The 72,089-nt window shown below is 36.3% G+C and overlaps 3 protein-coding genes across 5 annotated transcripts; all 3 read left to right on the top strand.

The window, feature by feature from the left end:
* The first annotated feature begins 19,182 nt into the window (after positions 1-19,182).
* On the top strand, positions 19,183-23,970 carry LOC145124755 (Translation elongation factor EFG/EF2 protein). The gene is made up of 19 exons (XM_079060212.1): positions 19,183-19,649; positions 20,204-20,425; positions 20,509-20,630; positions 20,704-20,854; positions 20,930-21,001; positions 21,123-21,218; positions 21,305-21,393; positions 21,467-21,533; positions 21,634-21,672; positions 21,777-21,947; positions 22,032-22,106; positions 22,180-22,248; positions 22,328-22,449; positions 22,605-22,730; positions 22,842-22,962; positions 23,084-23,184; positions 23,254-23,314; positions 23,415-23,468; positions 23,639-23,970. Exons 1-19 carry the CDS (start codon positions 19,248-19,250, stop codon positions 23,735-23,737), a joined length of 2,259 nt encoding a protein of 752 aa, XP_078916338.1. The 5' UTR covers positions 19,183-19,247; the 3' UTR covers positions 23,738-23,970.
* A 1,593-nt stretch (positions 23,971-25,563) lies between these two features.
* LOC145123635 (melanoma-associated antigen G1-like protein) lies at positions 25,564-29,126 on the top strand. Of its 2 annotated transcripts, none has more exons than XM_079058841.1 (7): positions 25,564-25,799; positions 26,958-27,006; positions 27,131-27,374; positions 27,457-27,609; positions 28,401-28,506; positions 28,701-28,753; positions 28,855-29,126. In XM_079058841.1, the coding sequence occupies exons 2-6, from the start codon at positions 26,959-26,961 to the stop codon at positions 28,723-28,725; spliced, it is 576 nt and encodes a 191-aa protein (XP_078914967.1). In that variant the 5' UTR covers positions 25,564-25,799; position 26,958; the 3' UTR covers positions 28,726-28,753; positions 28,855-29,126. The 2 variants fall into 2 exon arrangements, with proteins under 2 accessions (XP_078914967.1, XP_078914968.1); XM_079058842.1 differs by having other exon boundaries at positions 25,585-25,799; positions 28,639-28,753.
* Positions 29,127-49,014: 19,888 nt separating this feature from the next.
* Positions 49,015-51,322, top strand: LOC145125873 (squamosa promoter-binding-like protein 8). 2 transcript variants are annotated; one of them, XM_079061281.1, is made up of 4 exons: positions 49,015-49,395; positions 49,498-50,140; positions 50,502-50,633; positions 50,738-51,322. In XM_079061281.1, the coding sequence occupies exons 2-3, from the start codon at positions 49,512-49,514 to the stop codon at positions 50,626-50,628; spliced, it is 756 nt and encodes a 251-aa protein (XP_078917407.1). In that variant the 5' UTR covers positions 49,015-49,395; positions 49,498-49,511; the 3' UTR covers positions 50,629-50,633; positions 50,738-51,322. The 2 variants fall into 2 exon arrangements, with proteins under 2 accessions (XP_078917407.1, XP_078917406.1); XM_079061280.1 differs by having other exon boundaries at positions 49,020-49,395; positions 50,502-50,640.
* Positions 51,323-72,089: the final 20,767 nt, after the last annotated feature.

Below are 72,089 nucleotides of genomic sequence, written 5' to 3'. Positions count from 1 at the left end.
ACGGCGGCTGTAGCGGCTGCCATGTCTCACGTTCATACTCCTGGTGTTAGTGGGTCGGGAGTCGGTGCACATCCTTCTAACCATGGCGAAAGTCATGGGCATTCGCGAGAATGCACTTATAAGGATTTCTCTAATGCCAAACCCAATACCTTTAATGGGACTGGGGGAGTTATGGCACTAAGGCAGTGGATAGAAAAGAAGGAAGCAATCTTTGAAATGTGCTCCTGTCCTGAGGGTAGCAAATGTTTTCAGGGATTGCGTTTTGAGACTATATGAGGAGCGCTACCTAGTAGACTTGGTTCCCATACCATTGCGTAGGAACAAGGTTATCATAGGGATGGACTGGTTGAGCCCGAATGGGGCAGTGATCGACTGTGCACAACAGTTGGTCCGGGTCAAGACCCCAAGTAGGGGAGAGCTGGTGATTCAGGGCGAGAGGCCACAACATGGACCAACTTTATGTTCAGCAGCAAGGGCTAAGCGTTATCTCCAGCAGGGATGCGTAGGGTATGTCGCCTATGTTACGGATACCCGAGAGGTGGGCACGACGACCGTGAGGGACGTGCCAGTAGTGCGAGAGTACCCATACGTATTTCCAGAGGAGTTTCCTGGGATACCTCCGGAGAGACAGGTGGAGTTCATGATCGATCTGGTCCCTGGTGCGGCCCCGATGGCCAAGGCACCGTATCATTTGGCTCCTCCCGAGATGCATGAGTTGTCTACACAGCTGCAGGAGCTGTTAGACAAGGGATTTATCAGACCGAGCAGTTCACCCTGGGGAGCCCCGATCCTGTTTGTGAAGAAAAAGGACGGGTCACATCGCATGTGCATAGACTACCAGGAGCTGAATAAGGTAACGGCGAAGAACCGTTACCCACTCCCGAGGATTTATGATATTTTCGACCAGCTTCAGGGGGCATCTTGGTTTTCCAAGATAGATTTACGTTCAGGCTACCATCAGATGAGGGTCAGAGACGAGGATGTGCAGAAGAATGTGTTCTAGACTCGTTATGGCCACTACGAGTTCGTGGTGATGCCCTTCGGGCTCACCAATGCCCCTGCAACGTTAATGGACCTCATGAATCGCGTATGCAGACCGATGCTGGATCGGTTTGTGATAGTTTTCATATATGACATCTTGGTTTACTCCAAGACCCAGGAGCAACATGAGGAGCACTTGCGGGAGGGGTTGAATACCCTGAGGAAGGAGAGCTTGTATGCCAAGTTCTCCAAGTGTGAGTTCTGGTTGCGCGAGGTGCAGTTTCTTGGGCACCTTGTCCACCAGAACGATATTTTGGTCGACCCGGCCAAGGTGGAGGCCGTGATGAGATGGGAGGTTCCGAAGTCTCCATATGAGGTTCGGAGTTTCCTGGGATTGGCGGGCTATTACCGGAGATTCATTCAAGATTTCTCCAAGATAGTCGTATCCTTGACCCGACTGACGAAGAAAGCCGTTGTATTTTGTTAGGGGCCTGAGCAGCAGGCATCGTTTGAGAAATTGAGGCAAAGATTATGCAAGGCGCCGATCCTCGCCCTGCTAGAGGGCGTGGAGGATTTTGTGGTATATTGCGATGCCTCTATCTCAGGGCTGGGCGCGGTATTGATGCAGAGAGGGCATGTCATCGCCTACGCTTCGAGGCAGCTGAAGCCTCATGAGGTGAACTACCCGACGCACGATTTGGAGTTGGGGGCAATTGTCTTCGCCCTCAAGATTTGGCGACACTACCTCTATGGGGTCCGATGTACCATTTTCACGGACCACATGAGTTTGAGGTACCTCATGGATTAGTCAAATCTGAACATGAGGCAACGTCGGTGGCTAGACGTGGTGAAGGATTACGACTGTGAGATCCTCTATTACCCGGGGAAGGCCAACGTTGTGGCCGACACGCTTAGTCGCAAGGCAGCCCCGATCATAGACATTTGCTTGAGGATGACAGTAGTGACTCCGCTGTTGGAGCAGATCCGAGAGGCACAGGTCGAGGGTTTGAAGGTGGAGCGCCGGAAATGCGAGTGGATCATAGGCCAGGTGGCCTCATTTGATTATGACAACCGCAGGCTTCTGACCCTGCATGGGAGGGTCTGGGTTCCGTACTGGGGCGGAGTACGACAGATTTTGATGGATGAGGCCCACAAATCCATGTTTTCTATCCATCCCGGGGCAACGAAGATGTACAGAGATCTTCGTCCTGATTACTGGTGGCCCTGCATGAAGCGGGATGTAGCCTGGTATGTTGAGAGGTGCCTGACCTGCAGGAAGGTCAAGGCCGAGCATCAGAGACCCCACGGTAAGACTTAGCCGTTGTACATCCCTATGTGGAAATGGGAAGATATTACTATGGATTTCATCACCAAGCTTCTCAGGACTGTGCGGGGAGTGGATTCCATATGGGGCATCGTGGATCGGTTGATCAAGAGTGCCCATTTCATACCAATCCAGGAGAGCATCTCGGCCGAGAAGCTGGCCGATATCTACATTCGGGAGGTTGTAGCACGACACGGAGTTCCCGTCTCTGTTATTTCAGACAGAGACGTACGGTTTACTTCCAGATTTTGGAAGAAATTTCACGACGAGCTGGGGACTCGTCTGCACCTTAGCACTGCTTTTCACCCGCAGACGGATGGTCAGAGCGAGCGGACCATCCAGACATTGGATGATATGCTGTGGGCATGCGTATTAGACTTCGGTGGTGGCTGGGATACCTATCTTCCATTGGTTGAGTTCTCCTACAAAAACAGTTACCACGCGAGCACCGATCGTCCTCCTTTCAAGATGTTGTACGGGAGGAAGTGCAGGTCCCCGATATGTTGGGGTGAGGTTGGACAGAGAGTCATGGGGAGTACCGAAGTGGTACTCAAGACGACGGAGAGGATCCAGTAGGTCAGGAGCAGGCTTTAGACTGCTCAGAGTCGACAGAAAAGTTATGCCAACAAGCGTCGTTCGGACCTGGAGTTCCAGGTCAGGGATATGTTCCTCCTGAAGGTGTCACCTTGGAAGGGTGTCATCCGGTTCAGGAAGCGGGGCAAATTGGGCCCCAAATACATTGGTCCTTTCAGGGTTGCAGCCCGGGTGGGCAAGGTGGCGTACAGACTGGATCTGCCAGCCGAGCTTAGCCAGATTCATAGTACCTTTCACGTCTCCCAGCTGCGGAAATGCCTGGTAGACGACTCTGCAGTGGTGCCTCTAGAGGATACTCAGGTGGATGACTCAAACACACAAGACGAAGAGACATTAAATTGAATTGAACGGGAAAATAAAAGACAAGCCTGATGATTCAAACACTGAAGACGAGGAGACATTGGGCGAGGTGAGAAGACGAGGAGACATGCAGAAAAGTTATTACGGGTATGTTAAAAACGATCAACAAGAAACAATTTTAATCCGAGGAGATCGTTGTTGTAAACGTACCCTCGGGATATTCTCGTAAGCTCCAATTATTGAAGAATGCATTTTAGTTAGAAACCGTCTTTGAAATTTTCATTTTTTGGTAGAACTGGTCTATGAATTTTTCCTGTTTACTTCGAACTGGTCTCCGATTTTACAAAGGTGGATGGTATTTGTGCGTCTTTTTGCAGACTTAGGTTTTGTGTAGTGAAGAACATGATGATTGAAGAGGTTGTTTCATGTACCTAAACCGATTACAGAAGCTGTGAGTTCTGATTTACTTCTTACAAACCGTCATTTGATTATTACAGTTCATTAATGGACCAATTGAAATAAATAACAGGGCAATTTTATTTATATGTTTTTGTTAGCCATAGAGATTGTGCAATGCTTAAGAATCCAGTTTCTACAAACAACCCATAAGCATCACAATATGCATTAGGTTTATTTCCACTTTTGAGAATGCTTTCTTCTGATAACTTTACATATTTTCCCATGAAAAATCATTAAGATATATATATATATATATATATATATATATATATATATATATATATTGATTCTTTTAAAAAGTTACACATTTGTCTATTAGAATATATTAATTTATGTTTTTATAGTAGCCAAAAGGCAATACATTCTTTTAAAAACTCAAACAGAATTCAATTAAGTACAAAAAATCTTGTAGCAACTCTTACTTCTAACACCTTTTATTTGGTGTTTATTGATGTATGAAACATGTGGACTCATGACTGATATAGAAGTATTGTTTTTGTTTTAATTGAAAGAAAAATACTACCAATGTTTTAACCTTTTTCTTGAAAAAATTGATGCACCTGAGTATATAACGCCCGCGTTTCCAGGCTAGGCATTATCGTTGATGTAATAGTCTAGGTTAACCATTGTAACTCTTTTTGAAGTATTAATGATGAAATATTTGAGTATTATGTGAATTGTGTGATTTACGTGTTTGTTTTCTTAATTATTATAATTTAATGGATTAAGAATAAAATAAGAGTCAAAAGTAAAGTGTGAGATAAGCCCGATATCTTTGCTTGAAGATGTAGTAGTTGAAACAAGGATTCCAGAGATATAAAGAATGCCAAAATCCGAGTTATAACGAAGAAGTTATGACCTGTCGAAGTTTCGCGACAGAACCGGCACGACGCTGAGTGACGTAAAATATGAATTTAAGATAGAGCAATATATAGCCTTAGTGATCTAAATTAAATTCGTTGATTATGTTAAACCGAGAGCGTGCATAAAAAGAACACCCAAATCTGACTTCGTATGAGGAAGTTATGATTTTTCGAAGTTTCGACTTAGCGGTATGCAGCCCGAATACTCGAATATGAGATCGAGTGATTTTTAGCCAAAACAATCTAAACGAGAATCGAAGATCTCGTCGATAGTAGTCCAACGGTAAAAAGACAGACGAAAACGGACGTCGGATGAAGAAGTTATAAATTTCTAATGCAGTTTTCCTGTCCCGGCCTACTAAAAATAATATAAAAGTAATATATTTATAATATATTAAAAATAAAGTCAAAATTAGCCAATGGAGTCTAAACGAGAGTTGTAGAGCATAATCTCACCTACGCGTCGGTATAAAGAACGTCGAAAACGGAGTTCGTATGCGAAAGTTATGAATTTCTGAAGTTCGGGGCGCAAAACCCCAAAACTGTCAGTGGCCACGACGTGGAAATAGTGCCCACGACGTGGCATGGCTTCTGACACCTGACAGAGCAAGTGGACGATGACACATGCAATGACGATCAAGCCCACAGCGTGGAAGAAGTGCCCACGACGTGGAAAATGAGAAATTTGCCCTATAAATAGATTTGAAGGGACAGCCGGCCAAGGTTGCTAATTCACCCTTCTCTCACCCATATTACCTTGATTTACGTGCAAAGAAGTACCCCCGAAGCCCCGGTATCATCCCGAGACCCGAAGCAAGTCCTGAAGCCCGAAGATCCCGAGAAGAAAAGAGTTTCCGAGCCGAAGCTCTGCCCACGAGAAGTCCGGTGTGTGAAGATATCCCGGATCCATCGAAGAATTTCCACTTGAAGAGCCGAAGTGTTGTCCAAGCATCGTCTTAACAAGTGAGTGTGTAGTTACTTTCTTCTAATACATAAATACGAAATATTTACTATGAAATACGTGTTATGTGTTTATATATTGGTGTTGATTTGAAGGGGGTACATAATCTCTTTCAAATGCACGATCTTATACAAGTATCGATTTAACGTACTAAGTATATGTGTTATGTGAGTGTATCGATGTTATCTTCTAATCTCATAGATATGATTTATTCTCTATGAAATACGTGTTATGTTTATGTGTCTCATCTTTTATCTGGAATGTGTTTTGAATGAACATACTATACAGGTTTTAAACTATGTATAAAAATGTATATTTTATCGACTAAAATGTTGGGTAGAACATGGGTAGATAGTTGTCTTGTGATAAAAAGATGAGAGGCCTCGATGTTTTTGATTTAGTCATCTAGCGGAGTTTAGATGACGACCACAGACTTTTCTAGACAGTCTTGTGGAACGCTAGCAGGCTCGCCACCTGTAGGTGTTAATGAACTTGGGTGTTCATTCGCTGTACTCCATCCCCCTCATGGTTGCCTTATTTGACTTATATTGCTGAGGAACCCCCGAAGCATGTGTTGTCGCCCCGATGAAATATTCTTAGACTAGGTCCCTTATGTTAGTTGTCTTAGGGACGTAAAATGAGAATAACGGGAATGGGTAATTGGGTTATTGTTGGTTGGTGGAATTAAATATAATTATTTATTGTGGGTCGAAAACCCTATATGCTCACCAGGCTCCCAAGCCTGACCCACTTAGTTTTCTTTGTATTACAGGTAGTGGCGCCAGAGCATAAGTTGGATGACTTGTCAAGTTATTTTTGGATTATAGACCTGTTGTTTTATATAACTGTTGTAAGGTCTGTATTGTAATGTTTATGCTTTTGGTCTGTTTATCGGAACATGACATCCCGATTTTTGTTATATAATGAAAATACATTTCTTTATGAAATGCTTTGGTAAATCTTATTTTATCATATTTCGTTTTGGGAACAAATTCCGCAACTCTTTTAATCAAAGGATTACTCTGAAATCATTTTAAAAGCATAAATTAAACCGGTCTTTTCTCGCCGTGATTTTGGGGATGTCACAGAGTAGGAATAAGGAGGTGGATTGAGATTCTCAACATGAAGACGGTTGACGGTGATAGTGATGTGTTCATTTGAGAGATTTGGATTTGGATTATTTTTAAATTTAAATTTGAGTTTGAATGGTTATATGTTTGATTTTAAGGTTTTAAAATTTTAACATACAAAAAGGAATGTGATAAAAGAGGAATAAGATGATGGCAAATCCATTTTTTATATCAAATATGGTGTTAAGAATTAGATAAATGTTGGATAGAGGATGCTCTTAAAATGATGTGTTTGGTTTATCGTTTGGTGGGAATTTTTTTTACTATCTTGTCCCGGGCATCGAAAACCAATGGACCGGCCCTGTTTACCCTTACCCTTACCTATGGATGAGCACCAGAACTGGCCCGGGAACCGAACTTGGTGGAAAATAGGAACCGAACCGGACCGCCGATGTCACACCCCCAAACCGGAACGGCGGAAACGTTCGGGGGCGGATGACGTCACGTAAGTATCACAACACATGCATTATAGTAATCAAAGTACAGCCAACCATTGCATTAATAAGTATAATTTTTCAATAGGTGTTTTACACATTTCAAACATTAAAGTAGATACAGAAGACGACAGGAGTCGCAGTACGGTACTAGGCAGTCTTCTCAAAAGCGTCGGGGGTGTACCTGTCTACTAGAGCCCTGAGAATACAAGCAGTTTTGAAAGAGTATCAGCATAAAGCTGGTGAGTTCATAAGCATTTTGTTTTAGAAGGACAGTTCTCGGTTCTTTTGAAAAGTGCGATATCTTTCACTGAAAACCTTATGCTATCCGGTGTAATAAATGAGTAAACCTTAAGTAAAATGATTCTTTGATATCCAAGAAAATCCCATATTTTCTTATGAAAAGCATGATTAAGCCCATTTCTTCTATAACTTATTTTTTTTCACACTAGTCACGCATAAACCAATACCGAATAGACAGTCAATTGTGTGGATTTGCCCTAAACCCACAACCAAACAAGGAACATGGAATGAGGCGGAAACCACACATTTCACAGTCTGTCGGGTATTCTTCACACGTAACCCGAATGCATAAACCCAGAAGTTATGGAAGAAATATGAGTATTCGTTACTTGATTACTAAACCATCTATTTATAAAATACTGATGTTTACCCTGGGAAATCCTACATTTCCCCTATATGCAAGTTATTGAATCACCCGTTCTAAATCGGAGAGTACAAGTATCTACCCTACTTATATTATTATAGCATTGATCCTTTTGAAAACCCTGGTTACCCCCAGTGATGTATATTAATCTTATTACATAAATAAAACTAATTGAAAAGCGAAATCCCGTAAACAATTGATTAGTTTATACTTATTGTGAGTCGTATAACCATGCGTGATATGAACTGGAGACCTTTACAACGTTCTTCAAGTGTTGGTTAAATGACATTTGTCACCCCAGGCGTGCCCGCCTAACTGTAGCTAGCAGTTCAGGTGTGGGATTGTCAATCCCGAATAGATCTATTCACAAATCTCACGCTCTCCCTCCAGGAGACTCTGGTTATACTAGGATAGGATTTAATTAAGTACTCCTAAGAGTACGGGTTCGAAGTATAGCCTCACAATCCTGTATAATCTAGTTTACATGTAATTCAGTTTTATTCTCTTGCATTTAAATCCGTTGATTGTGGTATAAAGTAATAATTATACTTAAATAATTATTAAATATTATACTCCTGAGAAAATATATGCCATAAACTAAATCTGTCATAGTTTATATATATTCACTCATAAATGAAATCTGAATTGGTAAAATCTGTATATTGAATTCTCCCAAACTATACCCATTATAGTTTACTTGAAATGATACGGAATTACTTTGTAAAAATCATTCTGAAAACTATGAACTTATGTTTTCAAAATAAAAGCGTCCCTTATACTCAACATAGTACAAAAGGGATAAAATATCTAAATATTTTATTAGCCGTGGAAATCGTTGAACTGTATTAATAAGTTTAAAACTTAATAAAATACTTTGTGTTTGGCTTGTATTCCCCCCTAAAAACATTAAAAATCGTAAAAGCGTAGGGGTATGAACTCACCTCTAGTGAGTGGTTTGAATGAAGGATCGATATGGGATGCTGAGTGTCAAATGAAGCCTCGAACACAATTGGATCCTAATTATCATGTAATAACACATATATGATTCAAATTAGGATATTTCACGGCTAGACATGATAGAAAACCACCCTAAGGACTTGAAAACACTTGAACTAAGTGTTAAAGCCATATGTGGTTGAGTGAGGGAGGTGTACGGCCACCCTAAAGGTGTGTACAGCCATGGGTGTGCGACCCATGAGTGTGCGGCCGTACATTCATGAAAAAGTGTGTATGTGGAGGTGTTTCAAGGCCCTAAGAAGCATCAAGGAAGTGTTCTAGGCCCCATGCTTTATTTTAATGCAAGTTTGATCCCCAGAATGATCATCAAGGTGGGTTTGCGGCTATAGGGTGTGTGTGCGGCCGTACAAAGGGGTGTGCGACCATACACCCTTCATGTTTATGCAATATTTGACGACTTTAAGGTGCATCAAGGCTAGGGTTGTGTCCAACTAGAAAATAGGGGCCAAACTCCCACTTTGGAGAGTCTTTAAGGGGTGTACGGCCAACCTTATGAAGGTGTGTGGCCGTACTCCTTCAAACGGTGAAGAACATGATGATTCAAGGCTTAGATCAAGAGGTCCTTCAAGTATAATAAGCTAGGTGATGGAAAACTCACGTTTTTGAGGCCTTGGAAGGGTTCGCAGTTGATGAAACTAGAGAGAGATGGAGTAGCGTGCAGCCAAGAGAAGAAAGGAGTGAAGGAAAGGGGTCTACTCATATATATAGGGGTGAGTGACCCACCACCTTGAGTATGATGCCATGGGGTGGGGTGTACGGCCGCACACCCATGTGTACGGCCGTACACTCCTCCTAAGAGAGTGTATGGCCCGACTTTGCTACTTTATGACTTGGTAACTCATCCCTAATCTCAACCTTGGTTGTACTTGAGCTTAGAACACTTAAACGAACCCTTAAACATTGCTAAAAGGCTACAGAAACGAGTTTAACATTGATTGAATTGACTAGATGTACAAGATAGAAGTTCCGGGTTGTCACATCATCCCCCCGTTAGAGGGAATTTCGTCCCGAAATTCAAACATGGAATAAAATCCCTAGACTTGGAAAAAGACGAAGGGTATCACGAGTGTCTCATCGGATAGACGCTTCTCTAGGATCAGCACGTGGAAGACAGGATGTACGCTGCTAAGTTCTCGAGGTAACCCTGCAATCTCGATCGGAGACAATGGATACAGGTACTCCTTGAAAACGAACTACTTCTCGAAGGTATATTCAGGAGAGTCTCTCCGTTTTGAATTCGGGTTCTCGCTGGGTGTTTCAGTGGATCTTCCCTGCTATATCTGGTGTTCTGACTCTGTGATGGGTGGGTAGGTTTAGCTTGCTCTATCATGTTCATCCAGCTGGTAGGATGCCCCTTTTTGAGATCCCGTGCAACCTTTGTCCTGAAGTTCGTTGTAGGGCTCATACCTTGTCCATCTATCATTATCCTGTGTACACAAATCGTATAGTTTTAAGATTGACAAGACGGTCGGATGGGTGACTCTGCCCCAAGTCCACAACCAGACAAGGAACAGGAGATAGGGCGGACTCACACATCCTAAGTCAGCAGAATCTTAATTATATACCACCCTCGCATGCACATTAAACGTGGATAGGTTAACCGTATTTGTCCCTAGCCTTTGTGCCTGAACTTGACTTGTTGCTCGAATGGTGATCCCAGAATGGTCTTCCGAGGATGCTTAAGAAAGGCTACGGGTGGATGCCATACTCTTTGCATGAATACTTTCGGGTTTTGAAGGGAAATGAATTTTCGAAGTTCGCACCTAGGTTGCCGTTATGGGTGATGAGAATTTTGGGATTCGAGCGGTTTACGACAAAGGGTCTCTCCGGTGACATATGGGTTTGGTATGACGTAGACTCAGTCGGACTATGCGGGATGACGTCGTAGAATCGCGCGTTAAGTTAGTTCGGAGGGAGCGTTTTGTTAGTACCTTGGTGCCTCTGGGTGTATGTTTCTGGCGTTTTCTGTTTTTGATTCGAAGTCGGCGGGTACTACTAATACGAGGGTTCTGATACTTTGAAATTATGGTATTTTTACAAAATCATTCCTACTAGGTCTCTCCATAACCGCTTGGTGTATACAAGTCATGTATAATTAAGATTGGTAAGACCTTTGACTGCGTAACCCTGCCCTAAATCCTCAACTAAGCAATGAACGGGAAACAAGGCGGGATTACTTACTAAGCCATCATAGTTTACCCATTAGGGCTTCAAATTTTAAATGAATGTTGTGATTTAATTTGAACGAAAGAGTATTCATAATTATAAACAATTATTGGGGGTTTTGAAGGCATACCAAAATATAGCAGGGTTCTTTGATGCTTCCCCATTATTTGGGGTCAAACTCCTCCTGCTTCCCCGTCGTTCCTCTCTGTTGGACAATCTCTCTTGAAATGTCCTACTCCACCACATAGGTGACATTTTGGACTGGTCCTAACATTGGTAGTCGAAGCGATGAACTCGACTGGGGTCCTACAGATGCGGGCGGTGTGTCCTTTCTTGTTGCATCTAAAGCAATGCAACACTCGGCAGGCTCCATAGTGATCGTAGTTGCATTTGCTGCAGTATGGGAGGTTTCCCAAGTATGGTGTGGTTGGTGTTGGAATAACAGGGTTGACGGGGGTGTTGACTGCCCCAGTTCGTTGCCTTTCAGTAGGTCCTTGAGTTGAACAACTCCCTTTCTCGTTTTCGAACTTTCGTTTCAGGGTATTAGGTTTGAAGTCTGGTGCGCCTTTATCAGCAGGCACTTGTTGCTGAAATTGGTTATCACCACGATCAGAATTCTCGTTAGCATTACCACTAACGTTTGCGTTGTTAGTAGTAAGGAGAGTCACGGCAGCTGCTACGGCTGCTGTGACTGTAGCTTGAAACGTAGCTGAATCCATCTGAAGGATTGGTGTTTTACTGGTGGGTTGGCTACGCTTTTTCGGAGGCATGATCTGTTACATGTTGAGAAAATGAGCTTATAAGCAACAATGGTTGCCTTTGGATGTATTCCAAATGTTTACATATGCATAAAAAAATCTTCCCATTTTGTTATCTGGTTCTCAATGATTCGACCCACATCTCTATTATGTGGTCCTATCAAGAATAGAAGTAAGTTTCTAGAATGGTTAGAGACCGAGAGTCATCCGAACTAAGTTACCTTCGATTGGTGGATATCGATTTCCAACTTTCGAAAAGATTTGAAAACGATTCCTAATAAAACTTACATAGAATAGACTTATGAATCCTTTGCTGCTCAGCTCATTGAGCTGGCTGGATAACTCTTGCATTTCCTCCGACGCTACACGATATGGAGATTTAGCTACAAGAGTAGCTTCGGGGATCAAGTCGATACGAGATTCGACTCGGCGCTCGGGAGGAAATCCCTGGAAGATCTTCGAGGAATACATCAGGAAAGTTGCAGACTTCGGGGATGATCTCGAGGTCTTTGACTTTTTGCGTTTTATCCATAAAGGAAGTCTATATGTAATAAACTTTTGGATTTGAATTGGCTATTCTGGAATGAATTTCTGACGAGACATTTGTGAGGTGGCATAATGCTGCTAAAAGGTTACGAAGACGCACGAGGGTAAACCCCTAGATGTTACGAATCGAGTGTATTCTGAATCGAAGTTATCTTAGTTTTGAGTGTTGCATGATCTGACGTTCGAAGCAATTCATAATAGAGGTCTACGCAACATAGACTTATGAACTTGGTAGTGACTACCCTCTTGATGAAGTTATGAAATATGGGATACTGTTACTTAACTGATATGATAAAGGCATTAAACTTGACACGTAGTGTGAGCAGTGTAATCACTAACTCACCAGATCATATTAGTTAGTTACTTATTTGCTTGCTACTGCTTTATAATATATTTTCGATAACGAAAATCTTTATCCGAAATAAGATTGTTGTCACTGTAGTTGGTATTGAGATTACCCGGAGTTCGGAAAATTTGACCTAGGAATAGGTCTACAACATACCAACAGAGGAACAATTTGACAACATAAAGAACTAGTGAGACAGTACTTGCAAAGCAGGAATGTCTACAGGGAAAAGAGCTACTTAGATCATATGTATGAAAACTATTCCTTAAGCCCAGAAGAAAGGACGAGTAGAGTATTTCCTATCGGCGACGGACACCCCTCGGATGGATCCTTAAGTTAGCCAGCTGGTGCTCCATGTCGAGCAGGTGCCGTTTCTACTCCGACAGGCGAGCTCGGTTTTCGATAACGTCAGCTCGGGTTGCAGCTAGCTCTTGCTGCAGGACATCGTTCTCTCTCATAGCCCGTGCATAAGCAACTTCGAGATTGCGAATGCGGTTTGTGTTGGCATCCGAGTCTGCCTCAAGCTCCACAGTCCGTTGAATGGCCGCCACGTTTAGTTCAACATTGCGGGCCACTTGGCAGACTATGATTGGAAGAGCTCTATCTGCGGAGCCTCCCTCGTTCACATTGTAGAAGCGACGATCCCCATTGTACGGGCTGGGTTGACCTTGCTCGTGACTCCACCTATTCAGGCTTCCGACCCACATAGGCGTTGGACCTTCGAATACTAGCTGGGGGTTAGGATTTGGTATCAGTGCCACTTGGGGTAGGTTCTCGACTTCAGGCTCTGAGTCGGCCTCTTCGGGGAATTGTTCTGCGAGGTCGTCGTCCAAGGGAATTTCATGATTTTCTTTTGGCTCTGCCTCGAGCCATCCATCGTTTCCTTGGTTGGGAAAATACGGGTCGTCCGGAAGATTGAAGCCAACCATGCTATCTACGCGAGAATAGAGGCGAAAAGGGATAGTTAATAAACGTCGAGTCTAATAATACTCCTATAGTATTTCAAGCCCTATGTTTTTGGTTCTACCGATATCTGGTGTATATATAATTGGTATGTTTTAGGCTTGCTGCAACACCACAGTCACTCCCAAGCACATGTTGGTCATGTCTCGAATAAATATAGTTGATCAGACTATATTGATCCTAGACATGATTACATAACTGCCCAGGTTTAACCACAATGTCCAACATCCAAATACTTTTATTTTGTTCTTCTTGTGATTCTTGTTCTAGTGTGTGTATATATATATATATATATATATATATATATATATATATATATATATTCTGAATATATCTGTACTTTTATAAAATATTGATATGTTTTTAAAGTATAATTCTTGGTCAGAGTGTTTTTATCCCAATGTGTTTATAGTTGTATATCTTTTATGATTGATATACTGAGTTCACTATAAACAATGCTCTGATACCAATCTGTCACACCCCCAAACCGGAACGGCGGAAACGTTCGGGGGCGGATGACGTCACGTAAGTATCACAACACATGCATTATAGTAATCAAAGTACAACCAACCATTGCATTAATAAGTATAAGTTTTACATAGGTGTTTTACACATTTAAAACATTAAAGTAGATACAGAAGACGACAAGAGTCGCAGTACGTGGTGGGTGTCGAGACCAACAAAATTAATAACCCTAAATATAACACACTAAAATAGTGTATAGTGGTAAAGGGATCGAATCCACGGAGATTGGTTCAATTTTATAACTCTATGAAAAATCTCTTTGTAAAAATACTTGTAAAATAACAATAAATGAAAAATGGGGGGTTTGGTCTTTTGAGATACTTGAAATAAACTAGAATTAAACTAAGATTTAAATAGACAATTTCAACAAAAATAAGAGTTTGATGTAAAATCAATAAGGGAAGGATGGTTGACTTAAAGTTTCATCACTTTGACTTTTGATGAACATACCATTAGAATCCAATGGTGCAATACTTGATTTAAATCCTTAATTTGGCTATAGTAATCCAAGAAGCTTGAGATTACCTAGACTTTTCTTAGTTGTTAAAATGGTTAGAGAAGCTCATAACAATTTCCTTAGTCAAAGTCACAATTTCCATTAAGCATGTAATTAGTGAAAGTCAACTAGCATTAAGAACCAAAAAGTCACCAAATCCAAGAGGAGTCAAATGCTTTCACTACCATGTTGGAGAAAATGTTTTTATGATTGTGTGAAGCAAAAACAACACAAAAATCATTTGTTGCTTGCTAATTTGAGGATGATTCAAGGCTTAGATCAAGAGGTCCTTCAAGTATAATAAGCTAGGTGATGGAAAACTCACGTTTTTGAGGCCTTGGAAGGGTTCACGGTTGATGAAACTAGAGAGAAATGGAGTAGTGTGCAGCCAAGAGAAGAAAGGAGTGAAGGAAAGGGGTTTACTCATATATATTGGGGTGAGTGACCCACCACCTTGAGTGTGCTGCCATAGGGTGGGGTGTACGGCCGCACACCCATGTGTACGGCCGTACACTCCTCCTAAGAGAGTGTATGGCCCGATTTTGCTACTTTATGACTTGGTAATTCATCCCTAATCTCAACCTTGGTTGTACTTGAGCTTTAAGCACTTAAATGAACCTTTAAACAGTGCTAAAAGGCCACAGAAACGAGTTTAACATTGATTGAATTGACTAGATGTACAAGATAGAAGTTCTGGGTTGTCACATCCGATTATACCGGTTTCGGTTCGTACCGGTTCTTGCCGTGTATTCAATGTTGGAATCGGTCCTCGAGAAATAGCAACATACAGTTTCGGTTTTTGTCGGTTCTACCGGTTCCGGTTCCTACCGGTTCACGGTTCTAAAAATCCACAAGAATATCGTCTCGGTCCCGGCCCAATCGGTTCTATCCGGTTCCGATACCGGTTCCCCAGTCCAAATGCTCATCCCTACCTTACCCTTACCATTTATTTATTTTTTGTTATTTATTTCTCATTTTTAAATTTTAAAAAATGATAATAACAATAATGACCCACCCACAACCCTTCTTACACTTATACCTGTTCAGATCTATTTCTCCATCCTCTCTCTGTCATGTACTTTGAGACCTCTTTCTTCTTCCTTATAAAGCTCCTCAACTAATTCTTCTGTAACATTCCCCTCCGGCACGTATCACAATATTGTCCGCTTTGGGCTCCTGGCACGAAAACTTCCCAGGGGTCACCCATCCCTGAATTGCTCTCGCCCGGACACGTTTAACTGCAGAGTTCTTATGGGATCTACTGCCCTCATGGCTTTAAAACGCGTTGTGATAGGAAGGTATCCACAACCATTATAAGGAATGCTTAGTTCTCCTTCCTAACTGATGTGGGATCATGTGCAAACCACCTTCACCCCCATTATAGGGTTCGACGTCCCCGTCGAACACATCGACCCATGCCCCGGCTCTGATACCACTTGTAACATCCCCCTCTGGCACGTATCACAATATTGGCCGCTTTGGGCTCCTGTCACGAAAACTTCCCAGGGGGGTCACCCATCCCTGAATTGCTCGCCCGGGCACGCTTAACTACAGAGTTCTTATGGGATCTGCTGCCCTCACGACTTTAAAACGCGTTGTGATAAGGAAGGTATCCACACCTCTTATAAGGAATGCTTAGTTCTCCTTCCCAGCCGCTGTGGGATCAGGTGCAACCCACCTTAGTGAGAACAATCCGGGGATGGATGGCCCCCTTGGAAGTTTTCGTGCCGGGAGCCCAAAGCGGACAATATTGTGATACATGTCAGATGGGGATGTTACAAATGATATCAGAGCTAGGGCACGGGTCGATGTGTTCAACGGGGACGTCGAACCCTATAATGGGGGGTGAAGGTGGGTTGCACCTGATCCTACATCGTCTTAGAAGGAGAACGAAACACTTTCTTATAAAGGGGTGTGTATACCTTCCTTGTTACAACCCGTTTTAAAGCCGTAAGGGCCGTAGATCCCATAAGAACTCTGCAGTTAAGCGTGCCCGGGCGAGAGCAATCCAGGGATGGGTGACCCCTGAGAATTTTAAGTGTCGGGAGCCCAAAGCGGACAATATTGTGATACGTGCTAGAGAGGGATGTTACACATTCTTTATACCTCTGACGATTCACCACCGGGCCGACTACCACACCCAATTTTGGCAACAACAAAGAACAAAACCCACAATAATTTTTGAATGTGGCCGAAGTTAGGATTTCAAGATCTACAAACGATTCCTAGAACGGTAATAGAGGAGGTTGGTGTTTTAAAATCTATAAAAAAATTTATAGAACTCAAGATCTTCAAAATGATTTTATGGGGATTTTGTTCAAACGATTTCTGAAATGAATTTCAAAATCAGTTTTGTTTATTTTCAGATTTTCTATAGCTATGGTGTCGGATTTAGCTATCTGGATTTGGATTTGTTTAGATGATTTTCAAAAACGATTTCTTGCATCTCGTCGGAGTTGTAGGTTTTAAGAATTCGTCGACGATATGTGATGAAGAAGTTTCATGGTAGTGGAAGGATGGGATGATGCCACACACACACAGATATATATATATATATATATATATATATATATATATATATATATATATATATATATATATATATATATATATATATATATATAAGTGCCTGAGACTGAAGTTAGTGGTGGCGGTGGTCGGAGATGGTTTTCCGGTGATTGAACATAATGACGAAGAGGAGGAGTGGGGATGAGTTGGGTTGGGAGGCCGCAAATTAATTTTATTGTTTAGATAAATAAAGAATTAATGAATAAATAATTTATTAATTAAAGAAAACAATAGGTGAGGTCAAAATAATATTTTTTATGTTTTTCAGGGATCAAAAACGCACAAAAACATACTATGATTGTCTAAATTAAAAAAAATAAGTCATAGAAGAAAGCCATAAAAGAATATACTTGGATGAGTGAATGAAGTCGGCGAGAAGAAAAGTGAGGTTTCTGAGGGTGGTTGCCCTTCTTCCGACCGATGATTTCCTCTTGTTCCTACAAATCAACAACCCTCATCGGTAAAACACATGCACTCGTATATCAGAGAAAAACACAGAAAAGTAGAATGATAATTTTTTTTTTGAACTTCTGAGAAAACTGCAAAAATGGTCCTTACGGTTTAGCGTTTGGAAAAGTTCGCTTTCATCATATATATTAAAAGTGGAAGCAAAAAGGAACAATAATTTTTTGCCTATTAGGTTTTAGCCACAATTTTTTGGTGAATTTGACACTTTTCGTCCCTAAAGTCAAAACTTTTACATTTTTATGTTTTGATTAAGTTTGTTTGCCTTTAGGTTTTTACCACAGATCTTTAGTGACTTTGACACATTTAGTCCTTGCAGTCAAAAGTTTTACATTTTGGTGTTTTTGCCACAAATCTTTAATGAATTTAACATTTTTCGTCCTTGTACTTAAAACTTTTACATTTTGACATAAAAAACACAAAAAAACCTCCTTTTGAATTTTGCTACCATATTTTCCAAACTTTGGCAAATTTAATATTATTGCCACAACATTTTTGAATTTTCTCCATTAGTGTCCATTCTTTTGGTTGTACACTTTTGACATCTAATATTAAGGGTTGTCGACTTTCTCCATTATTTGTGGTGATTTACAATTTCAGCACATATCTTTTAAAGTTTGGTGATTTTCCCATATTACCCAAAAAGCGGCGTAGCCACGAGTTCTTTACTAATATATATTAAAAATGTCTAAAGTTAGGAACAGTAAAGTTCCTAACGATTTGACAGAAGTGGTCCCCTGATTATGGGTGATGTTGCAATTCTGTCTATTTTCTTTTACCTTCCAATTTTGCCACAATACTTTGTGGCTTTGGCAGATTTCGTCCCTCTGGTTTTGGTCCTTTTTTTTTAATTTCAAAGTTAGGAATAGTAAAGTTCCATGTTTTTTGTCAACTTTGCTCCTCATTCTTTAGCTATTTTGACACTTTTGGTTCTTGCAATAAAAATTTTTACATTTTTTAGGAACCTTTTAATATTCAAAGTTTGACCACAAAATTTTATGGAATTGACAACTTTGGTCCCTTTTCTAAAAACTTGCTAACTCCAACCCCTTTAATTTTTTAGCCATTTTGACACTTTGGTCATTGCAGTCAAAACTTTACATTTTTTCATAAAAAACACAAAAAATGGCCCGGGGCAAAGCCCGAGTTTTTCCGCTAAAATAGTCAACAACCAGTTAGAAATAGTGAAACTCATGTTTTTTTTACTGTTTTCGTCCTTGCATTTTTTTTGTCTGTCATTTTCTTCTTTTGTTATATTTTTTCTATATTGGTCCTCATATTTAACTTTTTTGTTTTTTTCCTGCCCTCTATCTATCCGTCTCCGATTGTTTATCAGTATGAAAATAATCCAAAATTAACTAAAAGAGTCATCAACGACGCCTATTAATTTAGAAACAAAAACGACACTCAAATCAGACGCACACGACCAATGCGTAGCATAGACAACATATCTAGTTATCATAAACCATAGGATTAATTTAGGAATACAAATTTTATATATATACAATTGTACCTACAATATATTACTCACAAAGTCGAGGGAATAAATGTAGTTTAACTATACTGTAAGGATCTAAATGAATCTGTTTAATATTTACAAACTGACCCCGTCGCATTCATCTTCCTTCCTCTTCTTCGCAACAACCAGTAGGGTTTATCACTGCGCATCTAAACCCCCAACACCATGGCTGGATCGCGATCCTCTACGACGCGTCTACTATACACTCTACGTTCATCCATCTATCCATCATCAAGATCGCCAACACCACCATCACCCATCACTGCTCTCCTCCATCTCCACCGTCACTACTCCGCTGCACCAGCCGTGAGGGCGAAGGATGATAAGGAACCATGGTGGAAGGAGTCGATGGATAAAGTGAGAAACATCGGAATATCGGCGCATATTGATTCGGGAAAAACGACGCTTACGGAGAGGGTTTTGTTTTACACGGGGAGGATTCACGAGATTCATGAGGTCAGAGGGAAAGATGGCGTTGGTGCAAAGATGGACTCGATGGAATTGGAGCGAGAGAAAGGGATTACTATTCAGTCCGCAGCTACTTATTGCACTTGGAAAGATTATCAGGTGATTTCATTTCCTTCTTTTATTTCATTGTAAATTCGAAGTGCAACCTCCTGAGTGCAAATCCAAATCAGTGCCAGATTTGCTACTTTTCTATAAAGTTGGATGAAATTGTCAAACTGTTGTTTAAAGTTGAAGGAACTCGCCAATTTTAATTCAAATTCATCATGCACCCTCACAAGTCGATGCGTATGTTCTTTTCTGGAAGTTAGGGATCATGATTTGTGCTTTGTTACTCTTTTTCTTGAACTAGTAGACAGTAGAAATGGGGTTTTATGATATGTTAAGTTTGATCTGTAGGTTAAGGAAATAGGTCTTGGTCTGAAAATGTAGATTTGGGTGTTTTTTCTTGATTTATATCCATTTAAAGTGGTGAAATGATCGTTTTTAGGATTCATATGAGTTGTATCTTCAATCATTTAAGTTACTCATAAGGTGTTTTCTGTTTCTAGCTTTATGACTTTCTTAATCCTTCTATTGATTTCATTGTTTCTGCTTGGAAGATTTGGTTTTTGTTTCACTTAGCAATAAAAGCATGTTGTTTTTACTATTTACAGGTAAATATAATCGATACTCCAGGTCACGTGGACTTCACCATTGAAGTTGAGAGAGCTCTGCGTGTTCTTGATGGTGCAATTCTTGTCCTCTGTAGTGTTGGTGGTGTTCAAAGTCAGTCAATTACTGTTGATAGACAAATGAGAAGATATGAAGTTCCAAGAGTTGCTTTTATCAACAAACTTGATCGAATGGGGGCAGATCCATGGAAGGTTCTCAATCAGGTATTTCTTTTCTTCCCCATTAACAACAAGGGCAAATTTGTAAAAAAAAAATATAATATTATTTCCTTGATTTTCTCTATTAGGCAAGGAAAAAGCTTCGACATCACAGTGCTGCAGTGCAAATGCCAATAGGATTGGAAGAGGACTTTCAGGGTCTTGTGGATCTTGTGCAACTAAAGGCTTATTTTTTTCATGGCTCTAGCGGGTTTGTATTTGTTTTACAAGATTAACTTGTATTTTTTTTTAACAAGATAGTGACTTTTATATTTTTTTGGCAGTGAAAAAGTTGTAACAGAAGAAATTCCAGCTGATATGCAAGCAATGGCTGCAGAAAAGAGACGTGAGTTAATTGAAGCAGTCTCTGATGTTGATGATCAGCTTGCTGAAGTATTCCTTAATGATGAACCTATATCAGCTGCTGATCTTGAGGTATATTATTAGCATTTTGGGTATAAAATGTAATTTATACAAACTTTCTGGGGTATAAAATGTAATTTGAAACAGGCAGCTATTCGTAGAGCAACTATAGCACGGAAATTTATACCAGTATTTATGGGTAGTGCTTTTAAGAATAAAGTAAGTAACATCACTTTGTACTTTTCTTTGAAATGATAGGAATACTTTTTATTCTTTAAATTTAAACATTCCTGTTTTCAGCATGTAGTAAACATTTTTTTTTTGTTTAATTTCTCTTTAGGGAGTACAACCGCTTCTTGATGGCGTTCTTTGTTATTTGCCTAATCCACTTGAAGTTGACAATTTTGCCCTTGACCAATCTAACAAGGAAGAAAAGGTAACCAATTTTATAAAACGAGTTTTTGTGTTTATATTCCAATGGCTATTATATGATGTAACAATTTTTGGTTGGGATGCTGACAGGTCAAGCTGTCTGGAACGCCAGCTGGACCAATGGTTGCATTGGCTTTTAAACTGGAAGAACGACAATTCGGTCAATTGACATATTTAAGGTATTTTCATCTGAATTTTTATGTCCATTTGTTTTGAAATAAGTATAACTGATGGTTTTATTTCAATTTGTAGAATCTATGAAGGTATTCTCAGGAAAGGCGAATTCATAACAAATATTAATACAGGAAAGAAAATTAAAGTGAGTTGTAGATAGATGTTTTTGATATAGAAATGTGTTAAATGCAACAAAATAGAAACATACTTTTATTTATTTGTTTATTATATTAAAATTGTGACAGGTATCGAAACTAGGCCGGATGCATTCAGATTCTATGGAGGTACTAATTTCCATTAAAACTTTTTTACTTTTGATACATGAATAAATAATTATGACTTTTTTTTTTTTTTTTTTTAATGTTTAATTATGGAAATTACCATTCAGGACATTCAAGAAGCTCATGCAGGTCAAATTGTAGCAGTATTTGGTTTAGATTGTGCATCAGGAGATACTTTTACAGATGGATCAGTCAAATACACCATGACTTCCATGAATGTTCCGGAACCTGTTGTGTCATTAGCTGTTTCACCTGTTTCAAAAGATTCCGGAAAACAAGTATGATGTCCAAATATAAAATATTAATTTTTAACATTTTCTTTGAAACTATTAATGTTTATTTATCATAAAAAAAATATTCAGTTCTCAAAAGCTTTGAATCGTTTTCAAAGAGAGGACCCCACATTCCGTGTTGGATTGGACCCCGAGAGTGGTCAGGTATTTAATATTAACATATTTATTCATCATAAAAATATTTATTATTTGAAACTAAATTTTGTGTCAACTTCAGACAATTATATCGGGAATGGGAGAGTTGCATTTGGAAGTTTATGTGGAACGCATTAAGAGGGAATATAAGGTACACCATTATTTTGGTTAAAAAAAATCACTTTCTTTGAAACAAATCAACAATTATTTATTTATTTATGTGTTGTAAGGTTGATGCAACTGTTGGAAAGCCTCGTGTGAACTTCAGAGAGACAATTACACAACGTGCAGAATTTGATTATTTACATAAGAAGCAAAGTGGAGGCCAAGGTCAATATGGAAGGGTGGTTGGGTAAGACTCACCAAATGTATATATTTACTTCATTGCTAAAATTTGGTAGATTTTTAATGCCCTAGTTGGATAGATTTCAAAGTACAATGTCTAAATTCAACAATCTATTATTACTTGGTATGCTTTTTCTTAAATATGTTTTTGTAAAATGATAGGTATATGGAGCCACTGCCAGCTGGATCAGAGAGGAAATTTGAATTTGAGAACATGATAATAGGACAAGCTATACCCTCCAACTTCATCCCACACATTGAGAAGGGTTTCAGGGAAGCTGCCAATTCGTAAGTGCTAATAATAATAATAATAATAATAATAATCATACTTGTGTTTGTTTTGTTACCTTTATATTTATTTTAAAAAACTCTTAACTTGTTTTAATTGTATATGTGCAGGGGTTCTTTGATTGGATTCCCAGTTGAAAATATTCGTGTGGTTATGACAGATGGTGCTTCTCATGCTGTGGATTCCAGTGAACTTGCTTTCAGATTAGCTTCAATTTATGCTTTTAGACAGGTAGCTTCAATATATATATATATATATATATATATATATATATATATATATATATATATTCATAAATGAGTAGAAAGAAAGAAAGGTAATCTAATTGTGTGAGTTAATGTGAAACAAACAGTGTTATGCAAAATGCAAGCCAGTGATACTGGAGCCTGTGATGTTGGTAGAATTGAAAGTGCCAACAGAATTTCAGGGCACTGTTGCTGGTGACTTGAACAGGTAAAATTACTGCTGTAATTTTTGTCATTTATCTGTTTAAACCATATTTATATTATTATATAACCACAGGAGAAAAGGCATAATTGTTGGAAATGACCAAGATGGAGATGATTCTGTCATCAATGCCCTTGTAAGTAAATCATATCATTTATCAAACAAACCATACACCTCACCTCAGTATTAAGACTTAAAAAAATAAATATTATATTTATATATATTTTGGGTTTCAGGTCCCACTGAACAATATGTTTGGATACTCTACAGCTCTTCGTTCCATGACACAGGTCAGTTTCTTTACTCATAATAGCAACCTACCTACTTATTTATTTTACCAAATAAATTAATAGTTAAAAAAAGTACTGGTAGTCAAAATTAAGTAGATAGATATATACTCAACTAGTTTGTTAGATATTTAAAATATATATGGGTTTGTTGTTTGTATTAAATTATACAGGGAAAGGGTGAATTCACCATGGAATACAAAGAACACTCACCAGTTTCTGCAGATGTGCAAACACAATTGATCAACGCCCATAAACCCAAGGCTGAATAATCTAATGGGAAATATATTTTATTATTTTTTTAAAGAAATTTCTAGGATATATTTGTACTAAGAGCTTGTTATTTGTTGAGACCGAAAGTTGGTCAGTAATTTTGTAACAACCAAATAAATCCTCATAGAATATACAAGTTTTACTAAACTGTGTTACTTAGATTGATTGACCTAAAACTTAGGTCCACAACTTTCCCACATTCAGAATAATAATCACTTATATTTATTGTGAAGGAATGATTTGCCAAAGGCTATGAAAGAGCCATGCCAAATGTTATATTCAGAACAATAATCACTAAATATGCATGATAGTATTTAATTATAAATATAGCGTGAATAACTAACCAGAATCGTGAAAAAGGTTGTCAAATTTCACTAAATATGGATGATGGTATTAACTATATAAATATAGCGCGGGTAACTAGTCAAATTTCACTAAATATGAGAAGGTGTTTAGGATTTTCAAAGCATTTATGGACTTTTCAAAAAGATCATTAAGTCTAAAAAATAGTTGGCTAGCAAATAAGCACTTTTAAAAGTAGCTTTTTAGTTTCTTTCAAAAATAATTCAAAAAGTCATTTTAAAAAATTTAAGATATGCGGAAAATTTTTTAGTTTTCCAATTTTTTTTCAAATTATAATAAAATTTTGAAAACGTTTTTGATTGATTCAGTTTTCAATTTTTTTTAAGAAAATGAAAATTTTCTATTTTCCAAATTGCATGTAAATTAGGAAAGTGAATTTTACAGTTTTCTAAAATATTCTAAATTTCTAAGATGGAAAATGAAAACTCCATCGGTTCCAAGTAAACGTGTTTTCTAAAATTTTCATTGAAAACTGAAATTAAAAACTCAACTTTATTTTTTGAAAATATTTTCTTGAAAAAAAAAAAAACAATTTTTCACAACCAAACGCACGTTAAAAGTTTTCTAACTTTTTGAAAAAACTTATAGCTTATTACTTTAAAAAGACAATACTATCTTCCAAACCTACTATTCTTATGACCATTTTTTTGAAAAAACTTATAGCTTATTACTTAAAAAAGACAATAATATCTTCCAAACCTACCATTCTCCTGACCACTCTTAAATAAACTCGTCTACTTCATGAACTATATAAAAATTTTATGTAAGAATGTCATTTTTTATTTTTCTTTACATATATAAGATAATATAAATACTTTTTAAAAAACAATTTATCTGATTACACATAAGATAATCCAAATACTTTTTAATTTTTTTTTCGCCACCACATACTAATAAACACTTTTGTCAAAAAAATTGCTTATTTAGCTAAATAAGCAATCTCGAACACCCCATAATTGTGAAAAAGTTTGTTGATTTTTCACAAAATATGCATGATATTGTTAACTATATAAATATAGTGTGAATAGCTGGTTAGAACCATAAAGAAAATTTTCTCATATTTTCACTAACTATACATGTAGATCTTTAACTGTACAAAAATGGTACAAATAACAAAGTGATTGTTGATTTTTTTCGCTAAATATGCATGCTGCTATTAAATAGTATATACATGTAGCTTGAATAACTACTCAAAATTATGAAAATGTTGTCAAATTTTCATTAAATATGCATGATAGTTTTTCCGTATAAAAATAGGAAAAAAGAGTTGTCAATTTTTCATTAAATATGCAGCATAGTATTCAATGACGAATAACTTGTAAAAAATTGTGAAAAATAATGTTTTTTTTTTTTTTACTAAATATGTATTCAACTATATAAATACAGTGCAAATACAGTGCAAAAAATGTTATATAAATTATAAACAAGAAAGGTAAAATTTGACCAATGGCCCTATTGTAAATAGAGTGAAATTACTACCCATCCCTTTTTCCCCAAATCTGTACGTCGTGTTCCCTCCCTCTTCGTCGTTCCAAAGAATATCCCCAACCCTCCTCTCCTCCTGTGCTGCCTTCTACCGCCGGCCAAACCCACCCCGGTCGCGACCTCCACTGCTGTCGCTCCTCTTCTTCACCGCACACGTGCACCTCGACGGTGCTGTTATCGCCTCTGTGCGGTCGCTCCTCTTCATCACAACAGGTACGCTCCCATCTCACAAATAATATGCTTCCTGATCATGTTTTCACACTCGAGCAGTTATGGTCTCCGATTGCACTGGTGATGTAGGTCGAAATTTTAGTAGTGTACCACTATAAGACTTCATATGAATTGTGTGGATCTCGACCATTGTAGTGTAGTTCTCAAATTGAAGCTTATGTGCACGATCTATAAAAGGAATGAGGCTTTGATGAGTGTTTTAAAAAAAAAAAAAAAAAAACTATTTTCATGGTAATTTGTGGTGTTTTGCATGTTACTCCATCTTTGTTACGGATTCTGAAATTTAATTTCTTTGTTGTGTTAGTTCGTAACGATATTTATATAAGAATTAGCTGGTTGATGAATCGATGAACTGGTTAATGGTTTGTAGTTAGGGTTTTTGCTCGAAATGTGACTGTTTTCACAAAACAAAATGTGAATTAGAATAATAGGTCTCAAGTGTAAGATGGAAGATGGCATATGAGGAAATATGAATGATTAGGGAAGACAGAGGAGAGATGATTCTAGAGGGCAATTTGAAGTTATACTATGACAACTCCCTGTCTAAATGATTGAAAAATGGGAATCAAAATCAGATTTTGTTGGAACACTCAAAAGTGAAAGTGAGAGTAGTCACTTTAGATGCACATTCTAACACAGTAATCACTTTAGATGCACATTCAAACACCCTTTAGAGATTGTTGCAGCATAAAAAAAGGTTAAATGACCATTTTTACATTTTTTCAACAACCTTTTCCCAATTTATGCAACAAAGTGCTTTTTAGACAAAGTGCACATCAAAATCTGCAACATTGTAAGGATCATGTGGCACTGGTTAAATGTTTATTTTTGCAAAAAAAAATGTTCTTTTACCAATTTATGAAACAATGTTTCATTTTCTACTAATTTGTGCATCAGACACTTATTACATCTTTTGGTATTAAGATGAAACCTAATTGCATATTTTGTAAAAAAAACACTTTGTCAGGGAAAAATATGAAACATTGTTGAATAAATGAACAATTAAACCCTAACAAAACCTTTTTCTTCACTAATTATCTTGTATCAACATGCTATTACTGTATTGTTCTTTGTTTATTAACAATTAATCATGCGATTTTTGGATTGTAACAAACTTTTTACACCATGTTTTTGCTTCAGGATGGAAAACACAGAAGCAAGTTTCTCTACTTTTGGTATTTCAGAAGAGGTCACTTCATCCCTCAAACATTTAATACAATCCATGCATACTTTTTCCTTCTTTTTTCAAATCAAAAGGGCTCAATAGTCAATAATCTTTTCCATTCTGAATATCATAAATGTTTCGACTCCAGGAAGGTGACAAGCTTGTTGCAGAAGTAATTCGCTATATTCTTTTTAAAACACATCAGAATTCTGGATGCCCAATCAAGAGAGAAGAACTAAGTCAACTAATAACAAAAAACTATCACCATAGATATCTTCCAACTCTTGTTCTCAACAAAGCCACTGCAAAACTTTCAACCATTTTTGGTTATAATTTGAAGGAGCTTCAACGTTCTCGCCCTTCATCAAATAATCAGGCCCGATCTTCACAGAGTAAGCAACTGAAATTGATCAAACTTGTGGTTTATTGATAATGCCATAATGGCATGTTTGTAATTTTGTCATCACTTTTCAGGTTCTGCTGACTTAAAATCATACATTATAACAAGTCAACTAGATCCTGGAGTCTACAAAAAGCATGTTGAAGATACAACAAAATCAAACTTGACTGGATTTGCATTTGTTGTTATTGGCATTGTTCATCTTGCTGGAGGCAAAATTACTGAAGGTATTATTATAACTTCTTTAATCAGACCATGATTTATGTTTCAACAACACATTTAGGTGCTCTTTTTTTACTTAATTGGATTAATGGAATGAGCTATATATGGGTGTTTATTTTTTACTTAATGCAGAAAGAACACTTAATAGAGAAAGTAAAGAAAATAAGGGGCTGTTTCTTTTTGTCTTAATTGGGATAGAATGACTTGATGGTTAAGCCAAAAATACCTGGCTTAATGTATTAAGACTCTAAATCTTTACGTTTTTGCCCTTCTTTTTTTTTTTTTTTTTTCTTTTCTCCCAACTTCTTTCACGTTAAAATTGATGAATATTGTGAAAAATTTCTTTTGGAATGTAAGGGTAAACTGGTCATATTTTTTAATCATCTCATCATTTAATGATTTTGTCTTTTGGGTACTGCTCATTTCGATTACTCTGTGTATTGATTACTGAAGGTATTATTATAACTTCTTCAAGCAGATCATGATTTATGTTCCATGTTTGCTTAAACGAAGGGTAAATTGGTCATTTATCTCATTCAGGCGGTTTATTCACATCAAAAAAGAAAGAGACTATATGTATACAGTACTTTATTCTAACAGACATCATTACCCATTCAACCAGTTTATCCATATAAAACTTAATGGGAGAAAAAATTGTTACAAATTTCCCCTCATTTACATTCTACTTGCATTTCCCCAAGCCTTCTGTCATTTTCTCAAGTATATTTTTTTAAGAATCATTTATTCAGATTATTATATATAATTAATATGAATTTGTGTTGATTATGAATTGTAGAAAGTCTTTGGCACCATTTAGGGCGATTGGGTATGTCACAGAATGATGAAAGGCACACTGATTTTGGGAATATCAAACAGACAGTGGAAACACTTGTCCAACAAAGGTATTATTTTTAATTTTTAATAAAATCAGATTCAGCCAGGTGGACTCAATACTATATTATATTATATTATATTATTAAAGGAAATCAGTTTCTTACTTGTAACTATTTATTTATTTACTTATAATGTTGTAGATATTTGCACAAGGATAAAAGTAATGGCCCCGAAGGGTTAACATTGTTTTATGAGCTTGCAGAAAGAGGTTTGGATGCCACACTTAGCAGTAGCTTTAAAGACTCCTTATCACAGGTATCAGTTTCAGTCCCACAACTAAAAAAAACACAATGATTAATTTGTTATTGAGTGACATTTATGATTATTTTATATAAATTCATTTTGTGATATGGCAGATTGTCACGAGTGAGGCGACTGCAATTGGACTTGACTAGTATCCAATTTGCTTAATTTAGTTTAGTGGAAACTCTAACCCTTTTGGTTTTATATTTTGTAAAAAATTTAGAAGAATCTTCAAATGCTTATTTGTGCAACAATGTTTCACCGAATTATGAAACCAAATTTCAACTGGTTAAACATGTTACATGTGATGTATGTACAATGTTGTATGTTTCGTACTAGAATAGTAGAATGGGCCATAGAGATGTGAATGTGTGATTTAACTTCATGATTGAGTACTAATTTTTTTGAGTCATAGAATATAATAAAAACATATTCATCCATCAAAGCTTTATTCCTACATAATTATTACAAATTCTTTACCTTTATTCTGTTTCATAACAAAACATCGCCATATAAAGGTTCACTTACAAAAGGGCAAAGGCTTCTTACACATTAACCATATGAGCATAAATGATTAGCTCCAAACCGTTCCCAGATAACTTTATAAACATTTTTTTTTTGAAGGTAAGAAACAACAAAAGAATCCGAATAGGTTAATTTTTAATGTTACTCTTTCTTCTCTTCGTATAGACATCGTTTGTGCTTCTCGCATTCCATATAGGTTCATCTTTAATGTTAGTTCATCCATACTCATATTACTTAATGTATGTAGAATAACACAATTTTCTTGCAACATCCTTTAATTAATCCTTTACGTAGTCATCGGATCATCCACTATTGTATTGCTTTATGTATGTTAATGAATATTTTATTGAACTCGTTAATAGAATGAATTGTTTGATATCAATAACCCTTTACTTTTGCTTGTGTCCGTTGGAGGACAATATTTTCTAAATTCATTGTAATATAACCAGATATGGTATACATAGATGATGAATGCTATTTATTTTTAACAAAATGATGGATATCTTTTAAACTAAAGATGATAGGATTATTACACATATAATTATAAAATAAAAGAATAAAAAAATACAACATGACTACTACAAATTTAATATTTTATATTTTATATTAAAATAAAAAAATTAGTCAAAAATGAATGAAGCTTTTTAATACAATAAAGGAGTACAATAGGAACATTATTGAATAAGGATGGTTAATTGTACAAAATACAAAGCTCAATAGTAGAATAAAAAAAAATAAAAAAAATGATTAATAAAAATAAAAAAAATCACTTCAATAGTAAAAAACAACTTTTAGGTTTGATTTTTAATATGTGACATTTCAGAAAACCTTCCATTCAAGATGCTCAAAGTACATATCAATACATATTGTGTTTAATATTGATTATAAAAATAAACTATCTATCTTTAAAATTAAGTGAAATGTAAGTTTTTATGTAAAATTAGCCATGAAAGATAAGAGTATGGAGAGAGAGAGAGAATTAAAGAGGGAGAAAGAGAAAGCAAGAAGAAAAAGCAAAAAAGAGGTGAAATCGTTAATCATTTGTATACTAACTTTTTATTTTTTTATTAATTGGGAAGAAAAACAAAGCAAATCTTTTTCAAAACTTTCTAGGGAAGTAGCAACCATTCAAGATCTTTTTTTTTTTTTTTTTAAATAAATATATTATTATTATTATTATTATTATTATTATTATTATTTTTTAAATAAAAATCCTAATATTGAATAAATTGTACAAATCTTTGTGTTACAAATAACGCGTGTGTGTAGGTGTTTGTGGATGCTTTAAAATATACATCTTGAAACCAGGATATAATTGAGAGTTTCAAAAGAAAAGTTCATGAATTTAAACATTTTTTAGGAATGATCTGATTTTTATTATTATTTAAAATTGGTTTAATTAACTGTATAGAAAATATTTGAGTTTTTTCCCGTTCATTCCACCTTTTAGCTTTACGTTATATACTTGTATCATTTTTTTTGATAGTATTACCTTAAATTTATATTTATTTTGAATGTGCAACACTTAGAAATGAATTTGTGATTTATAGTAATTCTTATTCCGTAAATTTCTCTAGATTTATAAAGCTACTCACGGTTGGTTTGGTGTTCTTTTTTAGAACATTACTCACTGTTGGTTCGTGTTCCTTTTAGTTTTCTCCTTTTTTGGACTTTACAGTTTGATTGGTAAGTTGATGTCGGGTGAACAAATGGAATTTGTATATGTAATCATAACCAAAAACAGTTAAAACGATTGACTATGTCATCATACATTCATACCCAAAAATTGACTAATTTCTAAACAAAAAACTATCCAAAATTGAAACCATTGAGATTAAAATATACTCAGACTATTTAATAACCTATTAATGAAACAATTCAAATGTCACATATGAACGTTTAAGAAACCATACGTTCTTTTAATCTTTAACAAGTTCAAATCATTAAACACTAAATGAATAACCTTTAAAATTTACCGTTTAACATCTTTCTTTGTTTGTTTCTTTTTAGAAAGCGTTGAACCAACTTATTCATTCGACCTATTGAAATATATATATATATATATATATATATATATATATATATATATATATATATTTTGGAACAACATGAATAAAATTAAAAAGCTAGCAAGGAACAAAAAAACAACATTTAAAGCTTCAATGGATTCTTTTAACTATGCAATCCAATTTCTAGAAGCCTTCAGGTTCCTAAAACAAAACCAATTAAAAGTCGTACATCATAATTATATCTATAATCATATCATTTTGGTATTTCTTATATTGAAACACTACCACATTACGATAACACCAAAGCACTCATGTAACCGTATAGCAAATCGAGGAATAAAATACCACGCTTCAAAGGCGTCACATGAATAACATCAATCCACTCAAACATCTCTTCAAAATTCTTAAAAGGAGGAACAAGATCCAACCAACTCACAATACGCTGCCACAATTGAGAAGCAATAACACAAGAGAAGAAAACATGATTTACCGACTCCGACAACCCATCACAACATGAACACCTCGTAGACTCCAGATCAATCCCTTTACGCTCTAAGTTAATCCTCATAGGCAACCGATCAAGACCAATACACCACGCCAAAATGTTAGCCTTTATCGGCACTAAGCGATTCCACCGAGTATGAATGAATGTTGAAGATAGTAGTACCATCATCAATATAAGCACAAAGAGATTTAACATAGAAGATACCCGAAACATCCATCTCCCAAGACCAATAATCCATTACTTTAGAACACTAAATTCTATATAATTTCGGAATTAATGAATGAAATTGCTCTTCCTCGACACCCCCACGAAGCTCTTTGCAACAATTAAAAACCAACCATTCTCTGACCAAAAAATATGAAGATAACCATTTCTATTCACTAATAAAGAAAATAACCTGTGAAAATGGTCTCTAAACATCCTTGTTCCACACCACCTGTCTAGCCAAAAGCTAGTATTCCTACATACGCATGAATCATGCAAATGACTGATGGACCCAAGGCCGGCCCTGAGGATTCAAATGCCCAGACGAACCGGGAAAAAAAGCCCCTTAGGCCCTAACGTATAACGAATTAAATTATATAAACTAAAATTCTTTTAAAACGACGATAACAAGTCACCATGTATTTTATATGTACCTTAAATGGTTTGTTGAAGTTGCACCAATTTTGTCTATTTTGATAAATGTTTGTTAGTTTTTATGACCAAATTGGAAGGTTTCCTAGATGTAATCCATCACTTTTCGGCCCTTTGGTGTTCTTTGTTGTGTAAGTTCAAAAATTTGGAGCTTTTGAAACTGAAATTTGGGATGTTAAATGTAACATCCCAACCGTCAGGTATTATTAATATTTTTCTTTTTAGACTTCACGTTGAAGGTCTACTCGACGAGTTGGCGCTATGAATCGTCGAGTAGCAGCGGGTTGGTCCGTGTGTTTAAGTGACCTACTCGCCGAGTCCAATAGGGGACTTGACGAGTAGGAGCTGGCAGATGAAACCCTAAATTTCGGGGGTTTGCACCGTATTTAAGGATCACTTATCCCGCTTAGCCTCTCTTACTGCTCCCCTCGAATTCAGAAACCCTAATTCGTGTTGTTCTCTATATTGGTGTGCTTCTTAGCTTGGAAGGGGGATTTGGCGAGGAAATGTTTGAAGACCAAGAAGTTTTGAACAAGGAACAGCTGGGGATCTGAAGTCTACCTCAGTTTTGTTGGGTTTTGAGCATTCTAACACTTCCTAAGTGTACATGCAACCCTAATAACCTTGGATCTATGTTTGTCTAAGGTACATGCAAAATATTATTTTCCAAGGTTTATAACCTATCTAGCATGGCATGGGGTACTTTTAAACATAAAAGGACTAGATGAATTACATACCTTTTGTTGATTGTTGATTCCTTGGAGTTTGAGAGCCAAGCACCAATAATGTGAATGCCTCAAATGGAAATCACAAATCACCACAAACTTGGAAAATGTATGAGAGAGTATACTAACACTTAGCAATCGGCCACCACTATTACACACACACTAGGGTGTTATTTCATGCAACATGAGCTTGTTTATATAGTGTGCATGGTTAGGGTGAAACCCTAATAACCCATGTCTTTTCCTTTCCAAGGATCCATGGGTTAAAAGCTCCATGGATCATCCATGGACTTCCATATAAGCTTAGCCCATTAACAAATGAGTATTAGCCCACACCATATAAATATAATAGCCCATGATTTAATTAGTCTTCCTTTTAATCACTAAATTAATTCATAATTAAATCAAGATTAAAACTAATTAAATAACATGACTTTATATTAATATATTATAACTTATAATATATTAATAAATCGTAAGTATACAATTCTCATAAAATTATCCATAAACAGTTTGGGTGAAGTGCAACCCAAATGGACCATGCCGGGTCGGGTCAAGTATATAGCAAATAAGTTATGGACTTAGACACCTTATCCAACAGTCTCCCACTTGGATAAGTCTAATAACTGTATTTGCGTATGTTACTTCAGGAACCAACCAGCAATCGTAGCTCTCGAAAACTCTGTTGAACTATGAAGCGCCATTTTAGATAAGTGATCATATAATCCTCTGTTCTCATGATATCAGCCGGACAAATACATGGAACAACGTCGTACTTATTGTCCAGCAGTTTGTTTCTCGATTTCCGATTTGTTTGACAAAGAACTAAATTGAACACATCAATTAGGTTCTGACCGGGCCCGGTACATAGGTCAAAACAAAATCATCGAGGGGCCCAGATATCGCTTCTAATCCTCCAAGGACTAGAAGGAACAGATAAACTTCGACTCATATACTTGTTTCTACTACTTGTTGAATTATACACAAAGGCACGTTTTATAACATCAAGTTACTGATGCGTTTACGTGCAATCAATGCACAACCAACTCATAGGCAACAACTCATATCTCTAGGTTTGAAGACTTATATGATATTACCGTCTCACGATCACTCGATATAAATTCCATGAAGTGATACAAGTGAGCGTGGGTTAATTCCAATACTCATAACTTATGAGTACTCATGAATGTTGTAGCAACCATTGCTATGTCTAAACACGTTTAGCCATCTACAAACTCGATTCATGACAGTCTTAATTCATACCTACTTCCAACATATGAACGACTGTGGAGTGTTTAAATAACTTAGTCATTCGGAAAGAATAACCTAGCTATTCTGGAAGTCAAAACATGCAAAGTGAAACACAATAATAATCGAATCCAATATGGTCTCAGAACCCTTTTGAATATAAATAAAACCACCTTTTATTTATCACCATATTGATTACACATTATTCATTGTATAATGTTTCAAATAATCAACTTAATACTTGAACAAAAACAACAGTCGTCCCATGCTCCTAGCATGTACACTTTGTTTTTCTAAACAATAGTTATGCCATACTCCAAGTATGCACACTATGTTTGTCTATGATCTTTACTTTGTGAAATAGATCAATTGAACATGATTCCAATGATGCTCATTTCACAATCCCAAATCCTTATTGTAAATGTAAGAATTCCTAATTCCTACCATTTACCAAACAAAACTGTTAGATTTTAAACTTATATGCACTGATCCTCTCGTAATGATTATGCACAAGGTCACCAAAACCTTGTCATCAGTCATTACAGAGGATTCCAAAGGAGATCAACTCTATGGAAACGAACTCTCATATTCAAAGTACATTGCTTTGAACATCCTTCTTGCATAAAAGTTTCTAACTTTCTCATAGATTCTTAATATCCAACTCCCAATATGGAAAATTTCCATATTCCTATTTTGATTATCATATCTGAACAAGAGCTACCTCTTTTCAGAATATATCCATATGGTCCTTCCAAAATTTAACACTATACTTCCAACTGTCCCTGAGCAACCAATATTTGGTGAGCCTTAGATAGTCCTCGACAATTGCTTAATCATTTTAGTCTTATCCAATTCTAGACTTTTCCCTTCTTAATGCTCTGAGCATTTGGAAAATTTAGAAAGGATGAATACTATAGCACATGTGACCGATCCTATACCCGAAGCATATGGGACACGATTCACGATGTCTCACATAAAGACCTGATACTGGATCAGTCTTTTGCTACAATATTTTTTTATTTTCCATGTTTTCAAAAATCGACTATGAAGAGGGATGTCGTGATCATAATCGAATTTGAGAACGCAATATATATAGAATTTCCTTATGTTGAACCATTCCAACATAAAATTCATATATATATCCTTGACTAAAGATGATTAAAACTCAATCTAAGCTTTTAGAATTGAAATGAAGTATAATTTCCTCTCCCTTAATTATAGCAAAACAACTTTTTCAACCCCTACAACTTTACGAATTGAAACTTTTGTTTTTCTATAATTAACATTGCTAACTTGCAACACTAAACATAATAATCATGCTCCCACTAACATGATGATTATCAGCATAACACTTATGCTCCCACTTGCTCTGACATATTTCCAGAAATCAGCTGGACTTCTGAAATTTAGATTCGTACACCCTTTCTTAGATAGCTCACATGTGTGTCTAAACAATTTCCAGAACTATGAAAATGGATGCCGTAATCATAGTCTTAATAGTTTAGACCTTTGCCATTTCTCACAAGTCCATGTTAGTGTGCCGGTTAACCACACACGCTCCACTAACGACTTTGAGAATGCAAACATCATAATTGCTATCTACTTAAAATCTTCTTAGTGAAAGCATTTCCTCACCATCATTTTCATGAATCGGAGAGAAACCTTATGACACTTAGATTTTATGGTGTATGAGTTCCTATCCATGTGAATTTGTCAAAACCATAATCACAAGACAAGGTTAGTAACAAATTCAGCCTTACATGGATTGAACTTGTTCAATCTTAATTTCTTGTCATCTGGTAGCACAAGGCCCACCAATGCTTCCAAGCTGTTATGCACACAGTTTAGAACTAACAGAACTCATATGCATAGTCAACTTAATAGGAACAGACACAGAAACAAGAATTATGTCAACTTAATAGGTTTCAAACCTTAAGTCGTGTGCTAGTGATAAAACTCAGGTTTTACTCTTGATTAAATCTTGAAATCCTTTCAGGATCTTTAAGACTCCCACTGTCCTCTTGACATATAAGTTTCCCTAGTCAAGAACCATTCCTTGACAAAACAAATATTCAAGGGATAGTGCAGATTCTTATCAAGATAAACACTTCACACAATTGGTCTTAGTTGGTCTTTGTCTTATCCAAGACATCACAACTTACCAATTTCAAATGTACAGGAGTAGAAAACATTTTACACTACATTTGATAAGTGTTTTAAACCTTACTTTATGTCACTCAATGTTACAATCTTGGATTATGACTCTAAGAGTTGTTTTGGAACGAAGTATGATCCATCTTCTTGATTTTAACCACTCCAACAATTCATGACTCCTCATCTTAGTCATAACAATGCACTAAGATGTCCTTAGAGTATGAATTTGTGATATGGTTTCATAATCATTAAGATGATCATAAAAACATGTATGATCCATTTTTTTGATTTTAACCATTCCAACAATTCATGACCCCTCATCTTAGTCATAACAATGCACTAAGATGTCCTTAGAGTATGAATTTGTGATATGGTTTCATAATCATTAAGATGATCATAAAAACATGATACTAAAGTACTCTCCCATCTTTTCAGATTCGAGAAACTTTTATCTTTCTGCCAAATTTGATTCATCTCATCCGTTCTGCCATACACTGAAACCTTTCCAATGTTACAGAATTATACTTAACCTTATAAGTATAACCATATTTACTATTCTTTAGTAAATCATGACGAATTGATCTTTGTGGTGGACCTTGACCAGCACACACCCAGTGTACCTAATTCCTTAGTCCTTCAATTGACTCACATATGCATGTGATCAATGAATTAGTCTCAATTTTTACAAAGATGAAAATTCTCATCCATCATACAATACAACTTGTATGATTCCAAGTTTCTGTCTAACTGAAGCTTGGGTGATGAGAACCTTTCCTCATTTGGTAAATTCAGACACTACCACATATGAGAGAATCAAACTTATATTTCCAATATTGCTAGAAACATACAAACATCAATTTTCCATAAATGCCATTGTAAGGGGATATAATATAAAATAAACTAAACAAAACTTTTATTTCTTTATTAAAATGCGGAAAAATATTCCTTACAATGCATCTTCAAATGTAAACTATGATATTACATATTTCCTAGCAATCTATCATAACTTTTAAGTAGTAGCTCAAAAATCCGATCCTCGAACCATGCGATAGAAATCCATCTTCGTGATCATATTCAGCACACTCTTATTTTAACCTTCCTTTTGCTCGATCCTGCTAAACATCAAGATGCAACCTAGTCACATCATGTAATAAGAATCAACAATTAGGAACTTTAACAAAGTTAGATAGTGGACTTACCTGAAGCCGAGTCAAACATTTTGTCTCTACTTGCTTTCAAATATTTCAGGTATTCAGGACAGCTTCGCTTCCAATGTCCCTTCTCATGACAATAAAAACATATAGACTCTTTGGGAATGGTACACGAGACAATCACAGACTTAGCCTTTCCCTTTATCTTTTGGTCAACCGGGTTGACCAAGGCCGATCCCTTTCCATTGGGACGAGAAAGATTTTCTGGAGTTCCAATGTTACCATTGTCCATGTCCATGGAAGTTTGAGAATTAGACCTTCCATCAATATTTTCTTGACCATTGCGCCAAATCATTGCTGATTCAGCAGCAACAAGCAAATAAGAAAGATCTATTAGGGTTATGTCAGGATCTGTCATATGGTAGTCTTTAATAAACTCACCATACGACTCAGGAAGTGACTGAAGAACCCAGTCAACAACGGACTTCCTTGAAATAACAGCACCCAACATTCTCAACCTGTCAATGTGTGACTTCATTCCTAAGACATGAGTGCACACAAGTCTTCCATCTTTATGTTTCGTTTCTAGTAGAGCTTGAGTGACCTTGAACCTTTCAAGTCTTCGGGCTTGTGGGTCAGGGAGAATAAATGGAGGAGGTGGAGGGAGTGAAGCATGATGTTGAGGGACATCATCTTCAAGAGGAAAGCTTGTTTTAAGCGATTTGGGAAGATCATAGTTGTCTGAACCAGACATCTACAATGGGAGAAAATCAAGTTAGTTGATTCAAGTCCTTAATATAACACCCAATATGAAATATTAAGGCTAGGACCCAACACAATATTTTATAACTTGGAAGAGGGATGCCGTAATCCAAGCTATAAAATATTTGAAGGTAGGTGAATGACGATTCACCAATTTCCACCATGAAAAACGAAATAATTTATTAGGTTTTAATTGGATTTGAAACTCCTAGATCTTTTGAGATTCATTGAACTTTTCAATGGCATGTTTCAATCTCGATTGTGCCCTTCAGGTTTTGTGACTGGGATGCCGAGGATCACAAAACAAGGTGTGAATAACCATGCAAACTCACTTGGTACCCTTAATATTATCACCTAATCGATGTGCCGGTTAACTACACACGCTCCACCGATCTATGATAAACATTAAGTCACCCTTCGTGATCCTTACTAGTCCAAGTTAGTGTGCCGGTTAACCACACACGCTCCACCAACGACTTGGTAAGGTACAAAGTGTGAATTTCATGGGTTAGCACCATATTCACATTTTCCTAAAGTAACTAAGATTGGGAATTTATAAAAGGTTTAGTTACTTTATAATATTCATTATACTTTTAATGAGAATTTAAAGTCATTGTCCTACCCGTTCGGCTAACAACCCTCCACCGATCAAGGAAGCAGTGGGTGAGAATGGACACCCATTAAGTTGCCATTTTATAGGCAACAACCTTATACCCCCTTATAGACCGGCTTCGTGAATGAGGCCTACTAACGGTAAAACGACTTGATCTTATACATATATATATAATAATTAACCATTAATGTTATAAATAGTATAAGGGTTGAATTTTAACTTTTAAAACTCTAAGGGTTTGGAATTAAAGTTTATTAAAGTGTGTGAAACTTTACAAATTCCAAAACTTGAGGGCAAGTTTTGTAACTATCCAAAACTTTTCATTTCATAACTTATGAATTAAAGGTTCATAAAAATGAAGACTCTTCATTTTATGTAACTTATGTGTTTTAAGTGTGTGTTTAATAGAAGTGACCTTTGGATATCCATAACTTGAGGACAAATTATGGACTCCATTAAAACACATAAATGATCAAGAATTAATCCTAAACAATTCAGCAAATAATTCCTATCATCTTCTAAATTCATAAGAACATGAACATGATCATCAAAGTTTCAAGAATTATATGAACACATACAAAGCATGAAATTTTGATATAAGCTATTGTAAATGGATTAGAACTACCATTACACCAACTAAAACAAGTTTTAAAACACCAAAACAGTTTAGGGTAATGTTTCTAGTCCATTTCCAGTAGCAAAAGTCGAAAATCTGCATTCTGAGGCTCCTACTCGCCGAGTGCACGAACCTACTCGGCGAGTAGGATGAGTTTACACATGAACTCGGCGAGTCCCCCCATGGACTCGGCGAGTTCATCAGTCAGACAGCAAAAAATCGACCTTTTATCACTATTTTGCATCAAGTATCAAACAAACAAGCCTAGTCTCTAATACCACTGTTGGGTTTTGAGCATTCTAACACTTCCTAAGTGTACATGCAACCCTAATAACCTTGGATCTATGTTTGTCTAAGGTACATGCAAAATATTATTTTCCAAGGTTTATAACCTATCTAGCATGGCATGGGGTACTTTTAAACATAAAAGGACTAGATGAATTACATACCTTTTGTTGATTGTTAATTCCTTGGAGTTTGAGAGCCAAGCACCAATAATGTGAATGCCTCAAATGGAAATCACAAATCACCACAAACTTGGAAAATATATGAGAGAGTATACTAACACTTAGCAATCGGCCACCACTATTACACACACACTAGGGTGTTATTTCATGCAACATGAGCTTGTTTATATAGTGTGCATGGTTAGGGTGAAACCCTAATAACCCATGTCTTTTCCTTTCCAAGGATCCATGGGTTAAAAGCTCCATGGATCATCCATGGACTTCCATATAAGCTTAGCCCATTAACAAATGAGTATTAGCCCACACCATATAAATATAATAGCCCATGATTTAATTAGTCTTCCTTTTAATCACTAAATTAATTCATAATTAAATCAAGATTAAAACTAATTAAATAACATGACTTTATATTAATATATTATAACTTATAATATATTAATAAATCGTAAGTATACAATTCTCATAAAATTATCCATAAACAGTTTGGGTGAAGTGCAACCCAAATGGACCATGCCGGGTCGGGTCAAGTATATAGCAAATAAGTTATGGACTTAGACACCTTATCCAACAAGTTTATCATCCATTTGGAGGTATCAAGTCATCACCTTGAGCTTCTTCTAGTTAAACCCCCTTTCTATATTGAGTTTTGGGACCATTTTGGGCATTTGGTGTTGCATTTCGAGTGATGAACCAAGATCTGAAGTTGCAACTCTTGGCCCTTATCATCATAAAGTCTCAGTCTTTAGCATGTTGGTGAAGCCCTTTTGCCTAGAACCCCTTCTTTAGCTTGTTTTAGGTCATTATCACCATGCATGCACGTAAAGTTTGCAACTTTACGTGATAAACATGCCTTGGGAAGCTGGATCTACAATTTGGAGCCTCAGCATGGCTTAAAAAGCATCTGTATGGATGAAGGATAGAAGGGACTCGGCGAGTCGCAAGGTCGACTCGGCGAGTCATATGAAGATGGGCATGAACTTGACGAGTTGATGAACAACTTGGCGAGTCCGTTGAAGATTGCCTTGAACTCAACGAGTCGTTCGAAGACTCGGCGAGTCGGCTAGGGTTCGTCCCAATTCTTGGACACGTATGAACTCGGCGAGTTAAAGGGGAACTCGACGAGCCAATCAAGGATTTCACGACTTCTCGAGTTCAGGAAGGACTCGACGAGTCGGTGAACTGCACTCGACGAATCGAGTCAACATGGACTGTTGACTTTGACTGTGGACTTTGACTTTGACCAAGAGTTGACCAGTTGACTTCTGAGGGTATTCTGGTAATTTGGAGATTTATGAAAAAGGGTTTTATGGTAACTATAGGTGGTGGAGTTCGTGTTCGTGATCCGGGAGTTGAGCTTTCTAGTTTCAGACGTCAGTTGCAAGGTGAGTTATCCTCACTATATCAACAGGGTCTAAGGCACCAAGGCCGGCCCTTATGGATTTGTATTTGGATTATTACATAATATGTGCATTGTTTCGCATCCTGTTAGTTAGGATGGTGATATGCTTATGTTTAGTGATCGGGTTCGGTCGATATCCTAGTTACAGGATTATGTTATGATATAAACTGGGTAGGTCGGTGTCCTGGTTTAGGACGTTTCTATGCTATGTGATCTGTTAGATCGGTTTGTCTGTTATTATGATGGCCTATGAATGTATATGCACATGTTGTTTGATTTGGGTGTTGGGTTGAGGCGGTCCTGCTTTGCGCTGAAGGCCAACATACCCAGGGCGGTCCGGATAGACTACAAAACCCAAGAGGGTATGATAGTTAGACCGAAGGCCCGACGAGCGGTCTGTATAGGCTGAAGGCCCCGCGAGGCGGTCCAGATGTGCCGAAGGCTCGGAGAGCGGTCTAGATAGACTGAAGGCCTGCGAGGCGGTCCAGTCAGGCTGAAGGCTCATTATGCTTGCTGTTTGGTTATATGTTTATATGGCATGGTTATGTGGTTGGTATTTTGGAGGATAGCTCACTAAGCTTTCAGGCTTACAGTTTCAGTTGTTGTTTCAGGTACCTCTGATGATCGCGGGAAGGCGAAGGCATGATCGTACCGCTCCTCTCGCTGTTATGACTTTTATGATTTGATACTGGGATACTCTGATAACTGTATTTTGAAAACAAACTATGTAATGAATTAATGGATTAGAATGTTTTTAAAAGTTTAAATTGGCTTGAATTTTTGGGTGCCACATTAAAATTTAAGATCTTTCATTATTTTAGAGTGCACACTAAGTTATTTTGATCTCTCTTAGAACCTAGAACCTAGAACCTAGAACAAACATAATTACACGAATCAATTTTTTTTCTTCTTAGTTTTGTGCCTAATCTAGAAGTGTTCTTTTTGGATTATCACATTGTTGATTTTGTGAAACTTTGACTTTTGAAAAACGTATATGCTATAAGACATCCAAGCTTTGTCAATCAGGTGGAATAAAATGTGGGTTGATTAAGTTGTGTTCTACCTTGATTATCATTCTATTGAAATCATTTTTTAACCCTAAACCCTTTTATGACCTTGTTTGATCAGTAGAAGGAACAAAAAGAAAACTAGAAATCTGATAAGTAGAAGTATTAACATTTAATTTATGAATTCTGATTTGATAACAGAAATACATCATACATAAATGATCGATAAGACGATTTCAACAAATCAACAATCAAAAATTCAACATTATTACATTAAGTGTTCAATTCAACTCAGGTATTCAAATAGAAACTGATAATCGACATTCTGATTGAGTGACTTCTGTATCTGATAATGTTAAGCTGTTAATCGACAGTAATTACAAACTGATAAGTGATAATCGACTTCAATATTTCACTTACAAACTGATAATTCAACTCAGTAATTGACATTTTGATTTCGAAATTCAATTACAAATTCATCCAACGCAGGAGTTAAAGATTTGGATAACATCAATTAATCGATTCTTACCTGATTAGCAATCAGTAGAATAGCAGGTCTGCAGGAGTGCATAAATCGACCCTTCACAAAATCATTGTAACCCTCCGATGGATATTGTCGTTGAAACGTGTATAAATCTCATATTTACTTGTCCTGATATTGCTTATGCTGTTCAGCAAGTCTGCCTCTTTATGCATGACTCGCGTGTCCCACACTTTCAGGCTCTCAAATGCATTCTACGGTACATAATAGGTACCATGGATCATGGCCTTAATATTAAACGTTCAACTATTGATCGTTTGGTTTCATATTCTAATGCTGATTGGGTTGGTTTCCATACCACTCGTCGTTCTACTTCTGGGTTTTGTGTCTATCTTGGTGATAATCTCGTCTCCTGGTCTTCCAAACGATAACAAGTCGTTTTGTGACATCCCCATTTTCATGGCCAGAAAAGACCGATTTTGTTTATGCTTTGTTTAAAAATCAGAGTAATATTTTAAATAAAAGAGTTGCGGAATTTGTTCCCAAAACAAAATTTGATAAAGATTTATCAAAGCATTTCCATTGAAATGTATTTCATTAAAAGACTCGGGATGTCATGTTCGATACAGATCAAAAGCATAAACAGTACAACCTAAGTCTTACTACATTATTTTGTATTTACAGGCCTATAATCCCTTATCTCCCATCCAAACATCTATGCTCATGCGCCACTACCTGTAATACAAGAAACTGAGTGGGTCAGGCTTGGGATCCTGGTGAGCACATAGGGTTTTCAACCCACAATAAATAAGTTTATTATTTTCATCATCCAAACAAACCCGATTACCCGTTTCCGTTATCCTCACTTTACGTCCCTAAAACATCTAACATAAGGGACCTAGCCTAAGAATTTTCATCGGGGTGACAACACATGCTTCGGGGGTTCCTCAACAATTCATGTCAAATAAGGCAACCATGTGGGGGATGGAATACTGCTGGTGAGCACACAGTTCAAATAAACACCTACAGGTTGCGAGCCTGCTAGCGTTCCACTGGACTGTCTAGAATAGTCAGTGGTCGTCATCTATACTCCGTTAGATGACTAGATCATCAATAACATCTATAACGATGCCTCTCATTATTTTATTTTGTCACACAACAACTATTACATCTACCCATGTTTTACCCAACACATTTTGTAGATATAAAATACATATACAGTTTAAATCATTTAAAACATGTATAAAATCGTTCATCCAGCATAGATAGAAAGTATACAGATAATATGCACACGTAGCACGTAATTTATATAAAATACTTCATTTCTATGTGTAAGATGAAAGTAAGTATGCACTCACTTGAAAATGTGGTGATTCCGAACTCAGACAGCGCTTCATTATTTCAAAACAATTTTCCCTTGACAAAACCTAGTATCAATACCACTAGAGTTTAGTCTAACGTTAACCGCGACTAATTAATAGTCTAGCCATTATTACTATTATATAAGCGTTAAACAACACTCTATATAACTCATAATAATAGCCCAAATAATTATTTTAAGGTCCTAATAATGTTACTATAATTAATTAGAAGCTATATTAAAAATAGCGTAGACGTGACTCACTTACAGTGGGTTTTATAGAAAACCGGGCTTTGCTTGGAGCAACGTTTTCGAACCGAAAGACCCTTTTTCTAGGGACTCCGGGAGCCTCGGGGCTCCCTTCGGGTGCTAGGGGGTTTACCTAGGCTTAGGGGGGGGGGGGGTTGGGATCCTAGAGAGAGAAAGAAACTAGAGAGAGAAGTGATTTTGGTGTGTTTTCTTCGGCAGCCCTCGCAGCCTATTTATAGGCGCGAGCCTTCGGTCGTACGCTGGGCGTACAGCAGGACTACGCGGGGCGTACTTCGGATAGGGTCACCAGGTGGCGAGGTCTCGGTGGGGCGACGTGGAGCTTCCGAGACCAAGCGATTCCGAACGCGGAGTGTACCCTTTTACGCGGCGCGTATGCGAGGCCAGGTGTCTTCATCCGAAGCGAGGCCGTGGGCCGCAAGCGACGGCTGTGATTGTGCCACGTCATCAATTTCACATCAGTCTCGCAATTTTCCTTCCCGACTTCTAAAATTCATAACTTTCGCATACGAGCTCCGTTTTCGACGTTCTTTATATCCACGCATAGGCGGGAACGTACTCTACAACTTTCGTTTAGACTCCGTCGGCTAATTTTGACTTTATTTTAAAAGTTATATTTTTAACAGGCCGGGACAGGATTGGTCCGTTAAAAATTCATAACTTCTTCATCCGACGTTTGTTTTCGTCTATCTTTTTATCGTTACGCTACTATTAACGAGATATTTGATTCTCGTTTAGGTTGTGTCGGCTAAAAAATGTTCGATCTAATATTCGAACTTCGGGCTGTATACTGCTAAGCTGAAACTTCGAAAAATCATAATTTCCTCATACGAAGTCAGATTTGGGCGTTCTTTTTACGAACACTCTCGGTTTAACATATTCTACGACTTTCGTTTAGATCGCTAAGGCTAAAAGTCGCTGTATCATAAATTCACCATTTACGCTTCCCGGTACCGTGCCGGTTCCGTCGCGAAACTTCGACGGGTCATAACTTCTTCCTTATAACTCGGATTTCAGCGTTCTTTATATCCTTGGAATCCTTGTTTCGACCACTACAACTTTATGTAGAGATATCAGGTTTATCTCACACTTTACTTTTGATGCTTATTTTTATTCTTTATTTATTATACATTTATAAATAAATAATAACCATATAAATTCACATAATTCACATAATACTCAAATATTTCATCTTTATTATCTCAAAAGAGTTACAATAGTTGACCTAGACTATTACATCATCTGATAATGCTTAGCCCCGAAACCCGGGTGTTACACATTTCTCGTTCTAGTGCCGAAGTCGAGTACCGGGGGATAGCCAATGTAGTTGCTCAAACTGCATGGCTTAGAAATCTCCTCCTCGTGTTATATTGTCCCTTGTCTCCTACCAATGCTTTTTTATGTGACAATGTTAGTGCCCTGTATTTATCCTCTAACCTAGTACGACACCAACAGACCAAACATGTGGAAATATATTTACATTTTGTTAGGGAGCGTGTTGCTATTGGCTATGTGCGTGTTTTACATGTTCCATCTGCTTATCGGTATGCTGACATTTTTACAAAGGGTCTACCTATACAATTATTTTTGGATTTCAGAATTAGTTTGAACATTCGAGAACCTCCTGCTCCAACTATGGGAGTGTGTTAGATAATATTGTTATGTTTACTTGTTTGTATAGTCTAGGGGCTCTTATGTAAATATGTATCTATATATACTGATATCAATACACGCATCCTATTCAATGGGTTTTTAAATATATATATATATATATATATATATATATATATATATATATATATATAGTTAGGTTCATATGAGATCATCATATTTTGTGAGATATGGGGACACAATCGTAGCAATTTATTTGGAGATAAAAAAATATTTTTAAAATGCAAAATAGATGAAAATTTTCGATTTTTTTAAAATATTATTTTCGTCATTTATATTATTCAAAAAAATAAAAAATAATTAAATAAAATTACAATTTTTTTTTCATATTATACGTGAAATATTCTAATAGAATATTATACTGTAAATATTCAAATCGAATTTTTAGAATGTTAGAATATTCTAGTAGAATATTAAACTATAAATATTAAGAAAATTTTAATAGAATATTAAAATATTATAACAAATCTAATACTAGTTACAGTAGAATATTAAAATACTTTTAACATATCTACCAATTTTAATTGAATATTAGAATATTCTAACATTCTAAAAATTCGATTTGATTATTTACAGTGTAATATTCTATTAAAATATTTCACGTATATTTCGAAAAAAATGGTAATTATTTTATTTTATTTTTGGATAAATTAAATAACAAAAATAATATTTAGAAAAAGAATTTTCATATTTTTCGTTTTATTTTGCATTTTAGATTTTTTTTATTTTTTTGATTTCCAAGATGAGTGGTAGGATCACGTTCCTATATCTCTTAAAATTAACATGGTCTCAAATGAATATCAACGCTTCAAAAAAAAATAAAAAAAATAAAATATATATATATATATATATATATATATATATATATATATATATATATATATATATATATATATATATGAGGGTTCAATTGAGAAAAAAAAAGGTTGAGAATGGGGGAACCATTCTCAGTCAATCATTTAATGAGCTTAAAAAACGCACGGTGGCAAACTTGTAAATAATCCAAATACATTAATGAGCGGTGTGAAATTTCTCTTGGACTCCATAAATATTTTCGTCTCTAATCTACACATCACCACTACATCTCTCATCCTACCACATAAGCAACCGTGAATCTGGGTCACGGAATCCACTTGATGGGGACGATCTGACACCGCTGTCAGAGGATACGATTTAGCACTCGATTTAGCACCACCATTGCAGATCCAACTCCGATTAGTGTTATCGTCACCATCTCAGACAACGGCGACCTCGAACTTCATCTTTGTCCTTCTCCGACGACTGCTAAGAGAAAATAACCAGCGTTACAGGGCTCGATTTCCATGGAAACCACTAGTGTAATGGGAACAGAATGTGAAGTTGGAGTAGAAGCAGATGACGGCGCCGACGATGAAAAACCACCACATTGTAGCTTCCTACAATCAACAGGACCAACATCTCTAGAGGAACACTCCCCTACCAGCCAAAGTATCATGTTTTTAACATTTTAAAAAAAATTAACTTGTATGCACTCCAACTGTTTGATGAAATGCATAAACTAAATTATCACGTTATATTCACATATGAATATGTTTTCTCACCTGAATTTATTAAAAACACAAAACAAATATGCAAGTCTGTATGTTATTCGTATGTGAATAACATAAAAATTATATATATTTGAGAAAATACCTTGTAATATTCATATGTGAATATACTGTATAATATTCATAAGTGAATATATCATCTAATATTCACAAGTGAATATACTATGTAATATTCACATGTGATATACCATGTAATACTATGTAATATTAACATATGAAAATATCATTTAATATTCATAAGTGAATATACCATCTAATATTCACAAGTGAATATACTATGTTAATATTCACAAGTGAATACATCGTCTAATATTTAAATATGAATATACTATGTTTATTATATGCTATATTCATATATAAATGATACTTAAATTGTAAAAAAAATTAATCATACTTTTTATTCATAAGTGAATAACGAATGTACTGTAATAAAACCTGATGCATTTTTATTCACTTATGAATAACGATAGCTGAAAATATAAAAAAAATAAATTTTTTATTTTATCTTAAAACTATATCAATATGAATATCTATTTGTAGAGAATAAAAAAATCATGAATTTTGGTATATTTAAAATCATTTTTTGATAAAAATAGCTTCTTAAAAATTAAAAAAAAAAACGAAAAAAACTATGTTTTTGTATATATTAAGGTAATGATTAGCATAATTTAAGGAAACATGTTTTGTTGGGAAACACATGTCTATTCATTTCCCATTTCTGCTGGTACGACAGAGGCTTTTGCGGCAAAAATAAATGAATGGCTGAGAATGATTCCTCCATTCTCAACCTTTTTTATTTTCTCAATTGAACTTACCTCTCTCTATATATATATATATATATATATATATATATATATATATATATATATATATATATATATATATATATATATATATATATATATATATTGAAGCGTTGAAATTGAGAATTGGTATTTAGAAAACTTTGAAAAAAAAAGAATATAAACCAAAAACCATTATAGATCTGTTTTGATATTATTATAATTTCTTCTGTCCTTTCAACAATAAAACCAAGAACCAAGCCACATGTAAAATGTTAATTTAGAGCTTTGTGTCATGCAAATTAGGGTTTTTTCGGCTTAGTTGACCTTGTACCGTATTCTGTCCTCGGCCTCCTACTTCTAACTTGTTATTTGATCAATCTATACATATTCTATCAGTATGATTAGCATACATAGTTAATGAAGGGGAGATCGATGATCACGTTTTTAAAGACAAAATTATTTGTTTAATGATTGAAACAATCTTTAAAAAACAAATTACCACCCCCTCATTTAGTCATTCCGTCTCTCTTAGCAAAGCCACCTTCCATCACCCACAGTCGCTTTTACTACACGCATGTCTGTATCTTGACAATTGGATACTGCAAAACGTCTTGAGTTCCATCATGGGAAGAGACAAAGCAGAGAGATGAACAAGAGTGGGAACTTTGGGTCTGCTGCCGAATAATCGTACGTACTAGATAGAATTTCTGTATATTTATTCGTCTATTTTATAATTAATTGATCGAACGCAAAACGTTTGTGAATTATATATACTGTGTGTTTTTGCAGATTTAGAGTTGCAAATGTTGAATTGCGAACGGGCAAACCCATCCACGATCATGTTCAACGGCGATGGCGGTGCAGGCGGTGGCCTCGAGGAACTCATCTCGCAATCCATCCAGAAAAGGGACATCTTCGATCAGCATTCACATAGCTTCAACGATGCCACCATTGTTACTCCGGTCATCAACCCTCATGACTTCTTCCACCCGCACCACCGCATGCTAAATAACCCCAACTTCTACGACCCACCACCGTCCGCCGTCGATTGCGTCACCCCTCCATCTCCATTTCCTCCACCTCTACTCTCACTCGATACGGATCAGGCCGGGTTCTTTCTCATGCCGAAACTTGAACATTATGGCTGTAACATCGACTTCAGTAACAGTCTGAATCTTATTGGGCTGAACTTGGCTGGACATACGTACTTTCCGGTCGGGGAGGATGATATTATGAATCAGCTTGGCCGCCGGTCGAGGTCACTGGAAGCCGGTTTGATGAACTCCCCGAGATGTCAGATTGAAGGGTGTAATGCCGATCTTTCCCTTGCTAAACACTACCACCGCCGGCATAAGGTTTGTGAGTTTCACTCCAAGGCGTCCACCGTCCTCGCCGCCGGTTTGACTCAGCGATACTGCCAACAGTGTAGCAGGTACTTGTCCATCATGCAGTTTTACCATTTTACCACTAATATAAAAACCAAAACTTTTCACACCTTCTTACGTGTTGAGTTGAGTTAACGTACCTTCATGAATATATTCAGAAAATTGTTTGTAAGTAATCACAATCGATATTTTATGGCAAACCATTTATGAAACTAACTTAAACCTATCAATCGAAGATGAAAGTAAGTGATAAGAAAACTTGAAGCTGAAGGTCCAGGTAGATAACGACGAAGACAAAATCGGTTTTACCCAATTAACTAATTGTCCAATTACTGTTTTGCCCAGTTACCATTTCAAAGATAATTTAGTAAAAAACTGTTTTTATTGTTTATAAATGTTGGTAAAAAGATTCCATATCCTTGAGGAGTTCGATGAAGGGAAGAGAAGTTGTCGGAAAAGATTGGCTGATCACAATCGCCGGAGAAGAAAGTCGTCGCAAAACGAATCAACAATGCTCATAAATGACCAACCTTGAAAAATGTAACTAGTAAGCACTATACCTGATATAGTATTCCTATCCAAACTTTAAATCTAAATCTAAATGTACTCTTCTATAAAACTTACACATGAAATTCTTTTTGTAGGGTTTCTCGTGGGCTCAATCTCCACCACGAACTTCATAGATTGTTCTTAAAGATTGTCGGATTATATCAAGGGGATATAAGTTATTCATTAGCATCATATATATATATTTTTAACTCGAATGTATAAATAGGATTATATGAGTCTTATTAGCAGTGAACGTCTTAGTTATAAGTAATTGGAATACCATATTATGATTCATAAACTTTATACTTGTATTATGTTTTATTTCGAAGTATTCCAAAATTTAAAAAGGCAATGTCGCCGGATTAGTGTTTTAGTAGCAGTACCAAAGGGCTTTTAGCTAGAAGTATAAGGTGTGCCTTCTTTCATTGAGGTCTAGGTTTAAGTCCACTCCAGAACATAGATGTAATTAAGAGTAGTTTATAAATAGATTAGATTTATTATTTAAGAAAAAATGTAGTGATGTGAAAATCTATAAGAGATGTTCTACTGTAGTATCATTTTCTTTGGTCCGGTGACATTATGATTGCCTTTTTATGTTGTTGTGAAACCGATTTGTAATGATGTTAAGCAGTTAGGGGTGATATACCCTTATATTTAAAAAGGTAGTTTTCTTCTTGTAATACTATAGTAATTAAAAATATGGATATTTTATAAATATTCAAAAGTATGGCTTTTACATTGCTTTTGTTTTCAGGTTTTTTAAATACTAAATCCTAATTAAAGGGGTCTGAATTATTTCCTTTTTGCATGGTGATGTGATAATTTCCTCAAAAGTTTCAAGAATTGAACGTGTGGGGTTAAAATGTAAACAATAATTGGAGTGAAGTGAAACATTTAAAAGAGGTTAAAAAAATGTTTATTGGTTTACAAAGATGTTAAAAACTTAATATATTTTCTGCCAAAACAGAAATTGCAATCATTTTTAAAAGTTAATGCTTTTATTAGTTTATACATTATCTGGGCCATTGCAAACATACGGATTTACGTCCTAGGCATTGGACGATAATTTAGCGAATAATATATCCATCGTTGGTGATAACTAAAACGTTTTTCGGAACTATTGAAATAGAATTAACATTGATTGTTTATACCTTTTAAAGATAACTTGAATTATTTATATAAGATGTAAGTACCGCTTGAGACAGTTACATTTAGGAGCAGTTGTGTGTGTGAGTTGTGGTTAAAAACTAGTAATAATAAATCATTTTCTATTTAAAAACTAATTTCTTTTTATTATAATGTAATAGAATTATACTGAATACTTTAATATCTAAAAATAATTAAAACAACTTAGGGGGAAGAATTATGAAACTTGACTAATATTAATTGACAAAGCACCCACATCGGTGTAATGTGGGGAGCTTGCAATACATGCCACATAAGAATAATTAAATAAATAAGCAATTAACAATTCATAAATATGGGCCACTTTTTTTTGCAAGGCTTTCAATACTTGAAAGAAGTGTGTGGACGTGGCATATTAATATTATACAAGTGGCATTGCAAGTTGTTTGAAAGATGGCGCTGTGGATGGTCTTAGCTACTCTCGTGTTAGCAAATGTTGTTAAAACAAGATGTTTTTATATTATAAGACATTTATTAGTTGTAATAGTTATAATGAATAAATGTAATTTTTGAAAAAAAAGTCAAATTAATATGATCCAAAATAAATATTTATTTGGAACTACATAATTTAAGACTAAACTGCAAATTTAGTCCTTGTGGTTAGCAAAAAAATATGGATAAAATCTAAAATCTTTTGAACTTGAATGGATGGTTTAAAATCGGATATTTTTTGTGGTTATGGTCATTGTTAAAAATGAAAAGATTGTTTTGTTCTTTTTATTTCTTTTTTTGTTTTTTTTCCGCTACTTATTTAAATCTTTTAAAGTGTTTTAGATAATTAAAAATAAATATGAGCCCCACCTCTCCCTCCCCCCCCCCCTCTCTCTCTCTCTCTCTCTCTCTCTCTCCCTTTCTCTCTCTCACACACACACACAAATCAAAACCCCACACCACTTACAACTTTTATGATCTAGGATTTCTTCCCAATTTTTCCTCCACATTTCTTTCAGGTAAGTTAGTAGATCCTGATATGGGTTCCGATTCAAATTTATTATTGGCTGGCTGCAAATTCAACAATCAAGACTATGCTCAAGCAAATCCTCGCGAAAATCCCTCGGAAATCAACGAAATCAAATCCAACATATTAAGACAAAAACAATTCAACCACCACTACCGATGTGAACAACAATGGTAGTTTCATGATCCAACCTCATCTATCTTTCAAAGACGTTCAAAATCTATAAAAACCAGCAAACATCATCCATATTTGGTTCGAAGAAGACAACTGTTTGCCCCCGTTGCTAGACTTGAAGCAATTCGTTTGTTTCTTGCTTTTGCTTCATTCAAGACCTTCAAAGTCTATCAAATGGATGTTAAGAATGCCTTCCTACATGACGATCTTCAAGAAGAAGTTTATCTAAAGAAACCTACATGGTTTGAAAGTGAAGCATTTCCAAATCATGTATATCATCTTGAAAATGTTGTCTCTGGTTTGACGTAGGCACCTAGAGCATGGTATGACACATTGGCGAGTTATCTTCTTGTAAGTGGATACAAATGAGGAAAAACTGACAAAACTTTTTTCATCAAGCATTCAGGATCTCACATCATTCTTGCTCAAGTGTATGTCGATGATATCATTTTTGGATCCACTTATGAGAAACTAAGTTCTGAATTTGCTGAGATCATGGCTAAGAAGTTTGAGATGAGCATGATGGGTGAAATAACTTTCTTTTTAGGTTTGCAGGTTAAATAATTAACTGATGGAATTTTTTTGTCAAGTTAAATACATTGCAGACATGCTAAAGAAGTTTGGTTTTTCTTATAGCAAGCCAACAAAGACTCCAATGTCCTCACCAGTGTCTATTACCGCTAATCTAACTGGCGATGATGTGAATGTAAACCTGTACCGAGGAATGATAGGCTCACTACTCCATCTTACTGCCATTCATCCTAACATTATGTTTGCTACCATATTATATGCACGTTATCAAGCTAACTCTAAGGAATCTCATATTCTCGCTGTAAAGAGGATCTTTCGTTACTTAAAGCATACACCTAATCTTGGGTTATGGTATCCTCATGATTCTGAGTTCAAGATGATGGGATACACTGACTCCGATCATGGTGGATGTGGCATTGATTGTAAAAGTACTTCAGGAGGGGCTCAAATTCTTGGAGATAGATTGGTGAGCTGGTCCAATAAGAAGCAAACAACAGTGGCTTGCTCTACCGCTGAAGCTGAATATGTAGTCGCTGGAAGGTGTTGTGCTCAGGTTCTTTGGATTCAAAATCAGCTCTTAGATTATGGTCTACACTTTTCAAAGAGTCGTATATGCTATGACAACAACATCTCCATTCATACAGAATCCAGTGCAACATTCCAAAACCAAGCACATTGACATCCGTCATCTCTTCAGCAGAGACATTGTTCAAAAAGGAAAATTGGAGTTGTTCTACATTCCATCCACTGATCAACTGGCTGACATTTTTACTAAGGCATTGGATGAGAAGAATCTAAACAAATTGATTGCAGATCTTAGCATGCTTTTAATGAATTAATTGTTTGAAATAACTTTGCTTCTACTTGCTTTCTCAAAACACAAAAACACAAAAACACAAAAAAACACAAAAACACAAAAACACAAAAACACAAAAAAAAACACAAAAACAAGTGTTGCTTTAATTATGTTTTTAGAACTTTACATAGTTTGCTTAAGCTTTGCTTATAATGTTTACAAGTATTCTCTTTTCTCTCTATTATCTATCTTTCAAGACTATCTACGATTTATCTGCACCTCTTCCTTTCAGAGTTAGAAAGAGCTGGAGTCATCCAGAATGTTTTGAATGCTCTAGTTGTTGTGAAGAATATTGGCATCAAGTCTTCTTTTTATTGACAATACTCTTTCTCTCCTCCACTCACTGTTATGGATGCAAGAAACCTCCATCAATACAATTTCATCTACTGACTCATAATCCGATAAAACCTCGAGTGCACTCGTGTTGATATTGTCAACTCGTTGGTTTCATGGATTAGAATTAGTTAACTCGTTGGTTACAGAGACTAGTTCCTGTTCCTCTCTTGATTTTGATGAAAATAAAGCTTGGAATCTATCTGCAACATCTCAACGATAAATGGCTTCATTATTCTTGGTTTGTAGTGAGTTGTATTGTATATTAATGTGTTTGTTCTTGATTGTGTTTTCTTTTATAGCCAGATTTGAAGGACAAATATCTTGAAGAAAGGATGAGTATTTATTTCAAAAGATCTTTCTTTGGTGATTCTAATCAATAGATTTTCTAGCTTTAGATTCTTCTGAAAAAAGGATACATAGAGAGCCTCTGAAAAGGCTGCACAAATATTGCTTTTAGAATATTTCTTTGTTTGACTAACTCTTTTGTTTGTATTCTTATATTATTTATTATTTTTTCTTCTACCATTTTAAATGATTTGACGATGGCATTTCATAAGCCAAGTATGTAACTATTGACAAATCAGTGTCCATAGAAGCATGTTGCTGTATGTGCCTAAATCTCTCTAAGTATCTCATCAGTGAGACCATCTGTTGAGATGACATTAAGTCATCCCCTCACGCTGATTGTATAGCATTGTCTAAACTTTCAAAGTGAGATTGCCTGGTCCAGATCATAAAATTGTAGAAAGGCTTGGGTGTTTATTTTTTGGTTAATAGTCTCTTACTTGACTCCGTCCCTGTAATCATGATTGTCGTATGCATCAAGTCTAATGTTCTACTGAAACATCGAGGATAACCTAGTGGCTTACCTTGATTGCATAATCATCATCGTAAGACATAGTTGTCTGGTCCTTAAATGATAAAGGGTTATTCATGTCCTTGACCTTCTAGTATGAGGTATGATATGGTACCATTGAACGAATTGACGGTGAACTTCAAAGTTCTAGATTGGAACTCAACTCTATGATACGAAAGTTGCACCACTTCTTGTTGATGGACTGGCATTGTTTATGATTCACGCTGATTCCACATCAGCGTGACTGAAACACTCTATTATGTCCTTAATGTTGGGTTTTGAGCATTCTAACACTCCTATGGTGTACATGCAACCCTAGATGCTTTGGATATATGTTTTCTCTAATATACATACAAACTTTGTTTTTCCAAAGCATCATCCTAACTAGCATACAATGGAGTATCTTTACCAAAAAATTCTAGTTAGATGACATACCTTTTGTTGTAGCTGGAAACCTTGGACCTTGAAGAACTTAGCACCAATAGTATGAATTCCTCAAATGGAATCACAACACACGTAGGACAAAGGATAACTTGAGAGAAGGTGTCTTGCACTCAAATTCGGCTAGCTCTTCAAAAGAACACATGTGTAGCCGATTTCATGAGCTCGGGGCTTCTTATATAGTGTGGCTTAATTAGTGTTACACCATGCAAACCCTAATGTGCATGACCTTCCATATTCCTCATGCTCCATGGGTATAAACCTCCATGGATCATCCATGGGTCACCACATGGGTTTAGTCCAACATAAAGAACTATGGATCATAAGCCCACATTATAAGAATGAATGATTTACATAATCAATCCCCATATATTTAATTAGTCTATTTTGATCACAGAATTAATTCCAAATTAATTCTTGATCAATACTAATTAAATAATATGATTTCATATTAATATATTAGAACTTATAATATATTAATAAACCATAAATAACCTCTTCTCAAAAGTACATCCTATTTAATTGTCCTGATGATATGCAACCCAAATGGACCATGCTACTATCGGGTCAAGTACATACCAATAATAGTTATGGGCTTAGACACCTAATCCAACAGTCTCCCACTTGGATAAGTCTAATAACTATAATTGCAAGTACGACTCCAAAATCCCGACTAGCAATCGTAGTTCTTAAAAGCCGCTGTCGAACTCTGACCTAGTCAATGACGCGTCCATTAGATAAGGGATCATATATTCCACCATTCTAGATATCGTATGGATATGAGACATGGATTATAATGATTCTCTTTGTCCATCTGTTGTTTCCCGATTTTCAATTTATGATGACCGACTGATTGAACAAATCAAATCACTCCAGGCTTGGACAAGCACTTAAGGATGTCATCACTAAATCATCGAGGGACCCACAAATATCGCTTTTAATCACATGGGGTAAAAGGAGCGGATAAAATTCAACCCAAATGCTTGCTTGTACTTACTCATCAAATTACACACAACGATATGTTTTATAACACCAAGTTACTAGTGCGTTTACATATGTCAATGTACAACCGACTTGCAACTACAACTCACACGTCTTGGTTTCAAGAATATAAGATATTATCGTCTCACAATCACTCGTGATAAAATCCATGAAGTGATTCAAATGAGCGTGGGTTGAATCCAATACTCGAATCTTATTCCAGGAGTACTCATGAACACTGCAACCACCTTGTCCTAGACAAAATACAGACCCATTCATGACAGTCTTGCTTCAATACGTACTTGATGGTTTGAATAACCTAGTTATTCGGGAAGTCAAAACATGCAAAGTGAAACACAAGAATAATACTAATCCTTTATGGCCCCAAAACTTTTGAGTGCCATATTGATTACTCATTATTCATTGTATAATGTTTCAAATAATCAACTTAATACTTGAATTAAAACAATAGCTATGCCATGCTCCAAGCATGCACACTATGTTTGTCTATGGTCCTGACTTTGTGAAATAGATCAATTGAAAAACATTTCAATGATGCTCATTTCACAATTCCAAATCTTTATTGCAAGTGTAAGAATTCCAAATTCTTGTCACTGCTAGGAAGTGTTAGATTCAAAACTATCATGCAATGGTTCTTCTGTAATGTCTAGGTACCAAAAGTCACAGAGACTTGACCAACGATATTACAAAATATTCCTTTGGAGATTGTTACAAGACAATTCCATGGAAATGAAGTCTCAGATTCAAAGTACATTCCTTTGAACATCCTTCGTGCATAAAAGTTTCTAACTTTCTCATCTATTCTTACCATCCAACTCCCAATATGGAAACATTCCATATTTGCCACACGACAACTCATTATCAATAAAATCTTGTCTATTCATAATAATGTCAATATGGTCCATCCATTACTATACTTCCAACTGTCCTTAAGCGACCAATCCTTGGCGAACCTTAGATTGTCGTTAACAGTTGTTTAACCACTTTAGTCATATCTGGTTCTATTACCTTTTCCCTTTTAATGCCCTAGGCATTTGGAAAATTAGAACACAAGAATATTATAGCATATGCAATCGATCCTATACCCGAAGCATATGGGATACGAATCATAATGTCTAACATAAAGACATGATACTTGATCAACCTTTTGCTATAATATTTCTATTTGCCATGTTCTCATAATTCGAATTATGAAGAGGGATGCCATAATCATAATTGAATTTTGAGAACGCAATTAACATTTCCATATATAGAATTTCCTTATGTTGAACCATTCCAACATAACATTTATATATATATATATATATATATATATATATATATATATATATATGACTAAATTTGATTAAAAACTCAATCTAAGCTTTTAGATTTGAAATGAAGTATAATATCCTCTTACTTAATTATAGCAAAACAACTTTTTCAAACCCTGCAACTTTGCGAATTGAAACTTTTGTTTTCTATAATTAACATTGCTAACTTGCAACACTTTCCATAATAATTATGCTCCCACTAGCATAATAATTAATATCTTACTAGCATAACACTTATGCTCCCACTAGCCTTGACATGTACCCAGAAATCAGTTGGACTTCTAGAAATCAATACTTATTGACTTTCTTACCAAGGTTCAGATTTTTGATACGAGATGCTTCGATAAGACTTTATCTAGGCTTCTCAAAATCATACACCTTTCCTTAGATAGCTCACATGTGTGTCTTAAGTCTTAACAATTTTAGAACTTATAGCAATAAGTCTCAAATGTTTAAACCTTTTCCATTTCTCACAATTCGAACTATGAAGAGGGATGCCGTAATCATAATCGAATATGAGAATGCAAATATCACAATTGCTATCTCCTTAAAATCTACTTAGTGGAAGCGTTTCCTCACAATCATTTTCATGAATTGGAGAGAAACCTTATGACACTTAAATTTTTATGGTGTATGTGTTCCTATCCATGTGAATTTGTCAAACCATAATCATAAGGCAAGGGTAGTGACAAATCCAAACTCATATGGATTGAACTTGTTCAATCTTAATTTCTAGCCATCTGGCAACACAAGGGCCAACCATTGCTTCCAAGTTGTTATGCAAACAATTGAGAACTCAGAGAACTCACATACATAGTCAACTTTAATTGGAATAGGCACAGAAACAAGAATATGTCAACACGATAGGTTACAAACTTCAAGTCACGTGCTAGTGATTAGCAATAGGTTTACTCTTGATTAGTTCTTGAAACTTTCAAGATCTTAAAACTCCCACTGACCTCTTGACATATAAGATTCTCTTGTCAAGAACCATTCCTTGACAATCAAATATTCAAGAGTTAGTGCGGATTCTAATCAAGACTAACACCTCATACAATTGGCCTTAGTCGGTCTTTGTTTTATCCAAAACATCACAAATTACCAATTTCAAATGTACAAGAGTAGAAAACATTAGACTCTACATTTGATAAGTGTTATAAAGCTTTCTTAAGATTATGTCACTCGAGGCTCGATCTTGGAGTGTTGCTCTAAGACTCGATTTTGGAACGAAGTATGATTCACCTTTTGATTTAACCATTTCTACAATTCTCGATTCCTCTTCTTAGCCATACCAATGCAATAAGATGTCCTTGGAGAATCAATTGTGATATGGTTTCATAATCACTAAGATAATTATAAAACACGATACTAAAGTACTCTCCCATCTTTTCAGATTGGAGAAACTTTTATCTTTCTGCCTAATTTGATTCTTCTCATTCGTTCTGCCAAACATTGAACTTTTCCACTGATTTATAATTATACTTAAACTTGTAAGCATAACCATATTTACTAAACTTTAGTAAATCATAACGAATAGTCTTATCGTTCTTTGTTGTGGACCTGATCAACGCACACGCAGTGTACCCAATCTCCTACTCCTTCACTTGACTCACATATACATGTGAACAAGGAATTAGTCTTAATTTCCCAAAGACAAAAATTCTCATTCATCATACAATACCAGTTGCATGATTTCAAGTTTCTGTCCAATTGAAACTTGGGTGATGAGAATCTTTCCTTATTTGGTAAATTCTCGACACTCCCACAAACGAAGGAATCAAATTCATATTGCTAATATAGAAACATAGAAACATCAATTTTTCACAAATGCCATTGCAAGGAGATATAACAAAATAAAACAAAAATTTATTTCTTTATAAAATGCGGAAAAAACTTTTCCTTACAATGCAACTTCAAATGAAAACTATGTTACTAAGTAATCTATCATAACTCTTAAGCAGCAGCTCAAGACTCTGATCATCGAACCATGCGATCGAAATCCATTTCTTCGCGATCAGACTCAGCCCACTCTTCTTTTAAGCTTCCTTTGATTCTACAAAACATCAAAATGTAATTGCATTACATCATGTATTAAGAATCTCCAAATAGGAACTTAATAGAGTTAGACAGTGGACTTACCTGAAGTAGAGTCAAATATTTTGACTTTACCATCCTTGTAATCCTTCAGGTAAATATGGCAGCTTCGCAACCAATGCCCCTTCTCTTGGCAATAGAAACATATGGACTCTTTAGGAATGGTACACATGACTCTCTCAGACTTAGCCTTTCTCTTTACCATTTGGTAAAATGACTTGACCATGACCGATCCCTTTCCATTGGGAAGAGAAAGTTTTTCTGGATTTCCAAAGTTTCCATAATCAATGTCCATGGAAGTTTGGGGAGTAGATCTTACAATCAAATTTGCTTTACCAGTGCGCCAAATCATTGCTGATTCAGCAGCAACAAGCAAATATGTTAGATCAATAAGGGTCATGTCGTGATCTCCCATATAGTAGTCCTTAAAGAAGCCGCTATATGACTTAGGGAGTGACTGAAGAACCCAGTCAACAACCAACTTCCTCGAGACAACGACACCTAACTCTCCCAGCTTGTCAATATGTAACTTCATCTCCAAGACGTGAGCACATACAAACTTTCCTTCCTGCCAATAGGGATTTGTCTCACACCCCCAAACCAAGGATGGCGGAAACGTCCGGGGGTGGAGGACTTCATGTATAGTATCACAACAACGAATATAATAGTGCTCAAAGTAAATACAACCATCATAAATATAATTGAAAAGGTTACACCATGGAATAAGTTTACATGTTTCAAAATCAATTACATTATGATGACAAAATGAAACGTTTGACGACTTATCGTCCTATCCTCAAAATGCTGTTGGTTTTCCTGTTTCACTGATTTCCTGAGAATACAAGTAGTTTTGAAAAAGTGTCAACAATTAAGTTGGTGAGTTCATAAGAGTTTTGTTCGAGAAAGAAACCGTTTTCCTTGTAAAAGCGACAAAGTATGTTTCCAGAAAATCCAAAATTTTCTTTATTAAGTGAAATGAATGCTTCTATGTTATGCGATAATGAACCCTAGAAAGACCCATAGATTTCTTCTATAATCTCCCAACGTATATAAGTTGTACAAAATTTAAGTTAAATAAACCGTTGAATATAATGGGTCTGCCCTAGGTCCACAACCAAACAAGGAACAGGAGATGAGGCGGGCCCACTAATTCTAAGTCGATTGTGACTAAATTCTTATATAACTCTATCATATACACTTAGCAATTATAGCTGAAGTCTAACAATTCTAGATGAAATAGTTTTGATAGAAATATGATCCAAAGAAAATCCTATATTTTCCTTATAAAAGTTACGTAGTCCTAAACCCCAGGACCGAAAGTAAACAAGTATTTTCCATACTTAAAGATATAAAAGTGATTTTAGATCGGCATAAATCCCTTTTTAAAGTTAGGTGGTCCTAAATCCCAGGACCGAAAACAAGTATATTTCCATACTTAAAGATGTTTCCTGTGAGTTAAATCGACATAACTCGCTAATTTAAACAGAACCCGTAAATCTTATGATTTATTAATACAACATGTGAGCTATTATAACCATGCTAAGACTAGTTTAGATGGCCTCGTAACACGACGTTCTTCAGGCGTCGCACGTTAAATGACACTTGTCAACACAGACCTGCCGGTCTAGCTGTTGCATGCAGCTCAGGTGTGGGTTGTCAAACCCAATATAGATCTATACACAACTATCACGCTCTCCCTACAAGAGACTCTGGTTATAATTTACATGACTTTTTGATTTATTACCATGAAGGTAACTCGAAGCGAATGACTCACAAATTTATTCATTAACAGATTTACGTGAACTTAACTGAAAACCTTTGGTAAATGAGTTTGAAATGTAAATGATACATAAACTATACCTATTATAGTTTATCCAAAACGTTTGTACTGAAAAAGGACTCTTTTATGAAAATACATTAGTGCTATGAATCCATAAACTATGCTTATTATAGTTTATTATATGTGCTCGAAATGAATGAAAAGTCTTATCATGAATGAATAAATTTCAGTTTATGACGATAAACTAACAAGAAATTACATTCAATATTTAGAACTTATTGTTATACACTTTGCTCAACATAATACAAAGTGTTATGAAAGTTATAAGCTGTTAACTAGTTTTTAAGCTTTCTGCACTGTTTTAGAAAAATCATAGAAAAATCATACGAAGTCGAAAACTGAATCCGTAAATTCTGAGAGTTCATAAAATGTGTCTAGTTTATTCTTAATTTTTATTATGATTTTTAGAAGTCTTTAACTTGTGTTAAAATGTTCATATTCACAGACTGGTCCGAATTTGTTTCTGAAATGATAGACAGTTTTGTAAAAATCACCATAAATCGTAGAAAAATCGTATGGTGATGTGCAAGTAGTCATTTTAAAGGTATGAACCTGAACTATTTTCACCTAATACATTTTTGAAAACTAAAATGTTTAAGTTGACCAAAACAGCCCGTGAATGGAGTTGAACTTTTCTGATGAAGGCTGTTAAATGAGTTTAGTTGTGTTCTTGGTGTTTTAACTTGTATTCCCCCCCTTAAAACTTATGAAAAACATGAAAAGATAGGGGTATGAACTCACCTTGAGTGATTTCAATAGATGGATGATGGAGAAAAGAAGTGTTCAACTCAAGAACACTTGGGAGATGCTTGAAGATTCGAAGACCTAACACTAATGTGATGGAATTTGTGTAAGCAATCTATGATTTTGAGTAGGAGGATGTGTAATAATCATAAGAAAGATGATGATACTTACCAAATGAAGGAGAAAAGCCTTGGAGTATGCCTTGAAGTTCTCGAAATTGAGAGAGAAAGATGAGAGAGTTTGGAGTGTGATTCTTGGTGGAAAATGAGAGAATGAATGAAGTGTGAGGAGAGAGGGTGGACGTTCCAGCTCTAAGAACGTGGGAAATGGCTGGAAATGATGAGAAAGTACATTGACATGACCTAGGTATGGTGGAATGAGTGTGGCTGGTCATGAAGTGGGTGTGGGTGGTTGCTTGTGTCATAAACTAAAGAAAAGTCAACACTCCACCTCTTGTACTTCACCCACTCTTCTTGGATAAGATTTATCCCCAAAAATGTGATTAATTAATAAATATGGGGCCTTATATGTTAAAATAAAGTTTTGGGTGAAAATCCCGTGTTAAAATAATTAAAAACGGGCCTAAAATGCAAAACTAGTCGAAAACCGGGAAGAAATGGCCTACCTGCGAGACCTCTCGGTTCTGGGCCGAGGTTCGGTCCTAATGCTGCTGGGCCCGAAGGCGAAGTGGAGCGAAGTTCCGTTTTCGAGCTGTTTTCATCAAATTCGAGGGTCGGGATGCCCTAAATGGTTATGAAAAGTTGAGAGAGATTTTGAGAGAGATTTGGGAGAGATTTGACGTTCTTGGAGAGATTTCTCATACAAAGAGAGATTTGGGAGAGATTCCACATACTTGGAGAGATTTGGGAGAGATTACACACACTTGGAGAGATTTCTCATACAGAGAGAGATTTGGGAGAGATTGCACATACTTGGAGAGATTTGGGAGAGATTTCACACACTTGGAGAGATTTCTCATACAGAGAGAGATTTGGGAGAGATTCCACATACTTGGAGAGATTTGGGAGAGATTCCACATACTTGGAGAGATTTGTGAGAGATTACACACACTTGGAGAGATTTCTCATAAAGAGAGAGATTTGGGAGAGATTCCACATACTTGGAGAGATTTAGGAGAGATTTCACACACTTGGAGAGATTTCTCATACAGAGAGAGATTTGGGAGAGATTCCACATACTTGGAGAGATTTCACATTCTTGGAGAGATTTGTCTTACTTAGAGAGTTGTGGGAGGGTTAGGGTGAAAGAGATTGGGAGAGACTTCTTTTATGACCTTTTTGAGTGTTTGGCTTTGTAACGCAAGGTTTGTGAACCTCGTTAAGTCTTGTTATGATTGTTATATGCCCCCGAGGGTTAAGGAATAATGTTTTATCGAGTAGTTTCATCACTTGCCCTGATTAGGGTTTAGAATTTCCGAAACACGTGAAAACTCTAAGTGATACTTTGCATTAAGATTGTGAGTTGTTCAATAAGAAATATAATGGAAACCCTAATATACAAGGGTTAGATGAGTTGACCGGTTTGACTCGTTGACTTTAGTTGACTTTGACTTGGCCAAAAATTGACGGTTGTCACAATTTGAGTGACCTTAAACTTGTGGTTTAGGGAGAATTATTGTAGGAAGTGGAGGAAGTGAAGTATGATTTCCATTTCCACGATCCAACCGTGGAACATCATCTTCAAGGGGAAAGCTTGTTCTAAAAGATTTGGGAAGACCATAGTTGTCTGAATAGACATCTACATGGGAGAAATTCCAATTAGTTGATTTAAGTCCTTAATATAACACCCAAATGAAATATTAAGGCTAGGACCCAACACAATATTTTACAATTCGGAAGAGGGATGCCGTAATCCTATTGCAAAATATTTGAAGGTAGGTAAATGACGATTTACCAATTTCCACCACGAAAAACGAAAAAGAATTTTAGATTTTAAGTGAATTAAAACTCCTAGATCCTTTGAGATTCATTGAACGTTTCAATGGCATGTTTAAATCTCGATTGTGCCCTTCAAGTTTATGACTGGGATGCCGAGGATCACAAACAAGGTGTCAATAACCATGCAAATTAGCCTGGTACACTCAATGTTACAACCACCTAATCAATGTGCCAGTTAACCACACACGCTCCATTGATCTATGATTAACATCAAGCTACCCTTTGCCACACACTGTCAGTCCCAGATTAGTGTGCCGGTTAACCACACACGCTCCACTAACTACTTAGCAAGGTGCAAAGTGCAATTTCATGGGATAACACCATATTCACATTTTTCCTAAAGTAACTAAGATTGGCAATTTTAATAAAGTTTAATTACTTTATAATTATCATTATACTTATAATGAGAATTAATGTCCTATCCTACCCGTTCGGCTAACAACCCTCCACCAGTCAAGGAAGCGGTGGGTGAGAGTGGACACCCATTAAACTGCCATTTTATAGGCAGTAACCTTATACCCCCTTATAGACCGGCTTCGTGAATGAGGCCTACTAACGGTAAGACTGACTTTGTTCTTATACATATATATAAATATTAAACCTATAATATTATAATAGTATAAGGGTAAAATTTTAACTTTTAAAACTCTAGGGTTTGGAACTAAAGTATTCAAAAAGTGAAACTTTACAAATTCCAAAACTTGAGGCAAGTTTTGAACTATTCAAAAACTTTTGGAATCCATAACTTATGAGTTTAATATAGGTTTTAATGAAAAGACTCTTCAAAATCCATAACTTGAGGACAAGTTATGGAGTTCATAAAACATTTATGAAAAGGACTCTTCATGTTCCATAACTTGTCTCAAGTTATGGATGACATAAAACCATTTAATATGACATTTAAAAATGAGATTCTTCACTTTCCATAACTTGAGGACAAGTTATGGAATTCATCAAAAACATTTAGATCAACTATTGTAACTTACAAAATAATTTGTCTATGATCTAAATTAAACTCATAAGAACAAAACAATTCATATCAAACAAATTTTATGTAATTAGCCTAACCATATAAACTAATACAAAACATAAAACTTTGACAATTATCTTTTAAATTGGATAAGCATGATCATTACCACATCAAAAACGGGTTTATAAGTTCAAAAACAGTTTAGGGTAATGATCCTAGTCCAATTCCAGCCTTAGAATTCAAAAATCTGCATTCTGGAGCACCAACTCGTCGAGTGCATGAACTGACTCGGCAAGTTGGTCAAATTTATGAGGAGACTCGGTGGGTTCCTCAGTGGACTCGGCGATTCCACTGTCCAGAAAGCAGAAAAACAATTTTTTTAGCTTTTGAAAGCAAGTAGCATCAAGTGTATTGGAAAACAACCTTAGGCTTTGATACCACTGTTGGATTTTGAGCATTCTAACACTTCTATGGTGTACATGAAACCCTAGATGCTTTGGATCTATGATTTCTCTAATATACATGCAAACTTTGTTTTCCCAAGCATCATCCTAACTAGTATACAATGGAGTATCTTTACTACAAAATTTTAGTTAGATGACATACCTTTTGTTGTAGCTGGAAACCTTGGACCTTTAAGAACTTATCACCAATAATATGAATGCCTCAAATGGAATCACAACACACCTAGGACAAAGGATAACTTGAGAGAAGGTGTCTTGCACTCAAATTCGGCTAGCTCTTCAAAAGAACACATGTGTAGCCGATTTCATGAGCTAGGGGCTTCTTATATAGCGTGGCTTAATTAGGATTACACCATGCAAACCCTAATGTGCATGACCTTCCATATTCCTCATGCTCCATGGGTTTAAACCTCCATGGATCATCCATGGGTCACCACATGGGTTTAGCCCAACATAAAGAACTATGGATCATAAGCCCACATTATAAGAATGAATGATTTACATGATCAATCCCCATATATTTAATTAGTCTCTTTTGATCACATAATTAACTCCAAATTAATTCTTGATCAATACTAATTAAATAATATGATTTCATATTAATATATTAGAACTTATAATATATTAATAAACCATAAATAACCTCTTCTCAAAAGTCCATCCTATCAAATTGTCCTGATGATATGCAACCCAAATGAACCATGCTACTCTCGGGTCAAGTACATATCAACAATAGTTATGGGCTTAGACACCTAATCCAACACTTAATTTCTTCTCAATAAAGCTTTATGATTCAGTGTAATGTACCATACGCTGATCAGAGCTTGAAAAATATGTGCCGATGGTTAAGCTAAAACACCACAACTTATCACACACATCGTTCCACTCTTTCCATTTTCTTCTAATAAAAGTGATTAATGAGTCAGCGTTTGAAACCACATGCTGATGAAATCTTGCAATACTATGTCAGTGAATGATAGTTCAAACTTATATTATCAAGAGACATCATACTCACTGAATTACAAGATGCAACTCTGATACAATGATCACTTCCTCCAGTACCATATATGTTGCTGATGTCAAAAAGGGGGTAAGACAAGCTGACTTTAAGGGGGAGCAGATAAGAGCTAAATCTAAGGGGGGGAGGGGGGAAGATATCCGTTGAGACTCATGATACACTGGTTGTTTTTTACTGCTGATAACCAAAATTTGGTAGTTATATGTCTCAAGGGGAACACTCGCTGAAACTGAAAAATTCTCAAATAACAACCTTGTTGAGTTTGTTGAAGATTATTGTTTACATCATCAGATATGGGGAGATTGTAAGGTTACACATTATGATCTGATGAGTCAAACACCTTATACGCTGACCGCCAGCGCCAGCGCCAACATCAGCATCAGCGTCAAGATAGTGATCTTATGTAATCTTTGTATATTAGACAGTTATACTGATATGTATAGACTAGATAGCAGATCCGATATCTTGGTGATAAGGATTAGTTCTTATTATATATTAGATACAATCCCTTGATTGAAGGGATATACTAGTATAGTTTATTATATATTCAACATTAGGGTGAAAACCTAATGTTAACGTCTTGGTGACCGTATTTGTGACATTCATTCTCTTGGTGAGAACAACTCATTTCTTGGTGAAAGATGTCTTTTGTGATTAATTCATGTTCTTTACTTTTTATGTTCTTGGTTTGGTTTAATTAGTTTTTTCTTTTCTAATTATACTTGAAATGTATCCGATCGATACAAACCTTCATACCACTTTGTGCGTGGAATGCTTCAGCTTTTATGAAAGTGGCAACTATATTTGGTGAGGTTCTCTTTCTTGATGATGATGAAAATGAAACTGTAGCTATTGGTAGAGTTTGTATCAAAACTAAAGACATGGTTAAGATAGATGGCAAAGTTCAGGTGGATATAAATGGGATGGAATTTATTGTTTCAGTTTCTGAAACGGCTAACTGGACTCCATCCATTGGTCATTCTAATCACGAGGGGGAAGATATTGATACTTCTTCTGAATCCGATCAGTCTAATTTGGATGGCCATGTTCAAGAGGAGGAAGAAATTAATCTAGAAAATGGTTTAAAGGTTTGTGCAGATGATTTTCAAGGTCTTAGTATGGGGGATGGTAACTTATCTGTGACAACCCAAAATTGTTTATTGGATTAGGTCAAACATATCAACTTAAGGTCAAACTTATAGGCTTCTAGACCGATTATACGTAAGGGTTGCGTATTAGGAAGCGAAACACGTAAGAACCAAGAGCCTAGAACAACATTTGTGCCATAAAACCTCAACAAGTGAGGTTCACAGCCAAGGACCATGTTCACGGCCGTGAAACCCTCATGGGCCCTGAACTCATGGTATATAGATGAATGTTAGCCACTTTTCCTGCACTTCTTCTTTTCTTGGCCGCAAACACTCCATTCTCTCTCAAATATCATAGTTCAAGAACACCATCTTTCACTCCTAAACACCCCTTTCATTTGATACTTCATAGAAGCTTACTAGGATCTTCAAACACTCACCAAAACACCTAGATCTTCAAGTGTTCTTCACATTTGGGTCGTGAACACCAAGTGGGCCGTGAACCACTCATCAAGTTGGGCCGTGAACCACTCATCCATTTGGGCCGTGAACTCCATTGGGCCGTGAACTATCCTTCATTTGGGCCGTGAACACCCCATAAACCTCCTATCTTGTTTCCAACACTTCTTTGGTGAGTTATACTTTCACCCTAGGTTGTTTTCCAATCTCCTTTGTAGTTATATTTGCTAATTACATGCCTATATGTATCAATATATGTCATTTAGGACTCGTTTGTGTCTCGGGATCGACTTCATTCGTGGAACTTCTCATCCTTACACGAATCTTCAATTGAATCACCCACATAAGGTGAGTTCATACCCCCACAATCAATCTTTTAAATGTTTTAAATGCTTTTAAGGTGGGGTGGGGGGGGGGGGAATACAAGTTGAACACAATGATAATTGTGTAAATGTTATCTGTGATAAACATCATTTTAAAGGATTTCTTATTCTTTTATAAGTGATCAAATCATTTCAAAAACTCTTTTAAAGTTATGTTACTTTGTTGTTTATAAAACTCTATTTTTAAAAGTACAATCATAACTCAGTAGATAATCGAGTCTTTTCTACAAATCAGAGACAGTACAAAACAAGCATACTAGTAAACTATAATAGGTATAGTTTAGGGGTTCAGAACATACAACAACAAGAACAGAAGGAACATACAATACACTAGAACAGAAGGAACATACTATACACTACAACAGAAGGAACATACTACACTAATACAATAGCAAAGATAACATTAATGTGAGCCACTACTTCATGGCATGGCAATATACTGCTGTGTCACGTTTTGTAACCAGAGTCTCCTGGAGGGAGAGCGTGAATTTGTGTATAGATCTATACGGGATTGACCATCCTACACCTTGCTGCTAGCTATAGTGGGACCTGCAGGTCTACGGGTGATGAATGTCATACCATTTCGACGTCTTTGATCGTCGTGTTTTACTAGTCAATCAAGTATGGTTATAATCTCATCACATTTGAACCTTAATTAACAAACTGGTTTTAAGGTAGTTAGTGTTCCAGTAGTTACTTTATACAGTATTACTGAATACTTTCATTTTCCCATTACATTCATATAGTGACCTCCTCACATAAAAGGTAATGCAAACTATTTTCTAGTAAAGATAGTCTTAAACTTGGGAAAACTTACATCATTATGAAAGACAAATTGCCCAAGTCTCCGAGTAGGTATGACGCCATTTGGGTAATTGTTGACCGACTGACTAAATCCGCCCACTTCCTACCGATCAAGGAAAACTTCAAAATGGAGAGACTCACGCGAATCTACATCTGAGAGATAGTTCGACTGCATGGTGTGCCTGTGTCCATTATCTTCGATCGAGATAGCAGGTTCACTTCGAGGTTCTGGCAGTCACTATAGAAGGCTCTTGGAACTAAGCTGGATATGAGCACACCTTACCATCCTCAAACAGATGGACAGAGTGAGAGAACCATCCAAACCTTGGAAGACATGTTGAGAGCATGCGTCATCGATTTCGGCGCGTCATGGGACACTCACCTTCCTTTGGTTGAATTTTCCTACAACAACAGTTATCATACCAGCATTAAGGCAGCGCCTTTCGAAGCCCTCTGTGGTTGCAAGTGCAGATCCTCTCTGTGCTGGGCTGAGGTGGGCGACACGCAGCTAGCCAAGGGGCAACTCCCAGATAGCACTCTCACTGGCCCAAAAATCATACGCGAAACCACAGAAAAGATCGTGCAAATCCGAGAACGACTGAAAGCCTCACGCGATAGACAAAAGAGCTACGCCGATAAACGACGAAAACCCTTGGAATTTCAGGTTGGAGACCGTGTCCTGCTAAAAGTCTCACCCTGGAATGGCATGATACGTTTCGGAAAGCGTGGAAAGCTGAATCTAAGATACATAGGACCGTTCGAGATCCTTTCCAGGATCGGTCCTGTAGCCTACAAACTCCGATTACCTCAAGAGCTTAGTAACATTCATCCCGTCTTCCACGTCTCGAACGTTAAGAAGTGCTTATCCGATGAGACTCTTGCTATCCCTCTTGACGAGATTGAAATCAACGAGAATCTAAGCCTTATGGAAGAACCAATCGAAATCATGGATAGGGAGATCAAACGAACAAAACAAAGTCGCATCTCGATAGTGAAGGTTCGCTGGAATGCCAAGCGGGGACCGGAATTCACTTGGGAGCGCGAAGACCAGATGAACCAGAAATATCCTCATCTCTTTCCAAATTCATGATTTGTATTCTATGTTCGAATTTTGGGACGAAATTCCCTCTAACGGGAGGATGATGTGACAACCCGAAAACTTTTATCCCGTGCAATTGATCTATATATCAATATTAAACTCGAATTTATCATCTTTTAACGAAATTGTGGGTCCATATGAGTGCTCAAGGCTTAGTATAACCAAGACATGAGTCTTAAGAAGGGTTAGAAAGTGTGTAGCTTCACAAAATCGGGCCAAACACACCAAAGAAGGTGTGTGCGGCCGCACACCCGCGTGTGCGGCCAGACAGCCGCACACCCAGCCGCACACCCACCCTCCAGCCGCACACTCCCCCTCATATATATATATATATATATATATATATATATATATATATATATATATATATATAAGGAGACCCCCTACACTCATTCCTTTCCTTTGGCTGCACTCTACTACTTTCTCTCTCTAAGAACTTCATCCAAGAACATTCTAAAGGCCTAAAAAACGTGAACTACTCCATCATTCAGCTTGTTATAGTGGTAAGACACCTGAATCTAAGCCTAAAACTCATAGTGTTCTTCGTGTTCTTCATGCTTTGAAGGTGTACGGCCGCACACCTTCATAAGGTGGCCGCACACACACTAAAACTCTCCAAAGCGAAGAGTTTGGCCTTCATTTACTAGTAGGACTTAGTATTAGCACAAGAACACCTCAAAAATCAACATTTCGGGCACAAACAAGGAGTGTACGGCCGCACACTCCTGTGTACGGCCGCACACACCCTCTGTACGGCCGCACACTCCTGTGTGCAACCGCATACGCAGCCTGGCCGCACACCATGGCCGCACACCCACTCAAATGGCCGTACACCCACTCAAATGGCCGTACACCTCCCTTGTTTGATCATATA

Source organism: Lactuca virosa, chromosome 7 (assembly GCF_052849685.1).
Source record: "Lactuca virosa cultivar CGN04683 chromosome 7, Lactuca_virosa_CGN04683_v6, whole genome shotgun sequence".
Classification (NCBI taxonomy): Eukaryota; Viridiplantae; Streptophyta; class Magnoliopsida; order Asterales; family Asteraceae; genus Lactuca; species Lactuca virosa.
The sequence above is the reverse complement of the archived record's forward strand: the minus strand, read 5'-3'. Positions and strand labels throughout refer to the sequence as shown.

Excerpts from the sequence above, each read along its gene's own strand:
- LOC145124755 (XM_079060212.1), top strand. The coding sequence starts at position 19,248 with ATGGCTGGATCGCGATCCTCTACGACGCGTCTACTATACACTCTACGT. Across the intron at positions 20,855-20,929 it reads TATCAGCTGCTGATCTTGAG|GCAGCTATTCGTAGAGCAAC; the intron begins GTATATTATTAG and ends AATTTGAAACAG. Across the intron at positions 22,249-22,327 it reads GCATTAAGAGGGAATATAAG|GTTGATGCAACTGTTGGAAA; the intron begins GTACACCATTAT and ends ATGTGTTGTAAG.
- LOC145123635 (XM_079058842.1), top strand. The coding sequence starts at position 26,959 with ATGGAAAACACAGAAGCAAGTTTCTCTACTTTTGGTATTTCAGAAGAG. Across the intron at positions 27,007-27,130 it reads CTTTTGGTATTTCAGAAGAG|GAAGGTGACAAGCTTGTTGC; the intron begins GTCACTTCATCC and ends TTTCGACTCCAG. Across the intron at positions 28,507-28,638 it reads GAAACACTTGTCCAACAAAG|ATATTTGCACAAGGATAAAA; the intron begins GTATTATTTTTA and ends ATAATGTTGTAG.
- LOC145125873 (XM_079061281.1), top strand. The coding sequence starts at position 49,512 with ATGTTGAATTGCGAACGGGCAAACCCATCCACGATCATGTTCAACGGC. Across the intron at positions 50,141-50,501 it reads TACTGCCAACAGTGTAGCAG|ATTCCATATCCTTGAGGAGT; the intron begins GTACTTGTCCAT and ends GTTGGTAAAAAG.